General features: G+C 35.5%; 6 protein-coding genes and 3 pseudogenes across 13 annotated transcripts; 2 read left to right on the top strand and 7 right to left on the bottom strand.

Annotated features, from left to right (window-relative positions):
- Positions 1-15,294: 15,294 nt before the first annotated feature.
- Positions 15,295-22,990, top strand: LOC132165319 (transcription factor TGA1). Of its 3 annotated transcripts, none has more exons than XM_088511991.1 (10): positions 15,295-15,573; positions 16,865-17,030; positions 17,123-17,200; positions 17,890-17,949; positions 18,042-18,119; positions 18,234-18,297; positions 19,848-20,119; positions 21,434-21,661; positions 21,760-21,828; positions 22,537-22,990. In XM_088511991.1, the coding sequence occupies exons 2-10, from the start codon at positions 16,875-16,877 to the stop codon at positions 22,687-22,689; spliced, it is 1,158 nt and encodes a 385-aa protein (XP_088368117.1). In that variant the 5' UTR covers positions 15,295-15,573; positions 16,865-16,874; the 3' UTR covers positions 22,690-22,990. The 3 variants fall into 3 exon arrangements, with proteins under 3 accessions (XP_088368117.1, XP_059431803.1, XP_088368118.1); XM_088511992.1 differs by lacking the exon at positions 15,295-15,573 and adding an exon at positions 16,170-16,653; XM_059575820.2 differs by lacking the exon at positions 21,760-21,828 and having other exon boundaries at positions 15,300-15,573.
- A 2,384-nt stretch (positions 22,991-25,374) lies between these two features.
- Positions 25,375-31,340, top strand: LOC132165320 (transcription factor TGA1). 6 transcript variants are annotated; one of them, XM_059575823.2, is made up of 7 exons: positions 25,375-25,589; positions 25,692-25,754; positions 25,837-25,903; positions 28,129-28,421; positions 29,278-29,505; positions 30,798-30,860; positions 30,937-31,340. In XM_059575823.2, the coding sequence occupies exons 2-7, from the start codon at positions 25,692-25,694 to the stop codon at positions 31,078-31,080; spliced, it is 858 nt and encodes a 285-aa protein (XP_059431806.2). In that variant the 5' UTR covers positions 25,375-25,589; the 3' UTR covers positions 31,081-31,340. The 6 variants fall into 6 exon arrangements, with proteins under 6 accessions (XP_059431806.2, XP_059431810.2, XP_088368119.1 ...); XM_059575827.2 differs by lacking the exon at positions 25,375-25,589 and having other exon boundaries at positions 25,597-25,754; positions 28,243-28,421; XM_088511993.1 differs by lacking the exon at positions 25,375-25,589 and having other exon boundaries at positions 25,597-25,754.
- A 2,270-nt stretch (positions 31,341-33,610) lies between these two features.
- LOC132165676 (alanine--glyoxylate aminotransferase 2 homolog 1, mitochondrial) lies at positions 33,611-38,266 on the bottom strand. Its single transcript, XM_059576334.2, has 9 exons — positions 37,778-38,266; positions 37,435-37,665; positions 36,723-36,893; positions 36,136-36,279; positions 35,836-36,015; positions 35,359-35,584; positions 34,166-34,279; positions 33,959-34,045; positions 33,611-33,734 (listed from the first exon to the last, which is right to left on the bottom strand). The coding sequence occupies exons 1-9, from the start codon at positions 38,030-38,032 to the stop codon at positions 33,691-33,693; spliced, it is 1,452 nt and encodes a 483-aa protein (XP_059432317.1). The 5' UTR covers positions 38,033-38,266; the 3' UTR covers positions 33,611-33,690.
- Positions 38,267-42,042: 3,776 nt separating this feature from the next.
- On the bottom strand, positions 42,043-44,972 carry LOC132165675 (pentatricopeptide repeat-containing protein At2g22070-like; annotated as a pseudogene).
- A 669-nt stretch (positions 44,973-45,641) lies between these two features.
- Positions 45,642-47,968, bottom strand: LOC148583155 (pentatricopeptide repeat-containing protein At2g22070 pseudogene; annotated as a pseudogene).
- Positions 47,969-48,641: 673 nt separating this feature from the next.
- Positions 48,642-50,998, bottom strand: LOC148583154 (pentatricopeptide repeat-containing protein At2g22070 pseudogene; annotated as a pseudogene).
- Positions 50,999-54,536: 3,538 nt separating this feature from the next.
- Positions 54,537-56,852, bottom strand: LOC148583153 (uncharacterized). Its single transcript, XM_088511591.1, has 4 exons — positions 55,943-56,852; positions 55,290-55,429; positions 54,963-55,232; positions 54,537-54,770 (listed from the first exon to the last, which is right to left on the bottom strand). The coding sequence occupies exons 1-4, from the start codon at positions 56,850-56,852 to the stop codon at positions 54,537-54,539; spliced, it is 1,554 nt and encodes a 517-aa protein (XP_088367717.1).
- Positions 56,853-61,176: 4,324 nt separating this feature from the next.
- Positions 61,177-64,444, bottom strand: LOC132165949 (alanine--glyoxylate aminotransferase 2 homolog 1, mitochondrial-like). Its single transcript, XM_088511588.1, has 7 exons — positions 64,424-64,444; positions 64,095-64,238; positions 63,794-63,973; positions 63,318-63,543; positions 61,692-61,805; positions 61,511-61,597; positions 61,177-61,286 (listed from the first exon to the last, which is right to left on the bottom strand). The coding sequence occupies exons 1-7, from the start codon at positions 64,442-64,444 to the stop codon at positions 61,198-61,200; spliced, it is 861 nt and encodes a 286-aa protein (XP_088367714.1). The 3' UTR covers positions 61,177-61,197.
- LOC132165672 (pentatricopeptide repeat-containing protein At2g22070) lies at positions 64,150-70,437 on the bottom strand. The gene is made up of 4 exons (XM_059576331.2): positions 70,246-70,437; positions 65,518-68,253; positions 64,599-64,974; positions 64,150-64,238 (listed from the first exon to the last, which is right to left on the bottom strand). The coding sequence occupies exon 2, from the start codon at positions 68,245-68,247 to the stop codon at positions 65,890-65,892; it is 2,358 nt and encodes a 785-aa protein (XP_059432314.1). The 5' UTR covers positions 68,248-68,253; positions 70,246-70,437; the 3' UTR covers positions 64,150-64,238; positions 64,599-64,974; positions 65,518-65,889.
- Positions 70,438-70,575: the final 138 nt, after the last annotated feature.

Raw genomic sequence — 70,575 nt, 5'->3', positions numbered from 1 at the left:
GGCGTATAATTTAGGTTTCGGTATCGAACTCAACACAAAATTTTTATGTAATTAACGAGTTACAGTTGAGAGGTCTGAAGTTTGATATGTTTAATTAAATGTATCAAATTATAATTAACATATATATAGTTTTATATTCATATTTCAACACGACTTGAACCCGATTACGATATTTATGGCTAATAATTTTTTTGTTGTGACCTATAAATTCGACAAGAACCTAATACGGAATTAATAAGACTTAACATGTTGAAGAAACTTCACAAAAACTTCCCTAAACTTTAACGCGCTTTGAAATTACTATCTTGAAGTTCAAAAGTTTTCAATTTAGGATATCGAAATTTCAATTGTTTCTAATGTCCCCATTCCGTTAAGATTTTTTTGTTAAATTTTTTCAAAATTCTAAAAATACTATTTTTTTTTTTTATATAAAAAATAAGGATTAAATACATTTTTGCTCATGTGATTTAATAACTTTATTTTTTGTCTATAGGGTTTATTTTTTATCATAGGAAGTACCTAAGGTATACATAAAAACGGAAATGGTATTTCCATCCATATGCCGTTACAAAACTTGACAAAAATTCATGTCACTGATACGAAAACCCATTAAAATGCTGACACCTGACCTAAGTGCTAAATAATCACAAACGACTAGATTGCAACCCCGCAAAGTAATAAAAGATTATATTCCACGTAATAAAAACTACGGAATTATTTTCTAAGAGATTAAAATGGACAAAATACTGGGATTATTTTATGAGGGATTATTTTCGTTTGAGATTATTTTCCATCGTCGTTTCATTTCCGCCGAAATAACCCAAAACCCACCACAATCCGACGAACCCTAGATGCCACGACCCCTAGATAACTGAAAATTTCCTCAATCCAATTTGAGTCTTAGTTATTCAAATTGCTGCTAAAAGAACTAACAGCTCCACTCGAACTGATTGACTTCAACTTCAAGGCTTTCAGTTTATTCTTTGTAATTATAGATGTTTTCCTTCTATTTTCCTCCGTTTTCTCAGGAACCAAACAGAAGGAGAGAATATATTGTAATTAAAAAAAAAAAAAAAAAGAGGTTATAGGAAGGTAAGCGAATGAAGTTTTGATCTCACAGCTGAACAAGAGTTCTGATCAGGATTGTTCTCCTTGAAGGACTCTCAATCTTCCCTGTCATTCATTCAAAGCCAGAACACACATCTCAGAATTTACTTTTTTCAAAAAAACAAAGAGAACAATAAAGCAATGAAAACTGTCAAATAGCAGAAACGTATGAAGCACAATAAATGAGAAGTTGGAATATGGTATCTTGGATTGGGGAAATTTTCAGTTATCTAGAGGCTTGATGAGAAGACAATTATTTCCAATTTTTCTATTTATTTATTTATTTTTAGTTAATTTGAATCCATTAACTAACAGTCAACTTAATTTTTTTTTAATTTTATTCAAAATTTTATATTATTAAAACAATCCAAACATAATCTCAACTTTTTTTTTTCTTCTTGATATTGAGTTTTGGGTTATTTGGGCGGAAATGAAACGGCGATGGAAAATAATCCCTCATAAAATAATCCCAGTATTTTTTCCATTTTAATCCCTTAGAAAATAATTCCTCAGTTTTTATTACGTGGAATATGATTTTTTTTTATTATTACATGACAGGGTTGCAATCTAGTCAAATGTGATTATCTAGTACTTAGGACAGGTGTCGACATTTTAATGTGTCAGTGACGTGGATTTTCATCAAGTTTTGAAACGGCAAATGGGCGGAGGTATCATCTCTGTCTACATGTATACTCTAGGCACTTCCTGTGATAAAAACTAAACCATAAGGGGCAAAAAATAAAATTGTTAAATCACATGGGGGCAAAAATGTATTTAGCCCAAAAAAATAAAATAAAAATTGCAAAGATTAGGTGTTGGTCGTGATTTTAACGGAATTTACAAAAATACTTATCCTGAATCTTTGTAATTTTTTTATTTTATTTTATATTTTAAAAAAAGATAGTATTTTGAAAATTTTAGAAATATTTAAAGGAAAAAATCATAACGGAGTGATACATTACAAAAAAAAAAAAAATTGAAAGTTCGATATTCTAAACTGGGAATTTTTAAACTTCGAACGAGTAATTTAAAAATTTATAAAGATTCAGAAAAAAGTTTGGTGAAATTTTCCCACTCATATTTTTGTGGATGAGGCAGCCCAAGTGCCACGTAGTCCTATAACCATTTAGTGAACACAGGTTTGGTGTAAGAACTTGGGAAAATGAATGTAGAGGCTCAATGGAGGCTTCAAGGACAACCTCGGCTTTAATTCTCGGACTAGCAGTCTAATAATATTAATATATAAATAAATGAAAAAGATATTATATCTTGAGAGTCAAACGAAATGGCTTAGATGCTATGATTTTTATTTTTATTTTTTATGGAGCTATATTTAATGTTTTTATTTTTTTATTTAGTAATGAAAAAAAAAAGGAAAAAAAAAAGAAACACGTGGGTGATACTTGTTTACGTAGTGTACAAAAGTGGGTGTGATGTCAAAATTTAATTTGTCTTTTAAGTGGGTAGTCTATAAACGAAGCAATTAATGTTTGGTAGATTTAAATAAGCCACGTGGGTGTGGCATTATAGGTTAGTTGTAGGCCAGTTAGGTGAAAGAAGTGGATGACAGAAGTATTTGTATGGTGCAATTCATTATTTGGATTCCATATTCCCATGTACTTTATGTTTGAAATTTTTTAATTTATAAATATCAGTCGTTTATTATATTTAAATGTCTAAAATAAGTTATGTATTTCAGTATTTAATGAATAAGTTACCCTCAAGGAAACAGAACATGATCCTCTCTAGTCCATTTTAATGGACTAGAGAATATTTAGTTCATGACTAAGATTTCTAAGAAGAAATCATAGAGCTACAAATGAGACACATGTCCACTAACAAAAAATAATAATAAAACATTATTTCATATTAAAAAAAATAAAAAATAAGTGGTGGCTTAGCCACCCCATTGGGTGGCTAAGGCCCAACGGGGGTGGTCCGGCCACCCCCAAGGGCCAAACGAAAAAATATAAAAATTTTGTTTGGCCCTTGGGGTGGCCGGACCACTCCCAAAGGCCATGGGGTGGCTTCAGTCACCCTAGACCTGGTCCGACCACCCCCAAGGGCAAAAAGATTTTTTTTTTTTTTTTTTTTTTTTTCGTTTGGCCCTAGGGGGTGGTCCAGCCACCCCATGGTGGCCGGACCACCCCCAAGGGCCATGGGGTGGTCTGGCCACCCACTATGGCCTAGGTAGGGTGGCCAACCATCCCTTATTATTTTATTTTATATATTTTTTAATATGAAATAATATTTTTTTATTATTTTTTGTTAGTGGGGCATGTGTTTCATTTGTGACTCTATGATTTATAAAAAAAAATTCTAGCTATGAACTTGATATTTTTTAGTCAATTTTAGATTGGAGAGGATCCTATTCCGAAGGAAACGTAGGTTTAGTAGTTTTCTCCTTAAATGTTGAAACATAACTTATTTTAGAGATATGAACGACTAAGATTTATAAATTTGAATTTGAAAATCTCAAATTTAAAGAAAATTATAGGGGATCTCAATCCTCTCTTCTTCTCCAAACTTCTTAATTGTTTTCAATACTTTTTGCAATGCAAAATCTTTAATAAAAAAAATCCCTTCTAATGTCAGCTTCTTTTATGTTTAATGGGTATGTTTGATAATGGTTTTTCAAGGAGTACAACATTACATATGGACAGGCCTCTAAAAGGCATGACTATTAAGAAAACGAGGCTTAAAAAGATGTACATATCAATAGAGCCAAAACTATGCTAGGACCAATTTTGGGTCCGCACCAAGTCCATGACCAATAGTAGGATGCACCACATACGATCACCTCTTTGATTTGGAGTTTCAAGCTCTTTCAATCTAAGCTTTTAATACTATTTCTCTCCCCTCCCAGCCAGGGTTTTACTGACTTCGTTGTCGGAGTGTCTCTAGTCTCCAGACCGATAAGTTTCTAACGACCCTTCCTTATTTTGCAGGTGTCAGTGAAGTTCATTTCTAAAAGACGACTTTAGGTCACTGTGAATGTTCCTTGCATCAACAGTTTTAAAAAGTGTTTTGATGTGATATAAATTTAATTTTTTTTTTTAATGGGATCTATATTTTAAAATCATTTTGTGTTTTTAATTGTTTATTAATAATTTTGAAAAAAATGTCAAAAAATTGTCTTTCAAAATCGTTTGCCAAAATGTGAGGGTTTTTTTTTAGTCTTTTACCTTTTTTTTTTCCAATTTTTATTTGGCAAGAAAGCAAAGGACTTTATAAGATGTATTTTATCAAAGTTTTTTTCTTTTGGGTACTTAAGATTCATTTGGTCTATAAATTACACAACAAAAATTATCTTTCTTGGTGTAGCACAGAAGCCCTAGCAAATTCGTCATGAAAAGACAAGTTGAATCTGAACAAGCCAGCCAACGGATAGATCGGCCCCGACCCAAGTTGATCGCTGAAGAACTTCGAGTTTCAAACTTTCTATATCCTTGATGACCCAAATTATAGTCGGGTCAAGCCCAACCATTTTCAATTTTGTAGGGAAACCAGGCCTAGCCCAACAAATCCTACAAGATTATCCCAAATCTCAAAAAAGAAAAAAGAAAATATAAACAAGTACAAATCTACAAAGTGACCCCAAAATCTCAAATATATATATATATATAAACAAGTAAATTGTTGCATGACACGTGGATCCGACACATCACACTTTCCAAGTTGCCTTGTGTTTTTTGTTTTTTGATATAATTTATGTTAATTTCACTTTAGGGTACCATATGTGTGTTCATGGTCAGACACAAGTTGCTTTCAGAGAGGTACACCTGCAGCCTATGTGAAACATCATGTGTACTTGCACTTGAAACGACAACGATACAAACTGCCTATAAAAAAGTTAGAGAGAAAAAGGGTTAAAAGGGCATCAAAAACCATTTTCACTTTTGTTTATGGAAGGATTTGAAATTGCAATTTGCATGGATGAAGTTTTCAAAAGCGTGCCCACTTTACACCTAAGCGGATAAGTGATCGTTTTTGATACAAATTACTTTGAAAACTTGTTTTACTTTCCAGAATTATAATATTATTGGCCTTTGTTGTCTAGTGATAACTTTCCCCTTTTTTTAATGAATGAAGATTTTAGGTTTTTATACGACAAATCTTCCATATAATGAGAGGAAGAAAAATAAAATAATACAAATTTTGGTGGGCGGTGTTACTATATTTGGTGGCAAACTTGCTAAGAGAAAAGAATAATTAATTCAATTCAGTAGACTCACGTATAACTGTTGTACAACTAAATGATCTGCAATAAAAATTAGTCATTAAATAAGCATTTGGGGTTTTTTTTTTTTTTTTCTCTGAGTTTTACTGTTACTTCATCCATTTGTATAAGATTTTATTAAATAGCATTACTCTTGAAAAAAAAACGTATTAGCACATAGTTTTTGGTACATTTTTTTTTAAAAAATTTATTAAGAGTACAAAGAAAAACCAACAAAGAGGCTTATTTCTATTGTTTAGCCAAATATATAAACTCAGGGAAAAGGAAATGAGAGTGCTTCGTGAAAACGATCAGGAGACGACCCATTTTGCTATATCGTGCCATGTTGTGGGCGCAGAGTTGAGTTTGTTTACGGGGTTACGACATTATGCATATAAAGAAAAAAGGTATGGTGGGTATATATGTACTAAAAAATATCACAATTTCAATACATCCTTTCCTTTCACTAAGGTTTTCTAGATCCAAGTCACAATAAACATGTCACGTGCAATGGAATAAAGGATTTCTTTTTAACTGTTGTGGGGGAATTCCTAACCAATGGGAGGAGTTGAATTTGAGGTTCTTGGGAGCCATAATGAGTCATTGGCTGAATATGTTCTTGTTACAGTCTACAAGGTTCTGGCTTCTCATTCTCACTCAAGACTCCACCTTTTTGCTCAACTTTTACTTTATAGATATCCCAAAAATCACAGATCCAAGCCCTACATTTTGATTCTTCTTCACAAAATGTAACTCCTTGATCACTACTATTTAGGGCTTTAAAGCAACACATAGTTAGATAAAATAATAATAGTATTTCAGTGGAGAGGTCCATTAATCCCAAACAATTGCTGCATGATGTGATCCAACATTAAAATATTTGGAGAACCAAAACACAATAAAGTAAGATATGTTGTTGTTAAAGGCTTAAAAGCAAATGGTACTTCCTTCACATTGTCTCCACAACCCCCCACCCATCCCAATAATGCAAAGAAAAAACAAAAAGAGTAACGTTATTCAGTAAATTGACACGTTATTCCAATTATGTGATGGTCGTAAACCAATTGCAAGTTGAGCGGCATGTGGAGGACTTTCCTTTTAGGTGGTGAGCAAACTGGTTGAGACCAAAGAACAAACACAGGAGACGCAAAGCAAAATGGCATCAAAGCCTCATAATTTTGCTTGAATCTCCAAAAATTGTGACGCCACAGAGGCCATTCTTAGTGGCAAGCCACTTTAGATTGCACTTGAGAATAACACCACAAATAGGAAAAAGCAGAGTGTTTGCGTGACGTTTCTTTTTTCTCTTTATAAAACGGTATACACACAGAATATGAAAGGGAAAAACACTAGGGAATCCGCCAACCATTGAGAGGCACCCACCACCATCATATTAAACTTTACACACATCATTGGCACCATGACTAATTTTATAATTATTTAAACTTATCCTATCTTCAATTTTTTTTAATTTTTTTAATTTTTTTTTAAAAAAAGCTTTTTTCTCTGAGTAGACAGTCCATATACCATATCATAATTGTATATTGTGACGATTATGCCTTTGAACAGTCTGACCCAAATCTTAGATTCATGTATTATAATGCAAGAACATCAAGGTTATGACAGTACCTGCAACAAGGGGCGGTAGTTCGTGTTCGCTCGTCAACAGCATGTAAGCCAGATCTGTATAAGACTACTTAACCATAATGTATTAATTTTGTATTGGGTTTACGTTAGATTCGAAAATTGTGCAAACAACTGTCAGCCCTAACAATAGCGCACACTTCAACTAGATTGAAGTTTTAGTCCCACCCATTTATCTTAATTATTGTTGTTTTTGCATTGTTGTGGCATACATAATTCAGAATATGCATGAAACTTTAGTATTCTCCTCCAAAAAAAAAAAAAAAAAAGTATCTTCAATTTAGGAGAAACTTCATTTTAGACCCCTAAATTATTACGCGTTTTGAGAAAACTCCAAAATTTCAAAAACTCTCAATTTAATTCTCTAAACTTTCAGTTTGATTCAATTGACCCACATCCAGATTCAGCTGTTAATCCTTAACGGAAATGACTAAAAAGACGAAATTACCCTTCAATTTTTTATTTAAAAAAATAATAATTTGAAACTAAGGGTAAATTTAGAATTTTATTAAAAAATTTAGGGGTATAAAAGTCATTTTAACACTTTTAACGTATAAAATCTGACTGAGAGGGTATATTGCATCAAATTAAAAGTTTAGAGAGTAAAATTATGAATTTTTGAAATTTGAATGGATTTTCTCAAAATGCGTGCTAACTCTGAAGTCTTAAAGTTTCTCCTAAATTTATTTCCTTGTATTCAGGACCATGGAGATGTCCAATTGTCCATTAACATTAATGTGGGAGAGCAAGGGCCTACACATTCTCTTTGGTCTTGGCAGATACTGAAAAGAGGAAAAAGTGAGTTGTTAATGGCATTTGTATCCTGAAGTAGGGAAGCAGGTTTGTTCTAGAGTGATACTCAAAGGCAATTGCAACAATTATTGATAACAAGAGTAATTTATATACTATTCCCCATTAAGCCTTTATCTATTAGGTTCAACTCTTGGATTAGTGTTTATAAAAAATAAAAATACAAATTTATAAGCTTATTGACACTGTCACATCAATCCCGTGTCCTGTAAAATGAATATAAGATAGTGGTGTAGTATATAACATTTCTTTTAATAACAAAATATATGAAATTGGATTCATTATCAAAGAGTATTTCATTTCCTTCTTATTTGGTTGATGTACAGTGTCCGTCAATCTTTGAATTTATTTATTTATTTTGTTTTTTTTTTTTCAAATAAAAGTTGATTTAAAAGCAGATGGACACTGCCATATCAGTTTAGTTCAATAAAATAAGAGGTGAAATATGGATTTAATATTTATCATTAATAATTATCCAAATGTGGTCTATCTAACCTATATGTTGACGAAATCATGGACTCCTTTGCCATTAAAAATTCCCTAAGCATACGTGGATACTGGATACTCACACGAACAAATAGATGAGTAAATAATTAAATATAAAAAAGACATGAAATTAACTCTTTTAAGGCCCCTCTAGAATATCTTTAAAAAATTCAATGACAAGGGTTCCATTGAAGATTCGTATATTTATAAGCCAAATTTCTGCTTGAAATAATAACGATTAGAGTATTCTAGCGTTAAATCATCACTTATTTTAAAAATTTAAGTCGATAAAAAATAATGAATTTAATTATATAATTAATATTTTAATACTTTATCACATATGAGTTCAAACTCTCTCTCAATAAATATGACTCAATACGTGAAATATTTAATTAAAATAAATACCATATTAAATGAAATGTTATGTTTTTCTAAAAAATTAAAAAAAAAATTAATTAAAAAAAAAAATTGTAAAGTCAAAGTTCAAATACCATATTAATTATTTAATTAATATTTTAACACGTTTACAATTACATGTTATTAGTGAAAGTATCTCTTGCTTTTTCTTTTTCTTTTTTTTTGGCTAGGTGCTTTGAACTTACTACTTTAATTTTGATACCATATTAATTATTTAATTACTTTTTTTTTTTTTTGGTTAGGTACATTGTTGCTACCTTTTTATGTGAGCACTTTTGTTGCTTCTTATTTTGACTTGTTTGGTATGCTGTTTTGGAAACTTATTTTAGTTCTGAAAAACAAAATTGTTTGGGGAAACTTTACTTTAGCCCCGAACTTTCACCTGATTTTACAAACTCTTGAATTTTTAAATCTCTCATTTTAAACCCCTGAACTTTCATTTACTTTCAATACCCTTCCGTTAATTTTAGCCGTTAAAAATACAAAAAAAAACTAAAATGTCCTTGATTTTTATTTTTTTTTTAAATAAAAAAATATTTTGGAAGTTGGAATTTTATACAAAAATCAAGGGTATAAACGTCATGTAACGTTTAAAATCTGATGGAGGGATCCACATTGAGAGTAATTGAAAGTTTAGGAGTCTAAAATAAGAGATTTGAAAGTTTAAAAATTTGTAAAATCGAGTAAAAGTTTATGGAGCCAAAATAAAGTTTCCCCAAATTGTTTTCTTCACACAAGCAAGCGTTTGGAAAATTGTTTCAAAACCAACTTTCTGAGAACAAAAATCCACAGAGATACAAACACAAGAGAACAAAAAAATTTTAAGTTATTTCCGACAACTTTTTCCCAGGAAGACGAAAACATGCAGGGAACAATTTTAAGTGCACAACATATTTCAATGTTTGAATCCTTGCAACGACAATATGAAAATTTTTGTCTGACTTTTTGCTCCAGCAAAGTTTTTCTTCAAATTAAATAAGAGAAAATTTATTTAACTATCTATAAAAAAGACATATATCTCTTTGCATATAAGAAATATATATGCTTTTTAAATAACATGTGCTTCAAACTCACGTCTTTTTTTTAAAAAATTATTCCAAAATTATCATTGTAATTAAAAAAATATGTATCTCTCACATATAAAAAAAAAATACATATCATTTTTATAAACGGGTCAAAAAATCTTTTTCAACTTAGTTCCAAAAAAATCTTTGTCCTGCGTCATCATCTTTGAGCAGCCACCACAAACAACTACAGTGGCTACAAAGTACCTATTACAACCTACCACAACTAACCACAAACTACCATAATTAACCACCACAAATCAGCTAGCACTAGACAACAAACAAATCAATCCAACAACAACCCACACACAAATCACCCCAAGTCACTACAAGCCACCACACACACACACACAAATTGATTTAACCACAAACCACACAAATCACCCCAAGTCACTACAAGCCACCACACACACAAATTGATTTAACCACAAACCACAGTAAGGTTAATTTAACTGTAACCTGTACATTATCAAGATGGTGGTTCAATGATTCAAGAAAATCTCTAAGTGAGTAGGTAAGTATTAAAGTGTGAGTTTGAATCTTTGCAATGAAAAATTTTCATGCCTAATTAATATTAGCCACCTTAGTTCTCATTAATGCATTGGTGGGATGGGCAACTTAGTTATAACTCAGTTGGACACCTAGTTAGAATAGTTACAATCGGCCTCCACAAACTTTTTTGCTCAGAAAAGACAAAAAAACTGTAACCCGTACAAATCACAATGAACCACTCAGCCACCCATGTCAGGTAACAAGCCACCCACTGTTACTAGTTTCCCTTCTGACAACTAATTTAACTCCATAAAACACATGTTTGCCTTTTGAGTACATGATGCCATAATTGTTTTGACTCATTGAAAAGTTTGTCGAGGATTTCAACATATATAATATTTATAGTAGGGGCACTTTTGGTTTTTGGAAGGGTGGGCAAGCTGAGCAAAACGAGGAGACTATACTTGGGCTACTTAAATTTTAGGCGGGGTAGGGGGTGTTTGCTCCCTAGCACCTCCCCTTTGGATTCGAAATTGCTTCATGGAGAGGTTTGAGCAGAGGAAGAATGCTTTGGAAAGGAGTACTTGCGATTTTGCAAGTACCTTGAATCTATGATATTTACTTATATTTTTAGTGAAAATAAAAAATATCAAAAATAATATTAGAACAGTGTTACTTGATCTAAATTTTATCTGCTTTCAGACAATAGAAATACAAAAAGAAAGAGTTGTCAAAATTCCAACTTATTGTCAATTTAATTTGATTTTTTATTTTAGATTAAGATTTTGTTTTATTATGATTTATTTGTAGAAGATTTTATCTGATTATGACTTATTTTCTTTTCTTATTATGATTAGATTTATTTTCTCTACAAGTATTTCTCTTATATATATATATATGTGTGTGTGTGTGTGTGTGTGTGTGTGTTAGTTTGTAATATAAAACATAGATTCAATTAAATTATTATCAAATCAAAAAATTTCTCTCAAATACTCTGTGAAGTTTATTTTTTCTTTTAAGCCTACATGCTTGTTTTATTTTTTAGTAAGAAAACGTAGACGCTTCTAATTGTAGTTACAATAGCTTTTCCTTTACAACCCACATGACTCCCCATCTAACCGTTCGAATGGTATTGACCACATTCCCAATTGTAGGTTTTTGTTGACTTCCACAGGGAATACCTTTCAAATAGTATCTTTCCACCTTTAGAGTGATCTTAGACAAATTTTACTAATTGTTTTTTGGACCCATTTTTCTTAATTTACATCTTAATCGATGTCTCTTATTTATCTCTTATCCCTTATTAAGGTGTTCTTAATCATAGTTTAGAACCATTGCGACAAGAGTTACAATAACTCGAAAGACAAAGAATTAAAGAGTTGAGTTACAGTAATTCAAAAGATAAGAGTTACAAATGATAAATTAACTTTAGCATTACCATTAGCACTCCGTCGAAATGTAGATTATATAATGCATTTAAGTGATGTACCATAAACTAAAAAGATGATCAACAAAATTACTATACAACTTTGTGATAGTCAAGCCAATATGACCTGCTCTCAACGACGAGAATGCTTGTCTCTGAAATAATTAGAACAAGTTTTTGTGTTTGAATTGAATCCAAGTGCTCTTACAGCTAACAATTTATCCTGTTAATGTAAAATTAGAAAAGACTTGTAACGTTTATGCTTTTTCTTTATAAATAGAGTATTGTACACAATCAAATATATCAAGGAAAATGTAGTCATGTAAATGCTTTAATGTGTGGACGTAGGCTATACACCGAACTACCTTAATTCTCTGAGTCTCTCTTCCATGTTTTCATTTATCTTTTCTAAATTTTAAGCTCTAATAAGAACTAGGTATTTCCACAAGTCATATTAGAGTGTCTGATATTTTTAATATCAAGCATCTTGTTCCTTTTAATGGCAATTCTTCGAATGACAATGTGAATTCGAGGGCAAATTCTTGAGGATATAAACCGGAATGCACACAACATTGTGAAGAGGTTTGAGTGGAGGAAAAATGCTTCAAGAGGGGACACTTGAGATTCTGCAAGTACCTTGAGAGTTTGCTTGACTCTCGCTTGTGGGTTGCTTTAGTGAAACTGCTACAAGTGTTTTGCTCGAGTCTTGATTTATGGTCACTCGAGCGAGATGACATGGGAGAGAAACCGAGATTTCGTATGATGGTTCGCTCAACCTTCCACGAGAGACTTTGCGATAAAGGGTAGTTTCATAGTTTTCTTTTCAAGATTACATCCCTAACTTCTATTCAAGAATAATAAGGACGACCAGGTGGCCATGCTGTTGCAATTTCTTAGTTTTATCAATAATAAACACCCGTGAGAGCGTTTTTAATCCCACATTATTTATAATTCTTAGTGTTTTTTTAGGATTTACAGAAGAGTTGTGAGTTATTGTGTTTGCAGATTTTGCTTCTCACTTTACAACGCTTCATCATGATGCTTTGAATTTTTTAAAATTACTATTATACCTTTTGATTTATTGTGTTCACTAGTAGAGATTTTATGAAAGTGATTAACCGAGTGGGATTACTGTATTATAATTTAATATGTTTCACATGCAATTGCAAAATGAGGGTTGACTCATGTGCAAGTTGCCTCTAATAATCTCTCTCCATGATAAACCTCTCACATCCTACCACGGAATATCCTTGGAGCATACATATGTTGAATCCACCATGCATAATTAGACTAATTTAATGAGCTTAATTTAATTTTCCCATTGATTTAAAAATCCTTTGTAATTTGTTCCTAATATATTCCTTTATTTCTCTTCAAATATGAAGATCCATTGTGTTGGGTGTTCTTAAGTTTCTTTCAATTACAAAAGCTAGTTCAATAGGTAATGTTTCCCCTCACACTTATAAAGTGACCACCAGTCAATTTCACAACCGATGTGGGATAACTCCAACAATTTTCCTCTCACACATCGGGCCTTGGATCGGAACAAACAACCCGTTTCTTTCGTAGACTGTTGAGCCAAGACTTGTTGGTTGAACATGAGCTTTGATACTAGTGTTGGATTGTCTTAAGCCTCTCTCAACTTCAAAAGGTAGTTCAAGAGGTGAATATTTTCCTCATACTTATAAACTGACTACTAGTCTCTTTTGTAACCGATGTGGGATAATCCCAACACCTTGAAATGGACATTATTGACATTGGACAAGTAAATGGGTTAAAAGATATAATTTTTTTTTCTATGTAATTGTCTTTACTAAAGGGAGCAACTATAATTATAGTATCATAGGCGGCAACTTGAAACTTACAAGTGTACTGAGGTCACTTCTGGCCCTAGTGGATCTGAAGGGCCAATTGTATGTGTACGAAAGTTTATTAGGTAGGATGACCAAACATCCAATTATATTAAGAAAAAAAACAAGGATTTATGTCATGGTTGCTTTTGACGAGGTACCATAAAAGATGTCCAAAGAGAACCCAATTGGACATTGGTGTATAGCATATGCCTTGTAGTTTAATAGTGATCATAGATCTAGGATTAGGTTGATGGGTATTTCACATCTTTTATTAATCAATCAATTTGGAGAAAGAAGGGCTTTTTGCAACTTGCATTGTGTTATGACAAGTTGAAAACCCTTGTTCCCACTAACCACTATCTTCTCACTAAATAAAGGCATATATATGGTATGCCATTCTTAAAAAAAACAAAAAGAAAAAGAAAAAGAAAAAAAAGAATCTATTTGATTCTGAATAATGCTACTTTTTAAGTCCATGTTACATGGACCGACGTGGCGTGTTTTAAATTGCACACAACTTAGCAGCTAATTACGTGCAATTTGAGCAGCTAGGCATGATTTTTCCTGCTTGAGATTGCGTTTGAAAAATAAAAATTTTAAGTCAAAAAGAGTTTTTGGGTAAAAGTTTCATTTTTAAGCTTTTACTGAAAGTGCTTTTTGACCATTTTAGGCTTTTTGACCCTTAAAAACGCTTTTAATTTTTTTTTTTATCAAACAAATATTTTTTTCTTCAAACAGGCTTTTTAGTGTTAAAAATACTTTTAGACCCCCCAAACGCAATCCTAAACAGACCCTTAAGGTGGTTCGAGATTGAGATTGCGATTTCATAGACAAAAAGTGTGGTTTTAATTCAAATCACAGAAAAATAAATTGTTTGAGATTGCATTTTTTAAAAAATTGCAATTTTAAAATGCAGAAAATTTGAATTTTCAAATCGCAGGTAAGATTTTTTTTTTTTTTTTTTTAAAAGCTAAACTGCGATTTTACCAAACACTTAGTTGTATTTTTAAAAATCACATTTTCAAATCGCAAACCCAAGACACTTAGCTCATCCCTTCATGATTTGGGACTTTTTTTTTTTTTTTTTTTTTTGTGAAATGCCCACACAAAATGGAGGAGATGAGATTTAAATTAATAATTTTCATTTAATAAAGTGTAATTTTCAGTCGATTGAGCTATTGTTTGAGGATGATTCATGACCTTTGGCCTTCAAACATAAGGGTTGAGTTTCATTTGTGTGCTAAGATTTAAAAATGTCAAATTTCAATCCTCTTCACTAAAAATGGCCCTCAAAAAATTCAAAATATCTTAACTGGCCCCACCTGAGCATCCAATAGCCGTTTCTATTCCACTCTCTCTCCCACGAGAAAAAAAAAAAAAAAAAAAAAAAAAACAAAACAAAATCTAAAGAAGGAGAATAAAAAAAAAAAAAAAACTATATAGAGCACTCAAGATTCCACACGCAATAAAGCGCGTGTGTGACCCCAGCAAGTGAATCCCCAACCGCCACTCATTTTCCCGCGACAAGCACCTTCGCGCGTGTGCAGCATTATTCAGCCTCGCCAAAAAACCTGACGTCATGCAACACACCCGAATTGAGGTGAGGGGGGGGGGGGGTGCGCAGGGTAAGAGGGGAGGAGGTGCGTAGGATAGAGAGGTAGCCTATCTGGTGCGCACATTAGTGGTAGTGGAAATATGACGAGAGAGAGGAGGAGCGCGACGCTTAATAGCTTAAATGCAAATCTTTGACTCTCTGTAGCTCACGATGACACACAATGACAAATACAACCATACATTTAAAAGAAAAGAAATGATTCAATAATTGTAATAGTTTTATATATAGTAATGGTTAATTTCTTAATCAAACAGTGTTATATATAGAAATCGAAATTAAAAAAATGGATTCAGAGGTCGCTTTTAAGCTGTCGTTGTTCCCATTCGATTCTGCTGGGGGATGATGGGACTTAGGGTTTCGATTGGGGTTGAGCGGAGGAGGTTTTGATGCTCGCAGAGCTGGGATTTGAGCGGGAAAATATAAAGTTGGAGTTTGCCAAGGTTCGGCTTTTGTTTCCGGTTTTTGAATTGTTTTTTGATGTTCGGCTCTGTTTGGTCGCCGGGAAAGCTCAAGGAAAACAGAAAAGAAAAGAAAGTTGAAGTTTTTTCTTGGTTGTTCCTTTGATAGCTGTTGCAATACTTCGTTTAAGTGAAACTTTTTTTTTTGTTCAGAGGTTTTTTGAATCCATGATTCTTATGAGTGTGTGTTGGGTTCGATACAGAAAGTAGGAGAAAGCCATGTATGGGATGAAAGAAGAGATTGGGAAATTTCATTTTTTAGACAGTTAATCGGTCATTTGAAGTATTTTTTTTTGCTGTTTGTTCTTGATATATCTATTTGCTCCTGTATGTTTCTTGTTCAAACTCAAGAGTATCTTGAATGTCTGGTGTTTCTCGAAATGAGAGTTCACAAATCTTTGCTATTTTTTTTTAAAAAAAAAAAAAAAAAAAAATTCAAAAGGAACATTTTTAATTTTCTTCTTGCTTCCAACTATGTTATTGAATTTATTTAATCTACTTTGAAATATAAACCAAGGGTGTGAAAAGGTTGGGCAACTTTTTTTTTTTTTTTTGTTGGGTATATGAAAGTTGAATTGGTTCATGCAAGGGAATAAGAAAAGAAGTTGATTTTGTGTGTGAAGTAAGCTAACTTCTGCTTTGTAAATGCTTTTGTGGGTTGATAGCAAAGGCTTTCAGGAAAAGCATTTTCCCCCCGCCCTTCTCTCTGCTGGCTCGTTTGAACTTTTGGAGATGATATCTTCAAAACCGTTGCCTTTTTATTTATTTTTTTATTATTTTAACTTCAGTTTCTTCTCATTTATTTCTTTCACGCCTCCCCCAATCCATTCTCATCCACTACAACTGTGCCAACAGTGAGATTCTGTTATCTTTTGTCATCATGGAACTTGAAGGAAGCTTAAAAATTTTAGGAACCATGTTTTGATTTGGTGTTATGTTGGGGAAGCTACATCTATATAACATCCATTACTGGATTGCTATTTTTGAGGCTTGTACACTTGATTCTGCTTTGGACTTCTGCAAGTACATCTTTTGAGTTCATGGCTGTTTGAGATATTCAAGGTTCTTTTTTTTTTTTTTTTTTTTCGTAATAAGCTTTAGACATTGGAAAACCAGTGTAACTTTCTTGCTTTTAAAATGGCTATATCAAACTTATAAGATGTTCTTTCTTTATTTAATTTCTGCATGTCTTTCTTTATTTAATTTCTGCATGTCTTTCTTTCTTAACTATGTATTCTTGCCAAAAAGCTCATTTAGTTACCTCCATGATCAGTCCACAGAGCATGAACTCTCCATCAGCCCATTTTGTCCCCGCCAGAAGGATAGCAGTCTATGACCCTATCCAGCAGATTAGCATGTGGGGAGAAAACTTCAAAAGCAACAGTAATCTAAACACATCCGCATCCTTGATTGTGGAGGACGTGAAACTTGATAATCAGGTGGAAATCTTTGAAGGTTTTGTGTCTTGGCAGTTGGGGCTGTAGTCTTCTGGTTCCCAAGCTAATTCATTTTTATTATATGATTTTTCTAGTCAGAGGATGCTTCACATGGAACAGTGGGACCTTCTGACCAATATGACCAAGAAGCAACTAATAAACCTGCTGATAAGGTGAGAGCAATTGTATCAGTGGGAATGATTTTAAATTGAAACATAATTAGGTTTCGTCATCCCCATTTTCTGCATGATTGTATTTCTTTTTCTGGTTTAATGATTTCCTCCAGAAACTAGATCAAGATGTGCTACTATTAGTTCTAGTTCCCCTTGGCCATATTCTTACGTCAGCTCTGTTTTGTGTATTTGCTTTGCTCTTGTGCATGTAGTCATTTCAATGTATTGCATCTTGCTCAGAGACCCACACATGCCGGAACTTTTTTTCTGGATCTTAGATTTCTTATCTTCCTCTCCATTCTTTTCTTCAAAAACACTTTTTGGTGCATGTTTTACTGTTATTCTTATCAGATACTGATTGACAATTCTTAAAGAAGTTTGCAGTTTTGAAATGTGGTCCATATATGGAGCCTTAAAATGCTTTTCTGTAGGTACAATATTTCATTGTAGATTGCTCAGATGAATGAAAATTCTGGTGGTGTGTATCTTAGTTCATCAAAATTATGATGGGTTCATTTATTGCATGTCAGTAATTTATTTTGTGCAGGTAACGCACTATGATATTTACAATCTAAACAAGCATTTATATGTTTACTATTGAGGAAACTTAATATTACTTCTGAGAATTATTAACTCTGATTCAGCAGCAGCAACCTTTACCTTGGTTACAACTTTCATTAAATCCGCAGGTACAAAGACGTCTTGCCCAAAACCGGGAGGCTGCTCGTAAAAGCCGTTTGCGTAAAAAGGCATGTAATAATACATAGTAAACGGAAGCCTTACATGCAACATACATGCAAGAAGTGATTTCACACACTAGATTTATGTTTTTGCTTTACAGGCCTATGTTCAGCAGTTGGAAACAAGTCGTTTGAAGCTGATTCAAATAGAGCAAGAGCTTGACCGTGCCCGGCAGCAGGTTTGAAAACATTAGCTTTTATGCCTCATCTTTGAGGCATTAGTATGTTTTTACCAATCAGTATAACCTTTTCCTCCGCCTTAATATATTAAAGCAGTTCATGTTTTACTGCAGGGCTTATACATGGGTGGTGGTTTAGATGCTAGTCAGCTGGGGTTCTCTGCAACTGTAAACTCAGGTTTGTACATCAATATGCTGACAGCCATTATCATTGATCTAATCTTCTGTCTCAAATGTTTCTGAGTCTTGTTAATATTGCATTTGTCTATGACTGTGGGAACACTATGAAGCTTTTGAGCAGGAACACTATGAAATGCAACAGTAGTAAAGTGATTCCTGATTTTAAGTGCCTAGTGATATTACATAGAGACCAGGTAAATGCTGCATCTTCAGATGTTAGTGTTGTGTTCTCCATGCAATAAACTAAAGTTAAGTGTAAGGGGCACAAACAGAAGGAGCAGGCACTCTTCCCCTTTATTACTTGTGTGAACCATTGAGATGTGGCAGTCTCGTGATGCTTGTCAATAGAACATTACCTTAGCTAAAATTGATTATTTCAATTACCCCCTCCCTCTCTTTTTAGAGTTGTGTTTCCTTTATTCTTAATGGATCTTAGAAGTTGATCTTATCAAGAAAGGAACTGATTGCAAGGGCAGAGATGAATGCGTAAGACCAGGAAGGGAACTTACACCTAGTAGTCAACCATGATGGTGAAGTTTACCTGAGCAGAACTGCATGTGCTGTTTGCATGTGGTGTTATTAAATCATATTGATGTTCTCTGTTTCTCCAAAATAAGTAGGGTCATATTTCTTATATAAGGGCATATAAGTCAAATAAAGGTGTAGGGTATACTCTCAATTCTGTTTTCTCAACAAACCAAAAAATGCTCATCTCCTTTTCTTTTCTCCTTTCCTCACTGTATACAAACACAAAAAAGAAGAAAGATATTCCCTTGCTCTTTTCTTTTTCATTTCATTTTCCTCAGTATTTCCAAACAAGGAGTTGCATAACACTACTAACGTGGTCTTGGTCAAAATGTCCTAGAAATGTGTGCACATGGAAAACTTATCTGAAGACAAAGTGATATATTGCTATGTCAAAATAGTTGGTTCATGTCTTTCCAATTACCCTTTGAAAACTTGCCATAAAAATACTGCTACATTCAAGTTTTGTGGATGCAAAAGCAAAATATTTCCCTGTAAAAATGATTCAGGCAGCAATAGTACCTATATCTCTGCCTTTCTACTGGTTGTTTTCTGGTTATACTTGCAGTTTGCCATTTGGATCTTGATCCCTTTAATCCTTCATAAACTTCTTTGCTGCCTGGACAAGTATGTTGGTTATTCTCATTTACTAAATCATGAAACTAAAGATTATGTTCTTAGAATGTTCAATCTGCCATTGTATTTTTTCTAAGGCTCAAGAATATTATTTCGGTGATTGAAGATATAGGTTGTTATTAAACATGCATGTATGTCTACTCGATGCACATTAATGAAAGAGATAAACACACCTTTCAGAAGGTTGAAGTGCAGTTGTAACACCAGAGTCAAATTTTTCCATGAGCTATTTATATTTATGTATAACTTTCTGACAAGCTGAGTATAACCTTTGTGGTTCTATTTCCCGTTGGTACATTTTTCTTCTTGTATCATGCCCTTGGCCCCCCTTCTTTGTTCTTTCATGACATTGTATTCTAAAATTAACTCATGGTAAGGATTCTCCAGGGGTTGCTACATTTGAGATGGAGTATGGACACTGGGTGGAAGAACAAAATAGACAGACCTGTGATTTGAGGAATGCTTTGAATGCACATATAGGGGATACAGAACTTCAAATGCTGGTAACTGATGGCTTGTCGCACTATTTTCAACTTTTCCGCATCAAAGCAACCGCGACAAAAGCTGATGTCTTCTATGTGATGTCTGGCATGTGGAAAACATCAGCTGAGCGTTTTTTCTTGTGGATCGGAGGGTTTCGCCCTTCAGAACTTCTCAAGGTAAGGGGACCATGCATTTCTCAATTTATCGGAACAACTTGGAGTGAAGCCATTGTGCTAATGCCCATCTGTTTTCTTGCAGCAGTAGTTTTTTTGCTGGGAAATTGTAGGATCAAAGTGCAATTTTAATGGGTTTTTAGTGAACTATAGTTGGATGAATTCTAATAATTAGAGTCTGCCCTGCAGTAATTGGCAATCAAAAATAAAGATATGAAGTAATGGAAAAAGTTTGACATTTTTATGAACAACGAAGTACGTGATAAGAATAAATATGCTATTACATGTTATTCCCTTTTTTTTTTTTTTTTTTTTGACAACACATTAGCACAAAATATCACCATTTAGTCCAATCATAAAGGAACCTTGTGCTATCCCCCTCCCTCCAACACACACACACTAACAATAATTTTTTTTTTTTTTTATAAGTAATATTAAAGTCTCTTCATATCGAACCTGGGACATAGGGTCAATTTCTACTTCCGTCTTGTACTGGCAAGTTGAAGAAGTGTTTCCTCCTCTTTTGTTGAAGAAGTGTTTCCTCCTCTTTTGTAAGTGCTATAGCCATTTGATATAAACAAAAAGAAAACTTATCGAATGTGATTATTCCCATTTAGGATTTCCTAGGTACAAATGCCAACAAATCTGATACAAACCTTGGGTAGAACTCACCGTTAAAAACCGGCTTATAAGGGAAGGGTACTCAAGAGCTTATATACACATAGTCAAGATTTGACTTAACCTATGTGGGACACTAGGATCGTAACATACCACCACGCTTCCGTGGCTGACGTCCATGGCGGCCCACTCTAGTGACACTGACCTGATGGTAGCCCTTTCTTTTTTGGCGACTCCACTCATCTATCAGTATTTTAATCTAGCCCATAGGTCGCCGCCTTCGTGACTCGAACCCCTCAACATGGTGGCTAGCTCTGATACTAAATAATACAAATCTTGGGTAGAACTTACCCTTAAAAACCGGCTTATAAGGGAAGGGTACCCAAGAGCTTATATACACATAGTCAAGATTTGACTTAATCCATGTCGGACACTAGGATCGTAACAAAATCTATGGTTGGTCCTCAAGTACTGAAGCTTGGCAGATGGCAACGTCCAATTCTTGTCCATATAATTTAGTATAGAAATTGTGAGCATCTTCCTTTTGGGGCCATCATCAATTTTTTCTTTTTTCTTTTTTAATCTTGTTTTTTTTGAAAAAATTTCATTTATTTTTTTGAGTTCTTTTTAATGCAGCCTGCTGTAATTCCATAATCAAATATAACATAATGCTTATTTGTTAATCCATGTTGATTACAGGTGCTTGTGCCTCAGATTGACCCCATGACAGAACACCAAGTTTTTGAAGTTACTAATCTTAGACAATCATGTGAGCAAGCTGAGGACGCTCTTACGCAAGGTATGGATAAACTCCAGGAAACTCTGGCCAAGACTGTAGCATCTAGTCAACTGGTTGAAGAAAACTACATTCCGCAGATGGGTACTGCGGTGGAGAAGTTGGAAGCTCTAGTGAACTTTGTGAGTGAGGTAGACTCTAAATTCTTTTACCCCAAATTCTGACTCTCAATGTGACTGATATTTGTGTTGCTTTCTTTCTCTCTCTAACCATGAATTCGTTATAATAGATTATAATTTGCAAATTCCCAACTGAAAGTACTTTTTTCTGCCCAAAAGAACAGCAGTTTGGATTATATGTAAGTGGATTTAAAGGCAATTGTCTTGGGAAAGAATCCTTTTAGAGTTTTGATTATCTTTGCTTTTCTGTTAATAGCTTTTTATCTTCTTATTTATTTATTTATTTTATTAGGCTTATCTGATACTATAAATAGGATATATGCTTTGAAAGAAAAATCAGACACTATTGATCCTAAACGGGCATACTTATCATGCGAATCTTAAATTTATTGTCATTTGAAGTTTAAAGGGATGCATGGTAATACACCTTCCTTTTTGGCATACTTTCATTCAGTAAAGCAGTATTGCATTCGCCATTAAAGGTTTCTTTTATGTTTTATTTTATTGGTGAGATTTGTGCCCCGCCTTTACACCTAAGCCAATTGTTGGCTAAATGTGTTTTAGTTCATCAATTTGTTTTACTTTAGAGCCAGGTGTTGGAGAGCCGCTTACCATAGAAGTTTACAAGTTTCCTTTTATATTGAAGTTTTTATTGTTCTTGGCTCAATTTAAAATTCTTGATGAATATGAGATGAGTTTCTAGCTCTTTCACTTCCATAGAAGCATATTTTGAGTTAATAAAGGTGTTTATTTGGCAACCACAGGATTTCATCAAAAAGAAGCAAGTCTTTGTAGATGCAATGTTTTTTGTTTATTTTTCAGGTTTCAATTTCAGATTATCTGCATAATAGGCATGCACGTCACTAATAAGATTCTTGTTGGAACAGGCTGACCATATTCGGCAAGAAGCCCTGCATCAGATGGCTCGCATCCTGACTACCCGCCAGGCAGCTCGAGGTCTGCTTGCTTTGGGAGAATACTTCCAACGCCTTCGAGCGTTGAGCACTGTTTGGGCAACCCGCCCTCGTGAGCCTGCTTAGTGTTACCATGTAAGAGGCTACAAGCTCAAAATCTAAATGATGTTTATCACAACCAGCATCATGCCACGGCCACCAGAGGGGCACTTTAGTAATGCTGTTATGAAGATATGTAGACACGATCCCATTTGCTGACATTTTTCAATCAGCCTCCCGCCCCTGAGAACTTGTATATATACTATCAGCCATTTTATCTGAGAGAAAATCTGTAGTTAAGGTAATTTTTAGTGCTTGTACATTATCTTGTCTTAAAAGTTCATATATTTCAGATTTAAATTTTAAGTTCACAGTTGGAACTATGTCATGTAAATATTTGTTGGGTGCATTTTCTGTCTTTTAAATGTCTCAAAAACACTTTGTATTCTAAAAAAAAAGGCTTCTTTGTACTTTGAAATGATCACCTTTTTACTAGAAGGAGCTGATATGGGTTAATTAAACTTGATGGTGATTTTTAGGTTTATCAAATGCTTTGAGAGGATTGGGTCACTTGTTTGGCCTATTTCTTACCATTTGTTTGTATTTCTGCACTGTTTTCTTTCGTTTTAGGACTGTTGTTGGAGAGCTCACCTTTTTTTGCTTTTAGGATTTTCCACTCGTTTTTCCTTTCAGATTAAGAGTGGGTCGGATCTTTTTTCCGTATTCAATTAGGAAAAAAAATGCTTTAAATTGTTTTAATGGACTATCTATTTTCAGGTTCATGGCCAAGAATTATCCACGTAAGTAAAAAAAACATTAAATTGTCAAAATAAAAACTCAAATATCCTATGGCGCTTATTATAACATGCAAATGCAGTTTTTCCTAATAAAGCCCAAGCATTCCGACCTCCTATCTCGTTAGCCTCAAAACAGAAAATGAAGAAAAACAAAATGTGAGCGAAAGGTCCAGCAAATAATGTTCCCAATCGCATATAACCTAAAACATAAACTTTTCTTGTCGAACTCAAAATATTTTCTTTAATCTTTCTTAATAGAAAAATAACTTTAGAAAAATACTTGGGTGCACTTAGCTTGGCAAACATAATGATGGTCACACGTTCACATAACTGCAACTTCAGTATGATGCACTCAATCGTAGCCTGGTACCGTGTCTCTTTCTCTTAGCCAAATAGTTTTTTGAAAAATGTTTCCACCCAACACATGCCCCCCACTCTTTATTTCCTAAAACTTTCCATAATCACATAAACTTAGCATTTGTAGAAGGGTGCCATTTCCTTACATAAAACTTTCATTGTTTTAAAATTCTTTTTCATACTTGAGCATACAGACTCATTTATGAGTGACAAGAGTAGTGATAATCATAATACCAGCGTGAGTGAATAGTCACTCATGCTGGTGTATTTTATAATATTATTGTTCAATTTTTTTTTAATAATATAATAATATTATAATACACTAGCGTGAGTGACTGTTCACTCACGATGGTGTTATGATTATCAACTACTATCTAACAAACACATTTGTACAACATTTAAAATACTTTAAAAGCATTTAACAATGTATAGTAAATGCATCATAGAGATTTGAAGTAAAAACATTTTAAACATTTAAAATACTTGAAAGCATTTCACAGTGTGTCATAACGCAGCATAGAGAATTGAATTTAAGAATATATATGAAATAAGCATGATAAAATAGATATTGAAATTAAAGACATTTCTAAGATAAAACATGATAAGATAAATGTTGAGTGTTAAAAAACATGTTAAAGAGGTAGTGTTTACTGAGACTACTACCACCTTAACAATAAGGTTCAACAATGTTAAACGGTGGAGATTTCTTATTGCCATTCTCCATTTGTGTTCCTAAGATGTTGCTAAATGGTGTATTGTCTCTTACTACGGTGTGGTGGTGGTGGTCATTGAAAAGCTCTCTTACCATAGTTGGACTTGGTGTCCTAGAGTAATACTATAAATTTTTTTGTTCCTCCATGAATAATGTGGCTCTTAAAATCACCATTGAGCTTGTAATTGATTATTATTAAATTTTGATCAAATAGTGATTTTAAAAACTCTCATTTTTAAATGAGATATGTTATAGTACAATAAAAATACCATTTTTAGCTCATAAAATCCTAAGTGGCAAGAAGCCATAGGTCCCATGGTGAGGCCACAAACAACTATGGATGGAGCCTTTGAGCTCTTGCTACTTCAGACTTTTATGAGTAAAAAATAGTCTTTTTATTACATTATAGTATTTCTCTCTTTAAAGAGACATAAGAATGACACAAGAAAGACTTATAGAATTACTTCGTGGCCTTCACTAAGCCTCCGTTGAAGATTTCATTGAATAAAAAAAAAAAGACAAATTAATAACCCCAGAATAACCCATTAACCAAGTACATTTCTCATTTCAACGGTTTACTTGTTAGGTCCATTAAGCAGGTGTGATATAAATCCTAAATGACGTAACTATAGTAAACCACCCAAGTAGGGTTAAAAACATGACAACATGGGTCTTTTCTATTTTTGGTGACGGCTCACTTTTTTGTACGCATGTCATGAACAATTATTCGTACCAAGTGGCTCAAAATATATTTATAATTTAAATTAATTATGCTACTTTTTGCATGTGGAAAGAGATGGGGACCTAATTGTTCCCATGGCCACGTCTGTAGGCCTGTTTATTTTTTTGTTCTTTCATTCTGACTGAGAAAGCAAAACAAAAGCTTGGGACTTTTGTGAGCCATGGCCACGTGAGCGAGGGGACCTTTGGCAATGGAAGAGGGCAATGGAAGTCTGAGGTAAGCAAAAAGGGGCAGCCCACAGAGGCAAAAAGGGACAGATTATCTGCATACGACACAAAAATCTCAATGGCAACGAAATCATCATATGGTCCACAAAGCCAAACCTTTACCTTTCATATAATCTGCGGGAGGCTGCTCCTAAAAGCTGTTTGCGAAAAGGGTATGTAATAATAATACCCATTAAACAGAAGCCTCAGATTACATGCAAGATTTATGTTTTGCTTTACAGGCCTATATATATATATGTGTGTGTGTTCTGCTGATGGAAGCAAGCCGTTTGAAGCTGATTCAAATGGAGCAAGATCTTGAGCGTGCCCGTAAGCAGGTTTGAAAGAAGCAGCTTTTACCAATCAGTATAAATTTTTCCTCCGCTTTAATATATTAAAGCATTTCATGTTTTACTGCAGGGCTTATGTGTAGGTGGTGGGTCAGATGCTAGTGATCATCTGGGTTTGTCCGCAGCTGTAAACTCAGGTTTGTTCGTCAATACGCTGATACCCACTAGCATTGATATAATCTTCTGTCTCAAATGTTGCTCAGTCTTGTTAATATTGCTTGTGTCCATCACTGTGGGTTGTTGGTGGATGAAGCTTTTGAGCATGAACATACCATGAAATGCTGCATATTCAGATGTTAGTGTTGTGTGCTTCATGCAATAAGCTCAAGTTATGTTCAGGAAACTTCACTTAGCCCCCAAGTATCAGCGTTTTTGCAATTGTTCGTAACCTTAAACTTTTAATTTTTGCAATATTGGTATTCTAAGATTTTTTTCCTTTTAATTTCACCCTCTTTTGTGGTAAAATGCCCCCATTTAAAAAGAAACTAAGTAAAAACTATGGTTTGAATTTTCACTTTTAAAAAAGGGGGGCGGGCATTTTAACAAAAAATTGTGAAATTAAAATGGAAAAATTCTTGGGATGCTGACATTGTAAAAATTAAAAGCTCAAAGTTTCAATTGTAAAAACGCTAATACTTCGGGGATAAGTGAAGTTTCCCTTTAAGTTTAAAGGGCACTAACAGAAGGAGCAGGCACTCTTCCCCTTTATTATTCGTTTGAAGCATTGAGACGTGGCATTCTTGTGATGCTTGTCAATAGAACATTACCTTAGCTAAAATTGATTATTACAATAGCCCCCTCCCTCCTTTTTTAGAGTTGCGTTTGCTTTTTTTGTTAATGTGTCTAAGAAGATGATCTTATCAAGAAAAGAACTGATTGCAAGGGAAGAGGTGAATGCTTAAGACTAGGAAGGGAACTTACGCCAAGTAGTCAACCATGATTATGAAGTTTACCTGAGCAGAACAGCATATGCTGTCTTGCATGTGTTCCTATTATTATTACTATTATTTTGATAATTAATCAAGATATCATTAAAAGCGTGAGGCACCCCATGTGCACAAAAAGTATACAAGAGAAGCCACCTAAGTAGTAGGACAAAAAGAACAAGAAAATTCCGATAGCTAATGACTAAAAGAGAAACATAAACACCTATTCAAAAATACAAAGTGTCGAAAAGTAAAGATTTCAACTCTTCCAAAGTCCTCTCGTGGTCCTCAAAACACCTATCATTAATTTCTTACTGTAGGCACGAAGACATCATCTTCCATATAGCACTGCTCTGTGAGCTGCCAGCAGTTCACCAAGAAGCAAACAAATCGATTACTTTCTAGGCATAACAAGACAACCCGAATCGATTGAAGAAGACATTCCAAATGGCACAAACAACCTCACAATGAAGAAGAAGATGTTCTTTGTTTCTCCAAAATAAGTAGGGTCATATTTCTCATATGAGGGCCTATAAGTCAAATAAGGGTATAGTTTATACTCTCAGTTCTGTTTTCTCAACAAACCAAACAAAGGAAAAAAATGCTCATCTCCTTTTCTTTTCTCCTTTCCTCATTGTATACAAACACAAAAAGAAAGAAACTTCTTCCCTTCTCCATCACTTCCCTTGCTCTTTTCTTTTTCATTTCATTTTCCTCAGTATTGCCAAACAAGGAGTTGCTTAACACCATGAAGGTGGTCTTGGTTAAAATGTCCTACAAATGTGTGAACATGGAAAACTTATCTGAAGACAAAGTGATATATTGCTATGTCAAAATAGTTGGTTCATGTCTTTCCAATTACCCTTTTCAAAACTTGCAAAAAAGTACTGCTGCATTTAAGTTTTGTGGATGCAAAAGTAAAATATTTTCCTGTAAAAATGATTCAGGCAGCAATAGTACCTATATCTCTGCCTTTCTACTGGTTGTTTTCTGGTTATACTTGCAGTTTGCCATTTGGATCTTGATCCCTTTAATTCTTCATGAACTTCTTTGCTGCCAGGACAAGTATGTCAGTTATTCTCATTTACTAAATCATGAAACTAAAGATTATATTATTAGAATGTTCAATCTGCCATTGTATTTTTTCTAAGGCTCAAGAATATTATTTCGGTGATTGAAGATATAGGTTGTTATTAAACATGCATGTATGTATACTCGATGCACATTAATGAAAGAGATAAACACACCTTTCAGAAGGTTGAAGTGCAGTTGTAACACCAGAGTCAAATTTTTCAATGAGCTATTTATATTCATGTATAACTTTCTGACATGCTGAGTAAAACCTTTGTGGTTCTATTTCCCGTTGGTACATTTTTCTTCTTGTATCATGCCCTTGGCCCTCTTTGTTCTTTCATGACATTGTATTCTAAAATTAGCCCATGCTAAGGATTCTCCAGGGGTTACTACATTTGAGATTGAGTATGGACACTGGGTGGAAGAACAAAATAGACAGACCTGTGATCTGAGGAATGCTTTGAATGCACATATAGGGGATACAGAACTTCAAATGCTGGTAACTGATGGCTTGTCGCACTATTTTCAACTTTTCCGCATCAAAGCAACAGCGACAAAAGCTGATGTCTTCTATGTGATGTCTGGCATGTGGAAAACATCAGCTGAGCGCTTTTTCTTGTGGGTTGGAGGGTATCGCCCTTCAGAACTTCTCAAGGTATGGGGACCGTGCATTTCTCAGTTCATCGGAACAACTTGGAGTCAAGCTGTTGTGCTAATGCGCATCCGTTTTCTTGCTGGGAAATTGTAGGATCCAAGTGCAATTTTAACGGATATTTAGTGAAGTAAAGTTGGATGAATTCTAATCATTAGAGTCAGCCCTGCAGTAATTGGCAATCAAAAATAAATATATTAAGTAATAGAAAAAGTTTGACATTTTTATGAACAACAAAGCATGTGATAAGAATAAATGTGCTATTATATGTTATTTCTTTTTTTGTTTTTTTTTCCTTTTTTTTACTACACGTTAGCACAAAATATAACCATTTAGTCCAAACATAAAGGAAGCTTGTGCTATCCCCCCCGCGAACCAACACACACAAGCTAACAGTAATATTAAAGTCTCTTCACATCATATCCGGGACATAGGGTCAATTCCTACTTCCATCTTGTACTGGGGAGTTGAAGAAGTGTTTCCACCTATTTGTTAAGTGCTATAGTTTGATATAAACAAAAAGAAAACTTATCGAATGTGATTAATCCCATTTAGGATTTCCTAGGCATAATGCCAACAAATCTGTGGTTGGTCCTCAAGCACTGAAGCTTGGCAGATGGCAACGTCCAATTCTTGTCCATATGATTGAGTATAGAAATTGTGAGCATCTTCCTTTTGGGGCCATCTTCCTCTTTTTTTATTTTTTATTTTTATTTTTTTAAATTATTATTATTACTATTTTTTATTTTTATCTTGTTTTTCAAAAAGTTATTTTTTTGAGTTCTTTTTAATGCGGCATGCTGTAATTCCATAATCAAATATAAGATAATGCTTATTTGTTAATCCATGTTGATTACAGGTGCTTGTGCCTCAGATTGACCCCATGACAGAACACCAAGTTTTTGAAGTTCTTAATCTTAAACAATCATGTGAGCAAGCTGAGGATGCTCTTACACAAGGTATGGAGAAACTCCAGGAAACTCTGGCCAAGACAGTAGCAGCTAGTCAACTGGTTGAAGAAACCTACATTCCGCAGATGGGTACTGCAGTGGAGAAGTTGGAAGCTCTAGTGGACTTTGTGAGTGAGGTAGACACTAAATGCTTTTACTCCAAATTCTGAATCTCAATGTGATTGATATTTGTGTTGCTTTTTTTCTGCATCTCTCTCTCTCTCTCTCTCCCTCTCTCTCAACTACCTATTAACTATTAAGACCCATGAAGTTTGTTCTTTGTCAATTTATATAACCATGAATTCGTTCTAATAGCTTATAATTTGCAAATTCCCAACTGAAAGTACTTTTTTTCTGCCCAAAAGAACAACAATTTGGATTATATGTAAGTGGATTTAAAGGCAATTGTGTAGGGAAAGAATCCTTTTAGAGTTTTGATTTTCTTTGCTTTTCTGTTAATAGCTTTTTATTACTTATTTATTTTAGTATGCGTACCTGATACTATAAATAGGATATATGCCTTGAAAGAAAAATGAGACACTATTGATCCTAAACGGGCAGTCTTATTCATGCGGATCTTAAATTTAATTTCATTTGAAGTTTAAAGGGACATATGTATGTTAATACACCGTTCTTTTTGGCATACTTTCATTCAGTAAAGTAGTATTGCATTCGCCATTAAAGGATTCTTTTATGTTTTATTTTATTGGTGAGATTTGTGCTCCCACCTTTACACCTAAGTCAATTGTTGGCTAAATGTGTTTTAGTTCATCAATTTGTTTTACTTTAGAGCCAGGTGTTGGAGAGCTGCTTACCATAGAAGTTTACAAGTTTCCTTATATATCAAAGTTGTTATTGTTCTTGGCTCAATTTCAAATTCTTGACAAATATGAGACGAGTTTCTAGCTCTTTCACTTCCATAGAAGCATATTTTGCGTTAAAAAAATTTACAGGAAAAACGAATAGAGTTCACTGTCACTTTGATCATTATAAAGTCAAGTTTTATCAAGTTTGGATGCAAATAACAGTGCATCTTGCATCCAATACCAAGGTTGTTTTGGATATTCATCTCTTTAATATGTGGGCAGAACAATCCATAAGGAAAGACATAGATGCTGGTAAGTATCCTTTGGAATGAAAAAGGAACTTCAATAAGAAAACAGGATTTGCCATGTTACCATGCAGTTAAGCTCCAGTTTTAAAAATTTCAACTATATTTCTGCATCCTCTCTCCCCCAAAAAACAAGAAAAGAAAAAAGAAATCGGTCACGAAGCTGTTGAAAGCTTTTGTTTATTTATAATTAGTTATTTGCCAAGCCCTTTTTTTTTATTTTTTATTTTTTATTTTTTATAATTTGGTGTTCTATAGAATACAAAGAGGAGGGATATGCCAATCAGTGGTTAACACTGAACTTTTACTGCATTTCAGAACATCTCTAGTTCTACCTTTATTTGGCAATCAAAGGATTTCATCAAAAAGAAGAAAATCTATGTAGGAGCAATCTTTTTGTGTATTTTTTCAGATTATCTGCATAATAGGCATGTTAATAAGATTCTTGTTGGAACAGGCTGACCATATTCGGCAGGAAACCCTTCATCAAATCGCTCGCATCCTGACTACCCGCCAGGCAGCTCGAGGTCTGCTTGCTTTGGGAGAATACTTCCAACGCCTTCGAGTGTTGAGCTCAGTTTGGGCTACTCGTTCTCGTTAGCCATTTTATCTAAGAGGAAATTTGTAGTTAAGGCAATTTTTAGTGCTTATACATTATCTTGTCTTAAAAGTTCATATATTTCAGATTTAAATTTGAAGTTTACAGTTGGAACTATGTCATGTATATATTTGTTGGGTGAATTTTCTGTCTTTCTAATGTCTCCAAAACACTAGTGTATTCTGATAAAGGCTTATTTGTGCTTTGAAATGATCATCTTTTTATGAGTTAATTAAATTTGATGGTGAATATTGGTAATTGTTAGGTGTATCAAATGCTTTACGAGGACCGGATTACTTGTTTGACTCATTTCTTATAATTTGTTTGTATTTATGTATTGTTTTCTTTCGTTTTGGAATTGTTGTTAGGGAGCCTACCATTTTTTCATTTTTAGGATTCCTCACTCTTTCTTCCTTTCGGATCAAGAGTAAGTCGGATCCTCCCTTATAACTCTTTTCCCGTATTCAATTAAAAAAAAAAAAAAAAAAAAAAAAGCTTTAAAGCGTTTTAATGGACTATCTATTTTCAGGTTCATGGCCAATAATTATCCACACAATTGAGCCAAAAAAATCCATTAAGATAAGAGCCAAGCTCCCATCGTAATTTCATTTGACTTTTTGTTATGTTTACAGGTCCAGACTTCTACATTGGTAAGACATGAAAAATATATATTACAGAAGCATATATCAAAAAACATTAAATTGTCAAAATAAAAACTCAAATATTCAAAGTGGTTTATATTTGTGCCTTTGTTGCTTATTAAGTTATTATAACATGCAAATGCAATTTCCCCTATACTGAGGGAATTGGGGTTTTTGGGCACAAAATGGTAGTTTGATAGGGTCGGACAGTAAGGTTGTTAGTTCACGGGGGCAAAGTGACAATGCATTGTAGTTGATGGGGGAAAAGGTAATTATCCCTAACATGCAAATGCAATTTCCCCTAATAAGGCCTAAGCATTTTGACATCCTATCTTGTTCGACTCAAAACATGAAATGAGGAAAAACAAGATGGGAGCGAAAGGCTCAGCAAATAATGTTTCCAATCGATTTAAAACGGTTGTTTAGAAAATCATTTAAAGCAAGAATTACAAGTTCAAATAACATATAGCTTAAAACACAAACATCTCTTGTTGAACTGGAAACATATTCCTTATTTTTTTTATTTTTTTTATTTTTTATTTTTATAAAAAAATAACTTTAGAAAAATATTTAGGTGCACTTAGCATGGCAAACATAGTGATGGCCACACGGCCCATACTTTCCTTTAACCGCAACTTCAATATGGGGCACTCCATCCTATCCTAGTACCGTACTTCTTTCTCTTAGCCAAATAATTTTTTGCACTATGGTTTCACCTTACATATGCCCACTCTTTATTTCCTAAAACTTTCCATAATCATGTAAACTTAGCATGGTTGCCAACCGGCAGCCACCCCCTCTATTTAAAAAATAATAATAATAATAATTAATTTTTAAGTTTTTTATTTTTTAATTTTTAATTTTTTATAGTTTTTTATATTTATTTATTTTTATTAAGGATGCCACATGTCATCATATTATTAGTGCTAATGTGGCACACTAATGGAATCCGTCAAGTGTGTTGATGGAATATAATTACAAGGACTAAATTGTTATTTTAGCTTACCTCAAGGACTTTTTAGTTCACTTTGATACCACATGGACTATAGAGCGATTTGTAATTTATGCCAACTACATAGATTGATTTTGCATTTATCCCTATTTATAATTTAAAGTAATTGTGCTATGTGACATGTACACTTGGCATATGACATGTAAAACAACAGCCACATGGTATAACGTAACATACCATTAATTAATTGGATAATAAGTTGACTAAGAAACTTATTTGAAATAAATAAAAAAAAAAAATTAAGGACATAATTGTTGAAATTAAAAACCTAGAAACTAAATTGAATTACATGAAAATCTGAATACAAAATTTGATTTTTCCAAAAGATTAAAAACAAACTTCTACTCTTATGTAACATGATGAAAAATGATCTCACTTTCAAAAAAAAAAGCTATGACAAAGGCACCCTCACTTAGCAATTGACAAGCTCTCGCTCTCGCTCTCCTAAGTAGATTAATAGAGTAATTCTATAAGTCTCTCTTGTATCATTCTTGTGTCCCTCCAAAAATAATGTGGCTCTTAAAATTACTATTTGATCAAAATTCAATAATAATCAATCACAAACTCAATGGTGATTTTAAGAGTCACATCATTCTTGGAGAGACACAAGAGGGACTTGTAGCACTACTCAAATTAATGTGTTCGCTTTAGAACCTCACAATAATGACAAGGGCACCCACAGGGCCACAGTTTGGACTCACTCACATAAGGACAAGGGTCTTTTTTTTTTTAATTTTTAATTTTTTTAAAAAAAGAAGCAAAATGGGTTGAAAGAATTTCTTCTAATTCTATCTATTAAACTGACACGTGTCCAAAATACAAAAATTGGGTTGAAAGACGTTCTCTAGCAATTTATTGGCCTATATGAAGAAAATCGATATATGTAAAAATTCACTTGATATTATTGAAAAGAAGTTGTTTGTAGAGTACATAAGCATCTAAGATCTTGGTGATATATGCTCACAACTTTGACATGGCATAGTCCAAGGCATCAACAAGAAAATCTGCAGATACAGAAACCAATTTAATTGTTACCATAGATTGTACTCCAAAAAACATTTAGAAGAAAATATGAATGCCAAATTGTCTGAATAGGATTTTCTCAGCTCAAAATATTTTTTCTAATTATTATCTGGTAAACATTCCTTCAAATTAATATATATAGAGGCTGATAATTCAACTAAATAGAGGTTTAAATCATTAAAACTGTCTGAGACAAAAAGGTTACCTGCATCGTCCTTGCTAAAACACATTGGCGGCTTCACTCTAAAAACATTTCCATGCAGTCCCCCTTTCCCAACTAGAACACCAAGCTCTGCAATGAGGAACCGTTAGATGATGAGTATAACAAAAGGAAATTTAAATGAGCAAAAATTAACATATATAAATCACAGCTTCACTCAATTAATTTTAGCTTGGAAGACATGTCCGATACCTCTAAGTTTCTCAAATAAAACCGCGGTTTCTGCCTTAGCAGGTGTCTTCTCATTCCTGTCAGTCACAAGTTCTAGACCCACCATTAAGCCCCTGCCCCTCACATCTCCAATGACTGAAAAAAATAGAAATGTATAAGATGAAAACTGCGTACATAAAATACCAGTCTAAAGTATAAATACCGAGTCCGAAAGGAAAGAGCCATACAGATAAACATTGACTACAGAAAGATACTGATTCTAACAGGTACAGGGTAGTACTGACTAAGGACCATGATATAAAGTAAAATATGATAAAACTCTATCTGAGTCTAATAAGAAAGTCAATATGATATTTGTGTTGGTTTTTCCGACAAAACTAAGAGCTTTTTTGTCTTTATCATTCGGAAAGTTCAATGCCACACTCTGGCTTCAATGATGGAAACAACCTTCACACATCGGCGCTCCAATGAACAACAGTTCTCCACTTACTATATATTTAGAATAGTGGTCCGTCCCTCAGGAGTTAGATTCATAACTTAATGTTATGTTCACATGGTGATATTCTATCTTTCTAAGAGTACTAACGTACTGTATGTAGTCTATGTCTAGTGAGCATACTTGACAAGATCCTGTCAGAACACCAATATCCTCATGCAATTTTCATCAGCATGATGCAGAAAAATGAATATCAAAAGTGGAAGAAATAACTTCGACTTTCTTAAGGTTTGCATTCATAGATTAATTCGGCCTGCATTAATCAAATAAAGGTACCTACATGACAGGGTTTTTCAGTACTAAGAAAAGGAGGTCTGCTTATGCATAAAAACCTAAAAGTTGGCTGCTGGATTCACATTTTGATGTAATTTGGAGGGTTAAAGAAGTACTATAAAAGGGCAACACCAATATTAGCTATCTAAATTACAAGGACAAAGATTTCCTCTCAATTTGGTTAGAGGAACTTTCTCCAACCCGGTTTATAAAATTGCCATGTGTCCCACTGTCCCTTACCATATGAGAAGCACATATTTTTTAATAATTTTACAAAACCATATGTCACATGCTCAAAGAGACGCATGACATTTTGATAGACTAGATTGGAGGAACTTCTTCCAACCCAGGTTAGAGGAAAACTTTGTCCAAATTTTACAATAGATATACCAACAAAGATGAAATAGAAAGAGATTTTAGACATGTTAGATTCAAGAGTAATTACTTTCATGTCTTTGCTGAAGAGCTCTCAAACGATCGAGCAAGTGAGAACCAACATCAGCGCAATGAGCTTGACGCTTCTCCTTGTCGATAACTCTGAGCACTGCCAGCCCCCCAGCCGAACATACAGGGTTCCCACCAAAAGTATTAAATTGAATTTTCTGGGCCAACACACTTGCTATCTCTGGGGTTGTCACCACTGCTCCCATTGGTAAACCATTGCCGATACCCTGATCGATTTATTTGAGAAATGTAATGGAATGATTGCACAAGATTATAGGACACAGAAAGTAATAGACTAAACTCGTAAGTTATTTACATATCCAAAAAAATAAATAAATCATGAGTTATTTAACTGAAAAAGGCTACTATAACCCAAAAAAGAGTAGAAGAAAAATAAAGGAAAATGGCTGATGTAACAATTTCATGATCTCTGAGTCTTTCTATAATAGATTACTATATAGGATAAATGGGTAATGACCTTTGCCATAGTAACTATATCAGGAATGACACCCTGTGTTTCAAAGCCCCAGTAATGGCTTCCTGTGCGACCAAACCCAGTTTGCACTTCATCAGCAATACAGACACCACCGGCCTTGCGTATGATGTCATAAACCAGCTTCAAGTATCCAGGGGCCAATTCAACTGCTCCTCCAACTCCCTATGGTTAATGAAAATGTTCAAACAGTTTGAATATTTTCAGTGTCCTTACCAAGGTGGTTGTAACAGCAATTTCTGACCTCATTCTAGAGCCAAAAAAAAAAAAAAAAAAAATGCAAACCTGAATTGTTTCAGCTATAAATCCAGCAACTTTTCCTGAAGTACCAAAATCAATATGATCTTGTAAATCTTTGGCATAACGATTGGCATCGGAGCCGAAAACTCCATGGTATGGATCTGGATTTACAACATGATGAATTTCACCCTGCGAAAATTTTGCACTAATTTTGAGCAGAAAAATCAGAAGAAATACCTTGCCAAATGTCCTTGATATAATATATATAAATTTAACCAAGACAGTGAGATTATACTTATAGACCAGCAAACAACAGAGCTTCAATGTGCTTTTCTACATGTTTGTAATCCCCACGTGCAAAAAATAGGGAACAGACATGGCCATTGTTACATTCAGCAAGTGCTTGATAAACAAGAGATTATCAATGATGTATTTCCTACTTCTGTAAACTCGTTGTGACTGCTTTACCAGTACCAGAACAAATTTAAAATTACAATAGGGAAAAGAACAGCTTGCAGCTTTTTGTCCAGTTACATCTAATCTTATCAAAATTTGTGGAGCAAACATATTGAGCACTGGTAGACACTTTATACATAATGCATACATGATACAACCATCTAATTTAAACTAACCTGTGGTATTGGGTATTTCCAAGTGTTCAGAGCAGTGAGTCCAAGCGTGCCAGAACTTCCCCCATGATAGGCATTCCTCAATGAGATCATACCAAGATTACCAGTGTATAGACGGGCCATCAGCATTGCTAATTCATTCGCTTCTGACCCAGAATTCACAAAATACACAACCTGCATTTTCAAAACAAGCTCTCATTGAAGCTCTCACTTTCATAAAGTACACCATCATGTTTTTTTCCCCCCTTTACCATAACATAGAAATCAATAATGTTAAAAGAGATAGTTAAGTGATTAAAATCATTGATGCTATTAGCTTAGGCTTTTAAGACAGGTAATAAATTGTCATGGTAGGCTGTTAGCAGAATAGATGGTCCTATTTAGGGGGCCGGTAATTTTTGGTATGACTCGCGAACCCAACATAAAATCATCGGGTTAGGGTTAAGAAGTTTTGTTAATTAATTAAATGAGTCGGATTAAAGTTGACCTATATAGTCTTATACCTATAGCCTCAGACGAACACAAATTGCCACCCCTAGTCCTATGTTCTATCTCCGATTTGTAATTAAAAATTTAAATATTTTAAGTCCCACTTATAAAATGGAAGTCTAAGATTGAGAGGGAGGGCTAAAAGAATAGTTTTTACCAGTTTATGCTTTGGGGATAACTCATGATTTTATATAAGTAAAACACAAATCTATAAACGAAGAACAACCTTTAGGTTTCCGGGCATTTTGGAAGCCAATGCCTCAGCATAATCAGCGATTGCATGATGTAGGTAAATGGTTGTAGCGTGCTGAAGAAGCTTGCTCTGCTCCACGATAGCTTCCAAAACCTCAGGATGGCAATGCCCACAAGACACCGTTACTATTCCAGCGAAAGCATCCAGGTAACGCCTCCCATTCTCATCGTACAAATACTGCATCTTTCCCTCCACAATATTCAGCTGCGTACACCAATTCAAGAAAAAAAAAAAAAAAAAAAAAAAACAAACAAACAATTAAATCAATTGATAAATCAAACAATTAAATCCGATCCCGAATAAATCAAACGCTTACAGGCTTCTGATAGTAGTGGAACAGAGAAGGACCCAGAAACTGCTTTCGCTTCTGGAAGACTTGATCGACCAGTGGGCCCTTGTACGGCCTCGGAGAGTGATCGAAGGGCGGGAGCTGAGGCGGAGGAGCGTCATCGCTAGCAGCAGCAACAGAAGAAGAAGAAGGAACCGTAGAGAAGGAGGAACCGCAGAGAGGAAGGGTGTTGTGGTAATTACCGAACCTTGCCTTCTTCAGTAGCTGCCTCTGCAACGCCATGGCCGATCAAATGATTGTGTGGCAGCAGAAAGGGTTGGGCGAGAGTGGTTAATCAATGAGAGGATTTTTGTTGATATATGGGGAAGGCGCAGGTGGGTTTTTGCATTTTCTGATTTCTTAATGTTATCTTGGCAATTGCAAAGGAGAAATGACCGAGAAGAAGCATGGCCCCATAGCTCTGTAGGAGTGAGCGTAGATGGAGCTGACTCAGCTTCCACACCAAACAAAGATTCCTGTGCGGCTGTGCCCAAGATTCCGAAAACGATGTCGCTACCCTTTTTTTTTTTTTTTTTTAGAAATGTTTTTAGATAAATTCCTTAATCAAATTCAAGGCAACAAAAAAATTACATCTCATATATATATTTTCAGTTTTAACAAAAAGTTTATCGCACAACAAATCATTATTAACGGAAGGTCTGAATTAATTTTTTTTGAAATATTAAGGGGTACATTACTAATTTTTAAACTTTGAGCTTCAAATTGAAAAATTCTTGAAACTTTGAGAGTAAAGTGGAATTTTTTTTTTAGAAATATTTTTAGATAAATTCCTTAATCAAGGCATCAAAAAAGATTACATCTCATATATATATTTTCAGTTTTAACAACAAAGTTTATCGAGTAGGCACAACAAATCATTCTGTTGATTTTTCGTCCGAAATTTATTGTACATTTTCAATAAACTTAGGCGGTTAAAACTTAATATATATAAACTTAATATATATATATATATATATATATATATATATATATATATATATATATATATATATATATTTGAGGTGTAATGTGTGTTTTGGCGCATTAACTCAAGGATTAATCTTAAATTTTTTTTTATTTTTTTTTTTAATTCAAAAAGTGTAGAAGGAAAATGTGACCATAATATTATCTATCAGCCAGAAACTATTGATAGTAATAGTTAGATGGTAGAAAACGCAAGTGCTCTCAAAAGTCTGATTACTTGAACGAGTCTTTCCACGATGAAGATATGAAGAAAACCTAATATGACCGGCACTAATTGACATTTGAAAATAACGTATGTGGCTACTTTGATTACATTTATGCTGTTATACACTGCAATTACGGAAACCTCCATGAGTTTTTGGCTTTTTATTTTTTATTATTTTGAAAAATAAAAAACAAATCTTTGAGGTTTCATGCTATTTATTTATTTATTTAAAAGAAATGAGTATTGAAAGGCAAAATAGGAAGTTCAGCAAAATTGGTTGAAAAGTATGTGCAAATGCAATGAAAGTGGCGGCTATATTCCATTATGCGAAGAGAATTTTAGTACGAAACATTCTGCCCATAGGCCCTACCTTCACCTGTAAACATCCCATTGGGATCTTCTGCAAATTGGAAATTTATTGCAAATTGCAATTGCTTTCCCCTCCAATTGGGTACCTATAGAACCTACGAATTAAGGGTTTTTTTTTCAGATTTTCTAAAATATGAAATGATTGTAACTTTAATATCTGAGCTTTTCATTACATTTAATAATTCAAATAAATGCAAGAGTTTGTGTGTTATTAAGACAAGTAATTTTAGTTTTCAACATGCTAAACCCACTTGCTTCGATAACACACAAATCTCTGCATTTATTTGAACTGTTAGATGTAATGGATGACTCAGATTTTAAAATTTTAAAATCTCATATTTGAAAAAATTTGAGGAAATCTCAATCCTAGAACCTATTTATCAGGAGAAGTACTAGAGAGCCAAACAAATGAATCAAGAAAAATTTTCAAACCGACATCGCAAGGTTTTTTAAATGAGAAGTGCTAGAGAGTCAAACAAATGAACCCGAAAAAATTTCCAAACTGATGTGGCAATGATTTTTAAATTAAAAAATACAATTTTCTCTCCTTTATTTGTCACTCACGGTTTGCCACGTCAGTTTAAAAATTTTTCTAAGTTCATTTGTTTGACCCCTTAGCACTCTTCTTTTTAAATTAAAAAAAAAAAAATGCAATTATGTCTTTATTCTCTGCCACTCACGGCCTGTCACGTCAGTTTAAAATTTTTTCTGATTTCATTTGTTTAGTTCTCTAACAGTTCTCACTTATAAGATGAATGAGGAGTTGGGAACTTTTTGAAAATAATAATGCTATTTTTTTTTTTTCGTTTGTCGCAATTCATAATTTTTCCCGTTCAATCTTGATCTTTAACTCTTCGGTGGATATCAATTGGAAACACTGCACAAAGAAGAAAACAAAACAGGAGTTAATTTGGAATGTTCTAAAGAGGCAGTGGTAGACACGAAAGTCATTACATCATTCATAATATTCAAAAGGAATCGTACAAAACCTCTTCAGCAACTTTTGGGTATTTTTAGTGGTATGTAATCTTTTGATCTAAAATGACCCACTAGAATTCCAAAACGTCACAAATGTGTTCTATAATTTCATTTCATTTCATAATATTTCCATTAACGTCACAATCAGAGTGGTGGCTGATCAATATTTTATTTTCTCAATTAATAGACCACCACTAGGAGCACCTAATTAAGCATTTGTTTGTTTGTTTGCTGCTTTTTTTTTTTTTTTTTGGTCATTTTACAATCATCAATAATGGGGTTTTGTTAGCAATAACACTTTTTGTGATTAACAATTTTCATAATCACTCAAAGCCAAGCAGTGAAAAATCCAAAGTCTCAAACTGCAACAAGAAAATATCAGGAAACCAAGAAGAAAATTATGCATAAAGAGAGCACTCAGAAGATAAGGTGTCACAGATGAATGATGCTCAGCAAAGAGATCAAAACCAAGCCTCAACAATATAAATGATAAGTATGACAATATCATAACTGGCCTTCCTTCACAGATACAGTTTACTTGAGTTAATGAAACCAAAAGGAAATTTTCATAATTTTCTACTAAAAGTGATCTCACCGGAGTAGCTACCATCCCAATGAATATGACTGGCACATATATTTCATCAATGTAATTTCCCTGGCTCATCACTCAAGTTATTGGATGCAAGCAAAGCAAGGTCTAAGAATGACTTTTTGCTCCATTAGGAGTACTTCGCATGCACGCCTGTAAGTTGTATAATATAGTCTCTACCAATCTATAAAAAAGATCACACTGTTTAACATAGAATAGCCGAACTGGACATCAGTGCTAAAGTAAAGGTATTGTATAGTCAAAAAGCCTTTCGCAGCATAAGATAAAGCAGGGTGCAATGAGGCTAACTATTTCTTTCCATTAGAACGCAACCGGTTTAACAAAACAAGTTTCTATTACTATTCTCAAGGGATGAATCCCTGGTGTTTGCTTCATAGTGATTTTGTCTTACAACAAGGCCAAGACACTTTGGTAATCATGAGTAGCCTTTATAAGAATCAATACAGACAAATATATATATATATATATATATATATATATATATATATATATATATATATATATATATATAATTTCTGGACTCTTTACATCATGACAATGAAAGGCTACAATCAAATGCATGCATGATTACCATCTATTTTCTTCAATTCCTTACGTTTTTTTTTTCTTTTCCTCTTAATAATCAACACGCAAAACCTATTTTAAGTTTATCGGCGTTTCAATTTTAATTCATACAAGAGTAATATAACAACACCATCTCCTGTGTCAATAGTAAGTATATACCAGATTTCATATACTTCACAGGTTGACTCGAGCATAAAGATGTCTCAATAAACGCCATACAGTCGTTGGAAATATCCCGTGTCAAAACAGTTGCATTGCATCTTCAAGATACAGCGACCCAGCACGAGCAATGACATAACGTTCTTATGGCCACGAGAACAGCAACATGTTCATTTCAAAAGCAACCTCTGATGCCCATGATGCATAACTCCAATGGAAAGTCATATCAGTAGGGGGCCAAAAGCTTTATAGATTAACATATATATAAGGAAAGCAACACCTGCTTTCTACATCGAGCATCAACTTTTGGGATGCTACATACATGAAATTTTTGCCCACTTCACCATCAAATTCTTTTTCTTTTTAAATCCCATCCTTTTTTGCCTACCAATAATCATGACAAGAGCAGGAACCATCCTTGAAATGGTGAAAACGAGTAGAGTCTCTCACAATAATTTATCTGCCCACAAGCTTGGAGATAAATTTTATGGCGGAATGACAATCATTACACACTCTAAGGTTCTTCATGATTCTCAATGTAGTGTTCTCTGGAGTACTTAATAGCCAAAATGCAATCGCAAGTTTTTCACTGTGATGTCTAAGCATCCTGTTCCTTTACCTCTTGCTCAAGGTCGTGAAGTACTAATTTAGTATCAGGAATGAAACCCATCTTTTTTTTATCTCCTTTTAGATCTTTTCCATCATATTGTATATGGCATCTTTCTGTGGGTGAAGCCCATCTTCGACCCCAAAGACATGGACTTTGTTCTGTACCTGAAGCCAACTGAGTCCTTGATCTTTCTTTACTCCTCTATCTTTCATTGATTTTCTAATTTCAGCAGCATCCTTCCATCTCCCACAAGCTGAATATAAGTTAGCCAGGGATGAGTAGGCCCCACTATTGCCAGGCTCAAGAAGAAGCAATCTTTTTGCCGCAACTTTTGCTAGCTCCACCTTTTTATGAACCTTACAAGAAGCTAAAAGTGAATCCCAAGATATGACATCTGGTTCAACAGGCATACCTTTTATGAAATCATGTGCTTCTTGTAGCAATCCAGCACGCTCAAACAGGTCAATCATGCATGCATAATGGCTTAAGGTGGGTTCAATTTTATGTAGATCTTGCATCAAATGATAATATCTTCGACCTTGTTCCACCAATCCCACATGTGTACAGGCAGAGAGCACACCAACATAAGTTATATGGTCATGCTTAATACCAATTGCCAGCATCTCTTCAAAAAGTTCTATGGCTTCTTCTCCATGACCATGCTGAGCCAAAGCAATAATCATGGACGTCAAAGAGACAGTATCTCGATTATTCCGTATTAGATCGAATACTTGCTTTGCATTGTTAAGGCTTCCAGCTTTGGCATACATGGAAATTAGAGCATTACTCACAGAAACAGATGATGCTTCCCATGATCTTATGGAACTTGAGAGAATTTGTTTGCCATAATACAAAGAAGCCAAGCTTGAACTGACACTTAACATGACTGCTTGAGTGTGGCTGTTTGGCTTGGGGTCTTCTTTAACTATTGATCTGAAAAGCTCCAAAACTTCATTATTCAAGCCGTTCTACACATAACCTACAATCATAGTTGTCCATGTAACCACATCGCGGTCCCTTAATGAGTCAAATATCTGTCTGGCCGGGTTCATATCCCCAAGCTTGATGTAGCCATTCAACTGACGTAGCGGGAGACTAAGGTAACTCATCAAAGAGTAGCGTCTTTGATTCTGCAAGGAGAAACGCCTTCATCTTCTACCCAAAAAGATAAAAACAAGCCCGCAGGCTAAAAGAAAGATAAAACTCCGCAGAGTATTTGAGAGAGAATTCTCTAATTTGATAATAATTCAATGAGTTGATTTTTACATAATAAGCAAGCCTATTTATAGAAAAGAAATACTTGTACAGAAAGTAAACCTACTTCTAGTAGAGAAAGTAAACCTACTTCTAGTAGAGAAAGTAAATCTAATCCTAGTAGGAAAGTAAACATAATCCTATAGTAATAGTAAACCTAATCCTAATAAGGAAAGGAAAATAATTAAAGCACATCTAACCCTATTAAAGAAAGGAAATAAAGTCCTAATAAAATAAAAATAAATCCTAATATAAAATTGACAATCTTTCCTTTTATACTTCCATTGTCAGAGAATGGATAAAATTCTGATCAGGCGGCGCTGCTCCGATATTATTTTTGATATTTTCTTTATTTTTGTTTTTACTGAAAATAAAGGTAAATATCGTCCTACATCACCAACAAGGCTGTAAAAGCTAAAACATTGAGGGCCGAAGACACTCCACAATCTTTCTTGCAATTTCAACCCCACTGGACTTGGCATACATTGAAACCAAAGCATTAGCAACTATCCCAGAGGTATCAAACTCAGTTCTAATGATATAGGCATGGATTTGTTTCAGAGGATTGAACTTCTCAAGATTGTGGCAGGCCGACAAAACACTTGCCAATGTGAACTTATTAGGCTTTAATGAAGAATTCTTCAACATGTTTGAGAAGATTTCCAGCGCTTCAACATCAAAACCATGCCTATTGTAACATGCAACCATTGAATTCCATGAAACTACATCTCGTTTTGCCATCTGTTTGAATTGGCCAAGAGTCAGGCCAACCCCGACCAGACTCCATATGCAATGAAAACATAACATTCCATGATGATGTGTTCTTCAATATCATTCTATCAAAAACAAATTTTTCTGTTATTGAATCACCACACTTAACATACATGTTTAGCATGGAATTTGCCACGGAAATACAACTACCAAGCCCATGTTTAATGACGAATGAGTGAACCTTCCTACCAATATCCAAAGCTTCAATTACAGCACATGAAGCAAGAACATTAGTATTGGTGTACTGAGTCGGTGAAATTCTATTTCCAATCATTTCTACAAATATCTTAATCGCATTTTCAAAATGACCAGTCTCATTATATCCCACTATCATACTAATCCACGAAACTGAGTCATGGTCAGGAATTTCCTCAAATACACGACGTGCTTTATCTAACCTTCCCTGTTTTGCATATGCCAAAAGTATTGTATTCCAAGAGAATGTGTTTTTCGCGGTCATATCATCAAATATGTGGTGAGCATCGGAAGTAGACCCAACTTTTGCATAGAAGGTCATGAGATTATTCATCAAGAACACGCCAAGATGAATCCCGGCTTTGATTATGCGAGCATGAATTAACTTTCTGGCAAATGGGTCTTTGGACTTGAGGCTTGTCTAGAGGAGATACGAGTACAAATCCGTAGAAGAGGTGGGAGAGGGTGAGCTCAGGGCCTCCATTAAAGACTACAATAATAAAACAATAAATTAGAATTAGACTCCGTAGTTTTTGTTTTTATTTTGTGTCTTTTGATTAGCAAACCTATTTACGTTTTCCCTGCACAGATTCTGAAACTCCTTGCACAACCCGACGACGTGGCGGAGATGTCAAGGGTCATGGCTTGCTTGCTAATACCCTTGCACTTTAGCTTTGTGTTTCAGTTCCCATTGCAGAGATCCAGTCACCCAGGCGTAGGTCGCCGTGACCCATTGCTAATTTTTGAGTGAACCTAGTTTCAGACTATCAATTAGAAGGACTAGTTTCATACATCTTTTGCTAATTACATAAAGCGGTGCTTAACAGACCCAATATTGTACTTTAGCAGCAGCAACAGAACAGTTGCATTGCATCTTCAAGATACAGCGACCCAACACAAGAAATGACATAACATTCTCATGGCCACGAGAACAGCAACATGTTCATTCCAAAATCATCCTCGGATGCCCATGATGCAGAACAAAAATGGAAAGTCATATCAATAGGGGGCCAAAAGCTTTACAAAATAACATATAAGGAAAGCTACACCTACTTTTTACATCGATCATCAACATTTTGGATGCTACATACGTGAAATTTTTGCTCACTTCACCATTAGATTCTTTTTCCTTTTAAATCCCATCATTTTTTGGCTACCAATAATCTTGACAAGAGCAGGAACCATCATTGAAATGGTGAAAACGAGTAGAGTCACTCACAATAATTTCTCTGCCCACAAGCTTGGAGATGAATTTTATGGCAAAATGACAATCATTACATACTCTAAGGTTCTTCATGATTCTCAATGTAGTGTTCTCTAGAGTACTTAATAGCCCAAATGCAATCGCAAGTTTTTCACTGTGATGTCTAAGCATCTGTTCCTTTACCTCTTGCTTAAGGTCGTGCAATACTGATTTAGTATCAGGAATGAAACCCATCTTTTTTTATCTACTTCCAGATCCTTTCCATCATATTGTATATGGCATCTTTCTGTGGGTGAAGCCCATCTTTGACCCCAAAGACAAGGACTTTGTTCTATACCTGAAGACAATTGAATCCTTTATCTTACTTTACTCCTCTATCTTTCATTGATTTTCAAATTTTAGCTGCAGCATCCTTCGATCTCCCACAAGCTGAATATAAGTTAGTCAGAAATGAGTACGCCCCACTATTGCAAGGCTCAAGAAGAAGCAATCTTTCTGCCACAACTTTTGCTAGCTCCACCTTTTTATGAACTTTACAAGAAGTTAAAAGTGAACCCCAAGATATGACATCTGGTTCAACATGCATACTTTTATGAAATCATGTGCTTCTTGTAGCAATCCAGCACGCCCAAATAGGTCAATCATGCATGCATAATGGCTTAAGGTGGATTCAATTTTATGTAGATCTTGCATCAAATGATAATATCTCCGACCCTGTTCCACCAATCCCACATATGTAAAGGCAGAGAGCACACCAACATAAGTTATATGGCCAGGCTTAATACCAACTGCCAGCATCTCTTCAAAAAGTTCTAGGGCTTCTTCTACATGACCATGTTGAGCCAAAGCACTAATCATGGACATCTAAGAAGCACCGTCCGTATTAGATTGAATACCTTCGTTGCATTGTTAAGGCTTTCAGCTTTGGCATACGTGGTAAGTAGAGCATTAGTCACAGAAACAGATGATGCTTCCCATGATCTTATGGCACTTGAATGAATTTGTTTGCCATGTTACAAAGAAGCCAAGCTTGAACTGACACTTAACATGGGTGCTTGAGTGTGGTTGTTTGGCTTGGGGTCTTCTTTAACCATTGATCTGAAAAGCTCCAAAACTTCATTATTCAAGCCATCCTACACATAACCTACAATCATAGTTGTCCATGCATCCACATTGCGGTCCCTTAATGAGTCAAATATCGGTCTGGCCGGGTTTATATCCCCAAGCTTGTTGTAGCCATCCAACAGGGCCAAATACCCGCTTTGCTCCACAATCTTTCTTGGAATTTCAACCCCACCGGACTTGGCATACATTGAAACCAAAGCATTCACAACTGCCCCAGAGGTATCAAACTTAGTTCTAATGATGTAGGCATGGATTCGTTTACCTGGATTGAACTTCTCAAGATTGTTGCAGGCCGACAAAGCACTTGCCAATGTGAACTTATCAAGCTTTAATGAAGAATCCTTCAACATGTTTGAGAAGATTTCCAGCGCTTCAACATCAAAACCATGCCTATTGTAACATGCAACCATTGAATTCCATTAAACTACATATCGTTCTGCCATCTGTTTGAATTGGCCAAGAGGCAAGTCAACCCGACCAGACTCCATATGCAATGAAAACATAACATTCCATGATGACGTGTTCTTCAATCTCATTCTATCAAAAACAAATTTTTCTGTTATTGAATCACCACACTTAACATACATGTTTAGCGTGGAATTTGCCACGGGAATACAACTACCAAGCCCATGTTTAATGACGAATGAGTGAACCTTCCTACCAATATCCAAAGCTTCAATTGCAGCACATGAAGCAAGAACATTAGTATTGGTGTACTGAGTCGGTGAAATTCTACTTCCAATCATTTCTACAAACATCTTAATCGCATTTTCAAAATGACCAATCTCATTATATCCCACTATCATACTAATCTACGAAACTGACTCATGGTCAGGAATTTCCTCAAATACACGACGTGCTTTATCTAACCTTCCTTGTTTTGCATATGCCAAAAATATTGTATTCCAAGAGAATGTGTTCTTCACGGTCATGTCATCAAATACGAGGTGTGCATCGGAAGTAGACCCAACTTTTGCATAGAAGGTCATGAGATTATTCATCAAGAACACGCCAAGATGAAGCTCGGCTTTGATTATGCGAGCATGAATTAACTTTCCGGCTAATGGGTCTTTGGACTTGAGGCTTGTCTGGAGGAGATACGTGTACAAATCCGTAGAAGAGGTGGGAGAGGGTGAGCTCAGGGCCTCCATTAAAGACTACAATAATAAAACAATAAATTAGAATTAGACTCCTTAGTTTTTGTTTTTATTTTGTGTCTTTTGATTAGTAAACCTATTTACGTTTTCGCTGCTCAGATTCTGAAACTCCTTGCACAACCCGACGATGTGGCGGAGATGTCAGGGGTCATGGCTTGCTTGCTAATACCCTTGCACTTTAGCTTTGCGTTTCAGTTCCCATTGCAGAGATCCAATCACCGAGGCGTAGGTCGCAGTGACCCATTACTAATTTTTGAGAGAACCTAGTTTCAGACTATCAATTAGAAGGACTGGTTTCATACATCTTTTTCTAATTACATAAAGCGGTGCTTAACAGACCCAATATTGTACTTTAGCAGCAGCAACAGAACAGTTGCATTGCATCTTCAAGATACAGCGACCGAGTACGAGCAATGACATAACGTTCTCATGGCCACGAGAACAACAACATGTTCATTCCAAAATCATCCTCTGATGCCCATGATGCAGAACTAAAATGGAAAGTCATATCAGTAGGGGGCTAAAAGCTTTTACAGAATGACATATAAGGAAAGCTACACCTGCTTTTTACATCGATCATCAACATTTTGGATGCTACATACGTGAAATTTTTGCTCACTTCACCATTAGATTCTTTTTCCTTTTAAATCCGATCCTTTTTTGGCTATCAATAATCTTGATAAGAGCATGAACCATCGTTGAAATGGTGAAAACGAGTAGAGTCACTCACAATACTTTCTCTGCCCACAAGCTTGGAGATAAATTTTATGGCAGAATGACAATCATTACATACTCTAAGGTTCTTCATGATTCTCAATGTAGTGTTCTCTAGAGTACTTAATAGCCCAAATGCAATCGCAAGTTTTTCACTGTGATGTCTAAGCCTTTGTTCCTTTACCTCTTGCTCAAGGTCGTGCAATACTGATTTAGTATCAGGAATGAAACCCATCTTTTTTATCTACTTCCAGATCCTTTCCATCATATTGTATATGGCATCTTTCTGTGGGTGAAGCCCATCTTTGACCCCAAAGACATGGACTTTGTTCTGTACCTGAAGCCAATTGAATCCTTGATCTTACTTTACTCCTCTATCTTTCATTGATTTTCAAATTTCAGCAGCAGCATCCTTCAATCTCCCACAAGCTGAATATAAGTTAGTCAGAAATAAGTATGCCCCACTATTGCAAGGCTCAAGAAGAAGCAATCTTTTTGCCTCAACTTTTGCTAGCTCCACCTTTTTATGAACTTTACAAGAAGTTAAAAGTGAACCCCAAGATATGACATCTGGTTCAACATGCATACTTTTATGAAATCATGTGCTTCTTGTAGCAATCCAGCACGCCCAAATAGGTCAATCATGCATGCATAATGGCTTAAGGTGGATTCAATTTTATGTAGATCTTGCATCAAATGATAATATCTCCGACCCTGTTCCACCAATCCCACATATGTAAAGGTAGAGAGCACACCAACATAAGTTATGTGGCCAGGCTTAATACCAACTGCCAGCATCTCTTCAAAAAGTTCTATGACTTCTTCTACATGACCATGCTGAGCCAAAGCACTAATCATGGACGTCTAAGAGACAGTATCTCGACTCTTCCGAATTAGATCGAATACCTGCTTTGCATTGTTAAGGCTTCCAGGTTTGACATACGTGGTAATTAGAGCATTTCTCATAGAAACAGATGATGCTTCCCATGATCTTATGGCACTTGAATGAATTTGTTTGCCATGGTACAAAGAAGCCAAGCTTGAACTGACACTTAACATGGGTGCTTGAGTGTGGTTGTTTGGTTGGGGTCTTCTTTAACCATTGATCTGAAAAGCTCCAAAACTTCATTATTCATGCCATTCTACACATAATCTACAATCATAGTTGTCCATGCATCCACATCGCGGTCCCTTAATGAGTCAAATATCTGTCTAGCCGGGTTTATATCCCCAAGCTTGATGTAGCCATCCAACAGGGCTGTAAAAAGCTATAACATTGAGGGTTAAATACCCGCTTTGCTCCACAATCTTTCTTGCAATTTCAACCCCACCGGACTTGGCATACATTGAAACCAAAGCATTCGCAACTGCCCCAGAGGTATCAAACTTTGTTCTAATGATGTAGGCATGGATTCGTTTACCTGGATTGAACTTCTCAAGATTGTTGCAGGCCGACAAAGCACTTGCCAATGTGAACTTATCAGGCTTTAATGAAGAATCCTTCAACATGTTTGAGAAGATTTCCAGTGCTTTAACATCAAAACCATTCCTATTGTAACATGCAACCATTGAATTCCATGAAACTACATCTTGTTCTGCCATCTGTTTGAATTGGCCAAGAGGCAAGTCAACCCGACCAGACTCCATATGCAATGAAAACATAACATTCCATGATGACGTGTTCTTCAATCTCATTCTATCAAAAACAAATTTTTCTGTTATTGAATCACCACACTTAACATAAATTTTTAGCGTGGAATTTGCCACGAGAATACAACTACCAAGCCCATGTTTAATGACGAATGAGTGAACCTTCCTACCAATATCCAAAGCTTCAATTGAAGCACATGAAGCAAGAACATTAGTATTGGTGTACTGAGTCGGTGAAATTGTACTTCCAATCATTTCTACAAACATCTTAATCACATTTTCAAAATGACCAATCTCATTATATCCCACTATCATACTAATCCATGAGACTGAGTCATGGTCAGGAATATCCTCAAATACACGACGTGCTTTATCTAACCTTCCCTGTTTTGCATATGCCGAATGTATTGTATTCCAAGAGAATGTGTTCTTCGTGGTCATGTCATCAAATACACGGTGAGCATCGGAAGTAGACCCAACTTTTGCATAGAAGTTCATGAGATTATTCATCAAGAACACGCCAAGATGAAGCCCGACTTTGATTATCCAAGCATGAATTAACTTTCCGGCAAACAAGTCTTTGGACTTGAGTCTTGTCTGGGGGAGATACACGTACAAATCTGAAGAAGAGTTGGGAGCGGGTGGACTCAAGGCCTCCATTACAGACTAGAATAATAAAACAATAAATTAGAAATAAAAATGAAGGGAACTTTACCCTCCAAAGTTTGGGGCGATTTGCAATTTGACCTCCAAAGTTTTAATTTTGGCAATCCACTCCCTAAAGTTCCAAATTTTTGCAATTCGACCAATGTCATCCCAAAATTCCCATATTGCCCATAATTTTTATTTTTTATAAAAATAAAAATTAAAAAGAAAAACAAATTTGGGGGGGTGCAAAAATGGCCAGATGGCCAATTTTTTTTTTTTTTTTTTTTTAATTTGTAATATAAAATAAAAAAATAAAAAAATTAGGGGCAATATGAGATGTTTTCGATACAATTGGTCAAATTGTAAAAAATTGAAACTTTGGGGGGGGGGGGGTGGATTGTTAAAATTGAAACTTTGGAGGTCGAATTGCAAATCACCCCAAACTTTGGGGGGTAAAGTATAATTTTCCCTAAAAATGAATATCATTGATCTTTGACATCTCCGCTAACTTGAATTATTTAAGTAACTTAAATAGGATACATGTCACAATTTTATTGGTTTCGATGTGTCACACTATTAGAATCTATTAAGTCGGTGGACAAATTTTGGCTGTAAGGAGTAAATTATTCGTTTAACATACTTTAGGGACTTCTGAATTTATTTTGATACCACATAGAACTAATTATAAATTAGGTAAACCACAAAGATTGATTTTATATTTTTGACCTTTTTTTTTTTGCTGATTGCGAGAGAAACATCCTTGAAGTTTAGGTTTAGGACCATAGGTTTAGTAGTTTAACGGTTTTTTTTTTTTTTTTTTTTTTTTTTTTTTTTTTTTCCAATTGTAAAAATTTATTATTTTTATTATTATTATTATTATTATTATTATTATAATAATAAAAAAAGTTCAATTCTCATAATCATTCAAAGCCAAGCAGTGAAAACTCAAAAGTCTCAAACTGCAACAAGAAAATATCAGGAAACCAAGAAAAAAATTAGGGGAAACTTCACTAAAGACCTCCGAACTTCCACCCGTTTTGAAATACCCTCCCTAAACTTCAAAATCTCTCAATTTAGTCCCCTTAACTTTCAATTGCTCTCAAAATATCCATGATTTTTGTTTTGTTTTTTTTTTTTTAAAAAAAAAACGTTTTAGAAGTTGAAATTTTATACAAAAGTCAAGGGTATAAACGTCATGTAACATTTAAAATTTGACGGAGAGGTCCAAATTGAGAGCTATTGAAAGTTTAGGGGACTAAATTGAGAGATTTTGAAGTTTATGGGGAATATTTCAAAACAGGTGGAAGTTCGGGGGTCTTTAGTGAAGTTTCTCCAAAAAATTATGCATAAAGAAAGCACTCAGAAGATACGATGTCACAGACGCATGATGCTCAACAAAGAGAAAACCAAGCCTCAACTATATAAGTGATAAATATGAAAATATCATAATTGGGATTCCTTTACAAATACATTTTACTTAAGTTAATGAAACCGAAAGGAAAATTTCATAATTTTCTACTATAATTAATCTTACCGGTGTAGCTACCATCCCAATGAATATGACTATTGCATCTTTCATTTAAAGGCCTGAAACACAATAACAGAACAAAATCAAACAAATAATAACGCTAAGAAATTAACATATACGAGTTAAGGGGCTTGAATGTGTAACATTCAGTGTTTATCCATTAGAACGCAACGAGTTTAACAAAACAAGTTTCTATTACTATTCTCAAGGGATGAATCCCTGGTGTCTGCTTCTGACGTAGCGGAAGATTGAGGTAACTAATCAAAGAGCAGCGTCTTTGATTTTGCAAGGAGAAGCGTCTTCGTCTTCTACCTAAAAAGATAAAAACAAGTCTGCTGGCTAAAAGAATGATAAAACTCCGCAGAGTATTTGAGAGAGAATTCTCTGATTTGATAATAATTTCATGAGTTGAGTTTTACATAATAAGCTAGCCTATTTATAGAAGAGAAATCCTTGGAGAAAAAGTAAATCTACTTCTAGTAGAGAAAGTAAATCTAATCTTAGTAGGAAAGTAAACATAATTTTAATAGGAAAAGTAAATATACTCCTAGTAGGGAAAGGATAAATAGTAAACTATTTATTCTTGGGGGTGGGGACACACAAGTCCTACATCAGTCTCCCCTTCTTGAAAAGAACTCATCCTCGAGGTAAGTTCTGACTCCTCTGGTGGAAAATATTCAAAAATTTCTGCCACATTGAATGTTGAGGATATCGCCATTTCTTCTGGAAGATCGATGACATATGCATTGTCGTTAATCCTTTTTAGTACTTTGCATGGACCATACTTCTTATTCCTCAACTTTTCAGAAGTACCCAGTCGGCAGTTGCCCCTTGCGTAGATACACCATCACAAGATCTAATTCTTGAAAATCTTCAATCGCTGACCCTTGCCTGCTGCCGTCTTGTACTGAGCATAGGATTCTTCTAGATGCTGACGAACTCCCTCTTGGGTAGCTTTCACCCGTTTTACTAAATGCTCCGCTGCCACACTTGCACCTGGTAGCTTAGGTAAAGCTGCAAGATCTACTGCAAGTCTCGTAGTTCTCCCATAGACGACTTCAAATGGTGCCTTCCCAGTAGATCGATTCACCATGTTATTGTAGGCAAACTCAGCTTGAGCTAAAGCCAGGTCCCACTGCTTTGGTTTGTCACCTGCAATACATCGAAGTAAATTACCTAGAGTTCGATTAACAACTTCTGTCTGCCCGTCCGTCTGCAGATGGCTCGTGCTACTAAAGTTCAATGCTGTGTCAAACCCCCTCCATAATGTTCACTAAAAGTGAGACAAGAACTTGGTGTCTCGGTCAGAAGTGATAGACTTTGGGACTCCATGCAATTGAACCACCTCTCGGAAGAATAGATTGGCCACTTGAACAGCATCAGATGTTTTCTTGCAAGTAACAAAGTGAGCCATTTTGGAAAATCTATTCACAATTACCATTATAGAATCTGCTCCTCGTTGGGTTCTCTGGAGACCCGATACAAAATCCATGGATACATCTTCCCATGGTGCTTCTGGTATTGGTGGAGGCATGTATAATCCCGTATTTTGGGTTTGCCCCTTGGCGACCTGACAAGTCTGGCATCGTTAAACAAAATTACCTACTTCTTTCTTCAGTTGCGGCCAGTAATACCGCTCCTCTACCAGAGCAATAGTCTTGTGTCTTCCCAGATGACCACGCAAACCTCCAGCATGTGATTCTCGGATTATTTGTTCTCGTAAGGAACTCCTCGGAATGCATAGCCGATTCCCACGAAATAAATACCCCTCCTGAATATGTATCTTAGAAATTGGTTGCCCCACCTTGCAATGCTTCCAGGTTTCACCAAAATCTTCATCTTCCTCATATAACTCCTTTAGGCACTCGAATCCAGTCACTTTAGCTTTCATGGTAATCAGCAGGGTAGCTCAGCGGCTTAAAGCGTCAGCTACACGATTCAGTTTTCCCAACTTATGCTTGAGAGAAAAGTGAACTGTTGGATGTAAGAAACCCACCGAGCATGCATCTGATTTAGATTCTTTTAACTATTTATGAACTTTAATGCTTGATGGTCGGTATAGAGGACAAACTCGCGTTGGATCAGGTGTTCCCACACCTTGAGGGCTCTCAAGACAACATAAAGCTCCAACTCATATGTTGACCACTTCTGTCTTGCTTCTCTGAGCTTTTCACTAAAAAATTCTACGGGCTTCCCTTCTTGAGATAACATAGCTCCTATCCCGACGATTGATGCATCACATCCAACTTCAAACAGCTTGTCAAAGTCAAGTAAGGCAAATACAGGTGTTGTGCATAGCTTTTCTTTGATGATTGAGAAACTTCACACTGCTTCGTCACCCCAATTGAATTTTCCTTTCTTCATATACTAGGTGATCGATGCTACAATACTGCTGAAATTCCGAATGAACCTTCTATAGAAAGTTGCTAGCCCATGGAAACTTCTTACTTCGCCCACTGACTTGGGCATGGGCCATTCTCGAATTGCTTTCACCTTCTCTTCATCCACTCGGATTCCATCGGCACCGACTACAAATCCGAGGAAGAGTAACTGATCCATCATGAAACTACACTTCTTTGAGTTGATAAACAACTTATTTTCACGGAGGACCTCCAACACTTTCCTCACGTGATCCATGTGATCCACCGAGTTACGACTATAGATAAGAATATCATCAAAATAGACAACGACAAATTTTTCGATAAATGGTTTCAGTACCTGATTCATGAGTCACATGAAAGTGCTTGGTGCATTCGAAAGGCCGAAAGGCATCACCATCCACTCATAAAGCCCCTCTTTAGTCTTGAACGCAGTTTTCCATTCATCTGTCGGTCGTATACGGATTTGGTGATATCCACTCCTCAAGTCAATCTTCAAAAAAATCTTAGCCCCAGATAGCATATCAAACATGTCACCTATTCAGGGAATAGGAAACCGATACGTGACCGTGATCTTGTTTATTGCCCGGCTATCCACGCACATTCGCCAACTCCCATCTATCTTCGGTACAAGTAGGGATGGTACTGCTCATGGACTTATACTCTCTCGCAAATGTCTCTTTTGAATTAACCCCTCTACCTACTCTTGCAAAATAACATTCTCTTTTGGGCTCATTTGATAATGTGGCAAGTTCGGGAGACTTGCTCTCGGCACTAAGTCAATATAGTGCTGGATATCTCTCATGGGAGGCAGTCCTTCGTGCATCTCTTCAGGCATGATGTCTTGGAATTCTTCTAACATCGGTTGCATTATCTTGAGAATTTCTTGTGAGACGAAGCCCGGGGTTCCCTCGGTCACCAATGCTATAATGTCTCGGGCCTCCTTAACTTCTTCTATAAATTATGATCCAGTGGATAGGAGGACCGGCTTTCTCTTGGAATGAGTAGAATTTTTGACTTCTTATAAGGGTCGAAATGTTATCTTCCGACCATCCCAAAAGATAGTGTAGACATTGGCTCTTCCTTGCTGCTGGGCATCCACGTCAAACTGCCACGGTCTTCCCAGGATTAAGTGGCATGCATCCATCTCCACAACATCACACAAAATAGAATCCGAGTAATGCTTATCGATCAAAAATGTGAAACGACATCTCTCGGTTACTAGTGTCTTGGTTCCCCGCTTGATCCATCTGATCTTATATGGAGCTGGGTGCTTCTCAGTTTTCAAACCCAACTTTGAAACCATCTCCTTAGACACTACGTTCTCCTCGCTACCACCATCAATAATCATATCACATACCCTCTGGTTGACCATGAGGCGAGTACGAAAAATCTTGTGCCTTTGAGATTGATCCTCTTGCCTTGGGGTCAAAAGTAAACGTTGAATTACTAAGGATCGAAAAAGTGGGATTCCTTCATCAGCGTCAGCCAACTCCTCTTCCTCATACTCGGGTGTATCAATATCTCCATTCTCGGACCCTTCCTCTGGCTCGGGTTCGATCAAGTTTACCATCTGCCTCCGGGGACATTGATGCGACCTATGTCTCGGTTGGTTGCATTTGAAACACTTGTCTAGATCGGGCCGTGCGTATGGATTGTTGGCTGATTGTCTCGGGGTGCTTGAACTGCTACTGGCTCCTTTTCCCGTGGAAGTCATTGGTTGACTTGGTGTGACTGTCGGGACTAGAGGTTGCTTTCCCTGACCCTGTGTTGGTCTCATCGAATCGCTTGGGTTTCGCTCCCAGGTTGGTGCTCTAGGCCTCTCTAGTTGCTTCTTTGCTCGGGTTGCCAAACTAACTGCCTCATTCAAAGTAAAGACATGATGCATAAAAACCTTATCTTGTATTGCCACACGCAGTCCACCAATAAACCTTGCAACTTGTTGATCCTCTGTCTCCATGAGATCATTCTGAGCAGATAAGCGATAGAAATCATCAATATACGCCTGGATGGTCCGACCTCCTTGTCGACACTCTTGGTATTGTTGGAATAGCCGTTGCTCAAAGTCTGGTGGTAAACTCGAGGACAAGTAAACTCTTGGAGAAGTTTGTCACTGTTGCGTTGATTGGCCATGATCAGGATAAAGCCTGCTCTAATACCAACTGACGTAGTGGAAGGCTAACGTAACTAATCAAAGAGCAGCGTCTTTGATTCTGCAAGGAGAAGCGTCTTTGTCTTCTACCGAAAAGATAAAAACAAGCATGCAGGCTAAAAGAATGATAAAACTCTGCAGAGTATTTGAGAGAGAATTCTCTGATTTGATAATAATTCAATGAGTTGATTTTTACATAATAAGCAAGCCTATTTATAGAAAAGAAATACTTGTAGAGAAAGTAATCCTACTTCTAGTAGAGAAAGTAAATCTAATCATAGTAAAGAAAGTAAATCTAATCCTAGTAGGAAAGTAAACATAATCCTATAGTAATAGTAAACCTAATCCTAATAAGGAAAGGAACATAATTAAAGCACATCTAACCCTATTAAAGAAAGGAAATAAAGTCCTAATAAAATAAAAATAAATTCTAATATAAAATTAACAATCAGTGGGAATCCTGACAATCTTTCCTTTTGTACTTCTATTGTCTGAAAATGGATAAAATTCTGATCAAGTAGCGCTACTCCGATATTATTTTTGATATTTTCTTTATTTTCGTTTTTACTGAAAATAAAGGTAAATATCGTCCTACATCAATACCTGGGACATAGGGTCAATTCCTACTTCCGTCTTGTACTGGCAAGTTGAGGAAGTGTTTCCACCTATTTTGTAAGTAATATAGCCATTTGATAATTGATATGAACAAAAAGAAAACTTATCGAATGTGATTAATCCCATTTAGGATTTCCTAGGCATAAATGCCAACAAATCTGTGGTTGGTCCTCAAGCACTGAAGCTTGGCAGATGGCAACCTCCAATTCTTGTCCATATAATCGAGTATAGAAATTATGAGCTTTTGGGGCCATCATCTACTTTTATATATTTATTTATTTATTTTTATCTTCTTGTTGAAAAAAAATTCATTTATTTTTTTGAGTTATTTTTAATGCAGCATGCTGTAATTCCATAATCAAATATAAGATAATGCTTATTTGTTAATCCATGTTGATTACAGGTGCTCGTGCCTCAGATTGACCCCATGACCGAAAACCAAGTTTTTGAAGTTCATAATCTTAAACAATCATGTCAGCAAGCTGAGGACACTCTTACGCAAGGTATGGAGAAACTCCAGGAAACTGTGGCCAAGACAGTAGCAGCTAGTCATCTGGTTGAAGGAACCTACATTCCGCAGATGGGTACTGCGGTGGAGAAGTTGGAAGCTCTAGTGAGCTATGTGAATGAGGTACACACTAAATGCTTTTACTCCAAATTCTGACTCTCAATGTGACTGATATTTTTGTCGCTTTCTTTCCGCATCTCTCTCTCTCTCAAGTACCTATTAAGTATTAAGACCCATCAAGTTGTTCATTTGTCAATTTATAGAACCATGAATTCGTTCTAATAGCTTATAATTTGCAAATTCCCAACTGAAAGTACTTATTTTTTTCTGCCCAAAAGAACAACAATTTGGATTATATGTAAGTGGATTTAAAGGCAATTGTGTAGGGAAAGAATGCTTTTAGAGTTTTGATTTAATTTGATTTTCTATTAATGGCTTTTTATCTTCTTATTTATTTATTTTAATAGGCATACCTGATACTATAAATAGGAAATATGCCTTGAAAGAAAAATGAGACACTACTGATCCTAAAAGGGCAGTCTTATTCGTGCGGATCTTAAATTTAATGTCATTTGAAGTTTAAAGGGATGTATGTTAATACACCTTTCTTTTTGGCTTACTTTCATTCAGTAAAGCAGTATTGCATTCGCCATTAAAGGATTCTTTTATGTTTTATTTTATTGGTGAGATTTGTGCCCCCACCTTTACACCTAAGTCAATTGTTGGCTAAATGTGTTTTAGTTCATCAATTTGTTTTACTTTAGAGCCAGGTGTTGGAGAGCTGCTTAGCATAGAAGTTTACAAGTTTCCTTTTATATCAAAGTTTTTATTGTTCTTGGCTCAATTTCAAATTCTTGACTAATATGAGATGAGTTTCTAGGTCGTTTACTTCCATAGAAGCATATTTTGCGTTAATAAAGGAGTACCAGGAAAAAAGAATCGAGTTCACTGTCACTTTGATCATTATAAATTCAAGTTTTATCAAGTTTGGATGAAAATAACAGTGCATCTTGCATCCAATTCCAAAGTTGTTTTGGATATTCACCTCTTTAATCTGTGGGCAGAACTATCCATAAGGAAAGACATAGATGCTGGTAAGTACGTATCCTTTGGAAGGAAAAAGGAACTTCAATAAGAAAACAGCATTTGCCATGTTACGTTGCAGTTAAGCTCCAGTTTTAAAAATTTCAACTATATTTCTGCATCCCCTCTTCCCCAAAAAACAAGAAAAGAAAAAAGAAATCGGTCACGAAGCTGTTGAAAGCTTTTGTTTATTTATGATCAGAGCTCACCTTCAAAGGGTTTCTTAAATTATATCTGAATAGATTCTCTGAGGATTGGAAGATAATTTTGGTTGGGTGAATTTTCTGTCTTGTTAGCCTCACAAAATGAGAGCGAAAGGCTCTCAGCAAGTAATATTTGAAACGGTCGATTTAGAAAATCATTTAAGGCAAAGCGTTAGGAGTCCAGATAACATATAACATAAACTTCTCTTGTTGAACTCAAAACATTGTCCTTAATCTTTTTTAATAAAAACACATAATACTTCATAAGTCAGCTTTTTTTCATTAAACTTGACATAAATCTTAATTTCTTAACGAGTAAAAGCTTTCTCTTTTCATTTGTTACTTATGACCTTGCATCCTATTACTTCCCGTATGCATGGAGTTGTAAGATCCAACCTCTGAGGATCTGGCAACATTCATGACAAACATAGTGATGGCCGTAATTTTAGTATGGTGCACTCCATCCATCTTAGTTCGATACTGTTTTTCTATCTTTCTCTTAGGCCAAATAGTTATTTGAAATATGGTTTCACCTTACACATGCTCACTCTTTACTTCCGACAACTTTTTATTATCATATAAACTTAGCGTGTAGAGGGCTACCTTTCCCTTACATAAAACTTTCATTGTTTGGAAATTATGTTTTATACTCACACTGACGCAGTGGCAGTTCTGGATTTTACTACTATCATGCCTATGCCTACAACTAGTTCATTGTTATTTGAAGTTTGAAGTTTGAAGTTTATCCTGAGACAGTTGTGTAAGTAGCTGATCATGAACGGTTCTTGTTTACTTTAAAGATTCTTGGGTCCGCAACCAGCCACCATTAGGAGACTTTATCCTTTTGTTATCTCAAGTTTTATTAGCCTTTACGTTATGTGATCAATGTTCTTTTACGTTATGTGATCAATGTTCAATGTTCCTTTATGTTAAGTTATCCTTTTCCCTTTACGTTATGTTCATTTATATGGGAGAATGATAGGTGCTCTCATGATATCTGCTGTCTTCATGATCTTAGGTAGATATTATTTTTTTTTAAAAAAGTTGCTCTTATTTTTCTAACTTGGTTTTAAAAAAATAATATGCACTTAGATTTGGAGAATACCAAGAGAGCACGTAACATTCCCCATTTATATGTAATCATGTACTCAATAAGGATATAGAATAATTATTTTGCAAGCTGATTTTTGAGTGTGACTCTCTTGTTTGTTGGTGTGACACCAACCCCTCTTGTTAATCTTATCTCCTAGTATACTTATTGTTTGGCTTACATTTGTTTTTGGCCTACATAGATTAATGACATGTGAAACGAGAGCCACATGGCATAACATACAGGTTGACTGAAGACCTAGAGAAGAAATTTGATTTTTCCTAAAGATTAAATCAGACTTCTGCTTTTATGTACGATGATGATAAATAATCTCATTTTTGAAAAAGCTATGACAAGGGCACCCTCACCTTGCAATTGACAAACTTTCGCTCTCCTACGTAGATTAATATGTTCACTTCATAACCTCACAATAACAACAAGGGCACCCACAGTTTGGACAAGGGTCTTTATTTCTTTCTTTTTTTTCTTTTTTATTTATTTATTTTTTAAATAAATAAATAAATAAGGTTGAAAGAATTTCTTCTAATTCTATCTATTAAACTGACACGTGTCCAAAATTGGGTAAAAAGAAGTTCTCTAGCAATTTATTGGCCTACATGAAGAAAATCTATATATTTAAAAATTCACTTGATATTATTGAAAAGAAGTTGTTTGTAGAGTACATAAGCATCTAAGATCTTGGTGATATATGCTCACAACTTCCAAGGCATCAACAAGAAAATCTGCAGATACAGAAACCAATTTAATTGTTACCATAGATTGTACTCCAAAAAACGTTTAGAAGAAAATATGAATGCCAAATTGTCTGAATAGGATTTTCTCAGCTCAAAATATTTTTTCTAATTATTATCTGGTAAACACTCCTTCAAATTAATATATATAGAGGCTGATAATTCAACTAAATAGAGGTTTGAATCATTAAAACTGTCTCAGACAAAAAGGTTACCTGCATCGTCCTTGCTAAAACACATTGGCGGCTTCACTCTAAAAACATCTCCATGCAGTCCCCCTTTCCCAACTAGAACACCAAGCTCTGCAATGAGGAACCGTTAGATGATGAGTATAACAAAAGGAAATTTAAGTGAGTAAAAATTGATTAATTTTGGCTTGGAAGACATGTCCGATACCTCTAAGTTTCTCAAATAAAACCACGGTTTCTGCCTTAGCAGGTGTCTTCTCATTCCTGTCAGTCACGAGTTCTAAACCCACCATTAAGCCCCTGCCCCTCACATCTCCAATGACTGGGAAAAATATAAATGTATAAGATGAAAACTGCGTACATAAAATACCAGTTTAAAATATAAATACCGAGTCCGAAAGGAAAGAGCCATACAGATAAACATTGACTACAAATAGATACTGACTCTAACAGGTACAGGGTAAACTGACTAAGGACCATGATATGAAGTAAAATATGATAAAACTCTACTCGAGTCTAATAAGAAAGTCAATATGATATTTGTGTTGGTTTTTCCAACAAAACTAAGCGCTTTTTTGTCTTTATCATTTGAAAAGTTCAATCCCACACTCTAGCTTCAAAGATGGAAACAACCTCCGCACTCCGGCACTCCAATGAACAACAGTTCTCCACTTACTATATAGGAGAAAATATATTTTACCTCCCTAAACTATCCATCCATTTGCACTTTTAACCCTAATATTTAAAATGTGACACTTTACTTTCCCAAACTTCCAAATTGTTGCAATTCGACCATTCTGACTTTTTTTTCTTTCCCCAAAATGCCTCCATCCCAAGTTAAAAAAAAAAAAAATTAATTTAATTTATAAATTAAGGGGTAGCCTACCACCCCAGTTGGGCTTGGGGGTGGCTTCGGCCACCCCTTAATTTTTATTTTTTATTTTATTATTTTTATTTTTTTTTAAGTTAGGATGGGGGCATTTTGGAAAAAGAAAAAAAAAAAGTCAGAATGGTCGAATTGCAACAATTTGAAAGTTTGGGGGGATAAAGTGTCACTTTTTAAACATTAGGGTTAAAAGTGCAAATGGATTGATAGTTTAGGGGAGTAAAGTTTATTTTCCCCTACTATATATTTAGAATAGTGGTCCATTCGTAACTTAATGTTATGTTCAAATGGTGATATTCAATCTTTCTAAGAGTACTATTATCCTGTATGTAGTCTATGTCTAGTGAGCATGCTTGACAAAATCCTGTCAGAGAACCAATATCCTCATGCAATTTTCATCAGCATGATGCAGAAAAGGGAATATCAAAAGTGGAAGAATTAACTTCGACTTTCTTAAGGTTTGCATTCATAGATTAATTCGGCCTGCATTAATCAAATAAAGGTACCTACATGACAGGGTTTTCCAGTACAAAGAAAAGGAGGTCTGCTTATGCATAAAAACCTAAAAGTTGGCTGCTGGATTCATATTTTTATGTAATTTGGAGGGTTAAAGAAGTACCATAAAAGGGCAACACCAATATTAGCTATCTAAATTACAAGGACAAAGATTTCCTCCAAATTTGGTTTGAGGAATTTCTTCCAACCCGGTCTATAAAATTGCCATGTGTCCCATTGTCCCTTACCATATGAGAAACACATTTTTTTTTAATAATTTTACAAAGCTAGGTGTCACGTGCTCAAAGAGATGTATGGCATTTTTATAGACTAGATTGGAGGAACTTGTTTCAACCTAGTTTAAAGGAAAATCTGTCCAAATTTTACAATAGATATACCAATAAAGATGAAATAGAAAGAGATTTGAGACGTGTTAGATTCAAGAGTAATTACTTTCATGTCTTTGCTGAAGAGCTCTCAAACGACCGAGCAAGTGAGAACCACCATTAGTGCAACGAGCTTGACGCTTCTCCTTGTCAATAACTCTGAGCACTGCCAGCCCCCCAGCCGAACATACAGGGTTCCCACCAAAAGTATTAAATTGAATTTTCTGGGCCAACACACTTGCTATCTCTAGGGTTGTCACCACTGCTCCCATTGGTAAACCATTGCCGATACCCTGATCGATTTATTTGAGAAATGTAATGGAAAGGTTGCACAAGATTATACGACACAGAAAGTAATAGACTAAACTCATAAGTTATTTACATATCCAAAAATAAAATAAAATCATAAGTTATTTAACTGAAAAAGGCTACTATAGCCCAAAAAGAAGTAGAAGAAAAATAGAGGCAAATGGCTGATGTAACAATTTCATGACTCTGAGTCTTTCTGTAATAGATTACTATATAGGATAAATGGGTAATGACCTTTGCCATAGTAAGTGTATCAGGAATGACTCCCTGTCTTTGAAAGCCCCAGTAATGGCTTCCTGTGCGACCAAACCCAGTTTGCACTTCATCAGCAATACAGACACCACCGGCCTTGCGTATGATGTCATAAACCAGCTTCAAGTATCCAGGGGCCAATTCAACTGCTCCTCCAACTCCCTATGGTTAACGAAAATGTTCAAACAGTTCGAATATTTTCAATGTCCTTACCAAGGTGGTTGTAACAGCAATTTCTGACCTCATTCTAGAGGCAAAAAATAATAATAATAATAGTGCAAACCTGAATTGTTTCAGCTATAAATCCAGAAACTTTTCCTGAAGTACCAAAATCAATATGATCTTGTAAATCTTTGGCATAACAGTTGGCATCGGAGCCGAAAACTCCATGGTATGGATCTGGGTTTACAACATGATGAATTTCACCCTGCGAAAATTTTGCACTAATTTTGAGCAAATAAATCAAACATGCATGTATGTATACTCGATGCACATTAATGAAACAGATAAACACACCTTTCAGTAGGTTGAAGTGCAGTTGTAACACCAGTGTCAAATTTTTCAATGTGCTATATATATTCATGTATAACTTTCTGACATGCTGAGTATAACCATTGTGGTTCTATTTCCCATTGGTACATTTTTCTTCTTGTATCATGCCCTTTTGCCCCCTTTTTTTTTTTTCATGACATTGTATTCTAAAATTAACCCAGGGCAAGGATTCTCCAGGGGTTACTACATTTGAGATGGAGTATGGACACTGGGTGGAAGAACAAAATAGACAGACCTGTGATCTGAGGAATGCTTTGAATGCACATATAGGGGATACAGAACTTCAAATGCTGGTAACTGATGGCTTGTCGCACTATTTCAACTTTTCCGCATCAAAGCAACCGCGACAAAAGCTGATGTCTTCTATGTGATGTCTGGCATGTGGGAAACATCAGCTGAGCGTTTTTTCTTGTGGGTCGGAGGGTTTCGCCCTTCAAAACTTCTCAAGGTATGGGGACCATGCATTTCTCAATTCATCGGAAAAACTTGGAATGAAGCCGTTGTGCTAATGCGCATCTGTTTTCTTGTTGGGAAATTGTAGGATCCAAGTGCAATTTTAACGGATATTTAGCGAAGTAAAGTTGGATGAATTCTAATAAGTATAGTCAGCCCTGCAGTAATTGGCAATCAAAAATAAATATATTAAGTAATGGAAAAAGTTTGACATTTTTATGAACAACAAAGCACGTGATAAGAATAAATAATTAAATATGCTATTATATTTTATCCTTTTTTTTTTTCTTCCTTTTCTTAACAACACATTAGCACAAAATATCACCATTTAGGCTAACAATTTCTTTCCATTAGAATGCAACGAGTTTAACAAAAACAAGTTTCTATTACTATTCTCAAGGAATGAATCCCTAGTGTCTGCTTCATAGTGATTTTGTCTTACAACAAGGCCAAGACACTTTAGTAATCATGAGTAGCTTTTATAAGAATCATTATCCGGGACTCTTTACATCATGACAATGAAAGGCTAAAATCAAATGCATGCATGATTACCATCTATTTTTTCTTTTCCTCCTAATAATCAACATGCAAAACCTATTTTAAGTTTATTGGCATTTCAATGTTAATTCATACAAGAGTAATATAACAACATCATCTCGTGTCAATAGTGGAAACACTAAAAGATAAATGTAAGTATATACCAGATTTCATATACTTCACAGGTTGGCTCAAGCATAAAGATGTCCAAATAAACGCCATACAATCGTTGGAAATATCCACTGTGTCAAAACAGTTGCATTTCATCTTCAAGATACAGTGGCCCAACACGAGCAATGACATAATGTTCTCATGGCCACTAGAACAACATGTTCATTCCAAAAGCATCCTCTTATGCCCATAATATAGAACTCTAATAGAAAGTCATATCAGTAGGCGGCCAAAATCTTTACAGAATAATAAGGAAAGCAACACATCTCTACATCGAGCATCAACTTTTTGGATGCTACATACTTGAAATTTTTGCCCACTTCACCATCAGATTCTCTGTCTTTTTAAATCCCACCCTGTTTTGCCTACCAATAATCCTGACAAGAGCAGGAACCATCCTTGAAATGGTGAAAACGAGTAGAGTCTCTCACAATAATTTCTCTGCCCACAAGCTTGGAGATAAATTTTATGGCGGAATGACAATCATTACACACTCTAAGGTTCTTCATAATTCTCAATGTAGTGTTCTCTGGAGTACTTAATAGCCCAAATGCAATTGCAAGTTTTTCACTGTGATGTCTGAGCATCTGTTCCTTTACCTCTTGCTCAAGGTCATGTAGTACTGATTCAATATCAGGAATGAAACCCATCTTTTTTATCTCCTTCCAGATCTTTTCCATCATATTGTATATGTCATCTTTCTGTGGGTGAAGCCCATCTTCGACCCCAAAGACATGGACTTTGTTCTGTACCTGAAGCCAACTGAATCCTTGATCTTTCTTTACTCCTCTATCTTTCATTGATTTTCTAATTTCAGCAGCATCCTTCCATCTCCCACAAGCTGAATATAAGTTAGCCAAGGATGAGTAGGCCCCACTATTGCCAGGCTCAAGAAGAAGCAATTTTTCTGCCGCAACTTTTGCTAGCTCCATGTTTTTATGAACCTTACAAGAAGCTAAAAGTGAACCCCAAGATATAACATCTGGTTCAACAGGCATACCTTTTATGAAATCATGTGCTTCTTGTAGCAATCCAGCACGCCCAAATAGGTCAATCATGCATGCATAATGGCTTAAGGTGGGTTTAATTTTATGTAGATCTTGCATAAAATGATAATATCTACGACCCTGTTCCACCAATCCCACATGTGTACAGGCAGAGAGCACACCAACATAAGTTATATGGTCAGGTTTAATACCAATTGCCAGCATCTCTTCAAAAAGTTCTATGGCTTCTTCTCCATGACCATGCTGAGCCAAAGCAATAATCATGGACGTCCAAGAGACAGTATCTTGATTATTCCGTATTAGATCGAATACCTGCTTTGCATTGTTAAGGCTTCCAGCTTTGGCATACATGGTAATTAGAGCATTACTCACAGAAACTGATGATGCTTCCCATGATCTTATGGCACTAGAATGAATTTGTTTGCCATGATACAATGAAGCCAAGCTTGAACTGACACTTAACATGGCTGCTAGAGTGTGGCTGTTTGGCTCGGGGCCTTCTTTAATCATTGATCTGAAAAGCTCCAAAGCTTCATTATTCAAGCCATTTTGCACATAACCTACAATCATAGCTGTCCATGCAACCACATCGCGGTCCCTTAATGAGTCAAATATCTGTCTGGCCGGGTTTATATCCCCAAGCTTGATGTAGCCATCCAACAGGGCTGTAAAAGCTATAACATTGAGAGCTGAAGACCCGCTTTGCTCCACAATCTTTCTTGCAATTTCAACCCCACCGGACTTGGCATACATTGAAACCAAAGCATTCCCAACTGCCCCACAGGTATCAAACTCAGTTCTAATGATATAGGCATGGATTTGTTTCCCAAGATTTAACTTCTCAAGATTGGCGCAGGCCGACAAAGCACTTGCCAATGTGAACTTATCAGGCTTTAATGAAGAATCTTTCAACATGTTTGAGAAGATTTTCAACGCTTCAACATCAAAACCATGCCGGTTGTAACCTGCAACCATTGAATTCCACGAAACTACATCTCGTTCTGCCATCTGTTTGAATTGGCCAAGAGCCAGGTCAACCCGACCAGACTCCATATGCAATGAAATCATAACATTCCATGATGACGTGTTCTTCAATCTCATTCTATCAAAAACAAATTTTGCTGTTATTGAATCACCACACTTAACATACATGTTTAGCATGGAATTTGCCACGGGAATACAACTACCAAGCCCATGTTTAACAACAAATGAGTGAACCTTCCTACCAATATCCAAAGCTTCAATAGCGGCACATGAAGCAAGAACATTAGTAATGGTGTACTGAGTCGGTGAAATTCTACTTCCAATCATTTCTACAAACATCTTAATTGCATTTTCAAAATGACCAATCTGATTATATCCCACTATCATACTAGTCCACGAAACTGAGTCACGATCAGGAATTTCCTCAAATACACGACGTGCTTTATCTAACCTTCCCTGTTTTGCATATGCTGAAAGTATTGTATTCCAAGAGAATGTGTTCTTCATGGTCATGTCATCAAATACGCGGTGAGCATCGGAAGTAGACCCAACTTTTGCATAGAAGTTCATGAGATTATTCATCAAGAACACGCCAAGATGAAGCCCAACTTTGATTATCCGAGCATGAATTAACTTTCCGGCAAATGGGTCTTTGGACTTGAGGCTTGTCTGGAGGAGATATGCATACAAATCCGAAGAAGAGGTGGGAGAGGGTGGGAGCAGGGCATCCATTAGAGACTACAATAATAAAACAATAAATTAGAATTAGAATAGCAATTCGGGGAGGACTGGTTTCATATATCTTTCGCTAATTACATAAAGCGGTGCTTAACAGACCCAATATTGTACTTTAGTTTGAGGAAGATGTAAATGCCTAAATTGGGGAGAAATGAATTAGGGGACAAATTAAAGAGCCCTAGTTTAGCAACGGTCAACTAAATTGAGAAGCAAATTGCTTAAATAGCAAGTAGTTGTTTTGGTTTCGACTCTCATGTAGTTGTTTTGGTCTAGCCCCCACCAGGCTAGACCGTACTACGACGAGGGTTCAACTATCGCAATAGTCTCTCGATGGTTCGTTCAAGGTCTTCTACAAGAGTATCATAGTCATTGTAGCTATCACAGAAGAAGGTTTGTAGGGGTTTCTCCCTTTCTTCTATAAGGTCATCTTCATTAGTTCCTAAGGTTTCACCTGGGTAAGTGTTTTACTGGAGTAGCAAACATAAGGCTAATGTTACCTTTGTGATAGGTATTTATCAATCACAAACCCGGCTAGACAGATATTTGACTCATAAAGGGAGTAGCAAACCTAGCAGCCATATTAAGTGTCAGTTCAAGCTTGGCTTCTTTGTATCATGGCAAACAAATTCATGAGTAGCTATACTTCAATCCAAAGATAGGAGATCCGTTGGGTATAAACGTATAGTTTCACAAATCTGGGGTAGAACAATTTGGAATCTCTGGATGTTGATTGTGAATGCTATTGCTAAGAAGGACCCTTTGATCGTGTGACGCAGGAATCCTGGAGAGTGGTGGACATCCTGTAGGCGAGGAGGCCGTGTTGGAGCAAGTCCTGTAAGTCTCGAAGAGGAGAAGAACCCGTCCAGAGTTCACAAGTAAGAGTTTGAATAGGCATCAGCTAATAGCAATCAACGAGAGAGATCTCATCAAACATTCTATTCATGTAGTGAATAGTATACCTTATCAGGAGGATCTCAGATTTGCGGAGCGAAGTGGGCCCATTCTCATGACTTATACAGATCGTCTATATTTCATTGCGCAAATTAGATCTCTGTCTAATTCTGTTAATATCATAAAGAGAGAAATCTCTTATTTAGAATATAGGTATTTATCTATATAAGCTTTTCCGCATAGGCTGTTTAGACATAGGTGGAATCTCCTTCAGGGAGAACTGTCCCTCTTAGAGGAGGAAAATATTAGGTTTTATCAAGAGAGATTAGATTATCTCTCAGGCGCATAACCATCTTTGTTAGCTGTCAGCCTGCCCCCCATTTGGTATCAGAGAGGGTACTGATTTTGGGGCTATAATTCCTATAACTCCACCACGTTTTGCTGTTGCACTCTTGTGTTTTTTGGTGGTTTCTATGAAACCTGTAAATGCTATTTGTTGAGGCCCCTGAATCCTAGGGGCGTAAATAGCTCGTCCGTTTAACGCTGTTAAACTGATGAAATTCTTCATCTGGACAAAGGGTTCATGACTTAACAGAAAGTCATGAACCCTTTGTCCAGAGGGTCTTAATCTTTTTTAAGTGTAAATTTAGGTTTTTGTTTGTCTTTTGTTTTTTTTGTTTTTAACCAAACCCACTGGCCTGACATTTTTTTTTCTTTTCTTTCCTAAGAGGCTAAGCCCACTTACGTGTTAAAAAGTCTAGTCCACAAACAGTCCAAATAGCAAGAGTTACTTAAAGGATGTGTTTAATTAAAGGACATAATTATCAATTTGCCATCGTCTTCTTCCTCATTTCATCTAACCTAAACCTTAAAACATTCTGTAACACTGAAAACTGCAGCAGAAAAACTCAAAAACCCAACAAAGACAATGTCTCATATAAACCCAACAAAGCCCCTATCAAAACAAAGCTTCATGCATTTAATCACTAAAACATAATATTAAGTCCTAACCCAAGCAACAACAAAGAAACAGAACACCCAAAGAAATCATACCCATTCAGTCAATAGATCAAATAAAGATAAAAAATTATAGATCAATACCTGTCGGGCGAGACAAGCAGTGACAGAGAGACCCACGGCCGATGGCGAGACCCACGGCTAAAAACAGAGTCCGAGTGAGAGACGATCGAGTGAGACTCAGAGATGGACGCGGAGAGAGTCAGAGTCCGAGAGAGATGGAGATCGGATTCGGATATTGAGAGAGAGAGGCATCAGGATTCAGGCATGCAAGAATGAGAGGGGCTCAGAGACTGTGCGCGGCGTTGCTGAGAGTGAAGGAGAAAAAATGAGAAAGTAAAAGAAAAGGAAAATTTGACGTAAAAAAAATAAAAAATAATAATCATGTTAACCTGCGAACGGGTTCGCATTAAC

Source organism: Corylus avellana, chromosome 11 (genome assembly GCF_965113065.1).
Source record: "Corylus avellana chromosome 11, dhCorAvel1.hap1.2, whole genome shotgun sequence".
NCBI classification, from domain to species: domain Eukaryota; kingdom Viridiplantae; phylum Streptophyta; class Magnoliopsida; order Fagales; family Betulaceae; genus Corylus; species Corylus avellana.
This window is presented reverse-complemented; position numbering and strand designations above follow the sequence as displayed.

Excerpts from the sequence above, each read along its gene's own strand:
- LOC148583153 (XM_088511591.1), bottom strand. The coding sequence starts at position 56,852 with ATGGAGACAGAGGATCAACAAGTTGCAAGGTTTATTGGTGGACTGCGT. Across the intron at positions 55,233-55,289 it reads AGGGGCTTTATGAGTGGATG|GTACTGAAACCATTTATCGA; the intron begins GTGATGCCTTTC and ends CTCATGAATCAG. Across the intron at positions 54,771-54,962 it reads TGCCCAAGTCAGTGGGCGAA|CTGTTTGAAGTTGGATGTGA; the intron begins GTAAGAAGTTTC and ends GACTTTGACAAG.
- LOC132165949 (XM_088511588.1), bottom strand. The coding sequence starts at position 64,444 with ATGGGAAATAGAACCACAATG. Across the intron at positions 63,544-63,793 it reads ATACACTTACTATGGCAAAG|GGTATCGGCAATGGTTTACC; the intron begins GTCATTACCCAT and ends TAAATCGATCAG. Across the intron at positions 61,287-61,510 it reads TTTTAGCAAGGACGATGCAG|ATTTTCTTGTTGATGCCTTG; the intron begins GTAACCTTTTTG and ends CTGTATCTGCAG.
- LOC132165320 (XM_088511993.1), top strand. The coding sequence starts at position 25,632 with ATGCAAGATTTATGTTTTGCTTTACAGGCCTATATATATATATGTGTG. Across the intron at positions 25,904-28,128 it reads GTCCGCAGCTGTAAACTCAG|CCCATGCTAAGGATTCTCCA; the intron begins GTTTGTTCGTCA and ends TTCTAAAATTAG. Across the intron at positions 29,506-30,797 it reads TAGTGGACTTTGTGAGTGAG|AACATCTCTAGTTCTACCTT; the intron begins GTAGACACTAAA and ends ACTGCATTTCAG.
- LOC132165672 (XM_059576331.2), bottom strand. The coding sequence starts at position 68,247 with ATGGATGCCCTGCTCCCACCCTCTCCCACCTCTTCTTCGGATTTGTAT.
- LOC132165676 (XM_059576334.2), bottom strand. The coding sequence starts at position 38,032 with ATGGCGTTGCAGAGGCAGCTACTGAAGAAGGCAAGGTTCGGTAATTAC. Across the intron at positions 37,666-37,777 it reads TCCACTACTATCAGAAGCCT|CTGAATATTGTGGAGGGAAA; the intron begins GTAAGCGTTTGA and ends TGGTGTACGCAG. Across the intron at positions 36,016-36,135 it reads TTATAGCTGAAACAATTCAG|GGAGTTGGAGGAGCAGTTGA; the intron begins GTTTGCATTTTT and ends CATTAACCATAG.
- LOC132165319 (XM_088511991.1), top strand. The coding sequence starts at position 16,875 with ATGAACTCTCCATCAGCCCATTTTGTCCCCGCCAGAAGGATAGCAGTC. Across the intron at positions 17,031-17,122 it reads ACGTGAAACTTGATAATCAG|TCAGAGGATGCTTCACATGG; the intron begins GTGGAAATCTTT and ends TGATTTTTCTAG. Across the intron at positions 17,950-18,041 it reads AAAGCCGTTTGCGTAAAAAG|GCCTATGTTCAGCAGTTGGA; the intron begins GCATGTAATAAT and ends TTTGCTTTACAG.